We start from the raw sequence: 72,089 nt of genomic DNA, 5'->3' as shown, positions 1-72,089 counted from the left end.
ACAGAGTTTTTTTTTTCTGAGCAATGGCAGTATTTCAGATTATAATACGGAAGTTCCTACTAACTGCGAATGAAGTATCCTACTAATGTACTGACACCAAGAGCCACGTACGATAAACTTTGGATGTTTGAGAACTGCAAGAGAGATGTTTCAGAGCAGCAATATTTAAGAAGCATTTGAATTCTTCAATATATTTACTCACCATGAACATTAAACTTATAATAAATATATAGCTTGAAAATTTTTTGTTTACTTTTTATGTTAATTGAAATCTACCTTGAGGCAGATTTGGAAAGCAGGGTGGAAAGGCGGGGTATAAATCTCTTGAATGTAATTAATTAATGTGAAAAGGAGCTGAGCTGATGTATTTCTGAGAGCTGTGCATTGTATTCCAAAAAGCTGCATGTAACTCGAGCCATGGTTTGGTCACCTCTGGTGTGTTCTGATAATCATCATTATAATTCTTATTTTATAATGATTATTATAATAATCATATTATAATGATTATATACTATTTATATTACAATTACAATAATTTTATTGTAGTAATCTATTTCCCTTTCTCTCTAGATACACACACACACACACACACACACACACACACACACACACACACACAGCGTGTAAATATGGGGAAAGTAGCAAGCATTAAAAGTTGTAATAAAATTTATGAGGAGAATGAAAATTCAATTCTTCAAACCTTAGTGTTCCTTCCAGGGGCTTTAAGGTCACTCCCTTTTAGCTGAGATGTAAGTTATGGAGAAGTTACTGAGGGTATTGTTTTCAGAATTTATTTCTGTGGTAGATTTGTACTTCTGATTAAACATAAGTTATAATAAGTGTGTGGTGCTTTTTGTAGTTCCTGTACAACCTCATTAAATTCTTCCTTGGTTCTCATTTCTCTACAAGAGAGCAAATTGATTTATATGAGCATGCTGTTAATGTTATAGTTCCTTGTCTAACCCCTTGGGTTCTAATGTTTTTTAAACTCAGTACAATTATGGGAAACATTACACTGGAATGATGACATAAATCATCCCCATAGGAGTCTGAGCAGTCTGGGGAGTAATCGTATCGCACCCTGCTGGGGTAAATAAGACCAGCAATTTGAAATAAATAAAAGAGCAATGGAGCTAATGTGAATGGCTCAAGAATTCCATTAGATTCACGATGGCCATGTTTATGTGGCGTAACTCTGTAAGAGTGTACTGTAAAGCTGTAAATAAAACATTTCGGTTCTCAGTGGTATCCTCTTCCCTCCAGTACGCCTGTCAAGTTGGCTGTGCTACCAGATCTTTCTACCATACGCCAGTGTATGCAAGGAGAGCTTATGCAAATGTAAAATGCGGTAAGATGTATTGATTTTTGTAGCTGAACTCCATAAAGAGGTTGGTATAAGAAAATAAAAACTGATATATGGCATTCTATGAAACAATAAGAACAGAGTCTGAGCTGTACTGGGTTATCATTTTGATTTATAAGTCCTAAGCAAATGTTTATAAATTCTGGGAGAATCGATGTATGGAGGGGGTGTCATGAACAGAGATTTAAAACTTAAAAAAAAAAATCCTTTTCTGTTTTTGGGAAGTTGGTTAGAATTCATGCTGCAACTTTCCCTCCTAAACCTTGTAACTCTAAAAGTTCCCAACGTGCAGGAAGGGCAGTTTGTTTTGTAGTTTCCACCTAGGTGGCCAATGGAAGGGAGGAGAAGCCAAGTGACCCCAATATATATATATGTGTGTGTGTGCCCAGCCCAGTGAGCCCTGGGCCAGCCCAGCCCAGGTGGGTAGAGCCAAGCTTCAGCCTGAATTTGTAGCCCAGATTCAGGGCTGCAGGGTAGACCTGGGCTCCCAATTGAGGTTATAGCCTCCATGGCCATATTCTGGGTGGGTAGACCTGGGCTCCCAGTTGAGCTTGTGGCATCTGTGGTTATTTGCTGGGTGGTTATATCTGGGCTCCCGCCTGGATTTGGGGCCCAGATCTACCTGCTGGGTAGACCTGGATTCCTGGTTGAGCTTAAAGCCTCTGTGGCTGTTTGCTGGGCAGGTAGACCTGGGCTCCCACCTGGACATGGAGCCCAGATCTACCTGCTGGGTAGACCTGGACTCCCATTCCAACTCGACTCCATGGGCCACCAATGCCCTACCCAGTGGGCATTCCCCTGGCTCCCAACTTTGCTTCCCACTGGTGTGACAGTATGGGGGGCCATGCACCCATGGCCCCCCCTGGATCCACTCATGCCAGAAACCGTGGATATGGAGGATGCCTGCCTCTGCAGAAACCCTCTGTGCCCATTAGAATGATTGTTACACTTACCCCAGGCAAAAATTCTTCCTTAAGCCAGGTCACTATAAGCTTGGAAGTGCATAGTGACCTTCAGGCTGCTTTCCGGCAGCCCAGTCACTTGAAAATAACTAGATCGATCTCAACAGGAAGTGGAAGTTAACTGCACTTATGAAAATGGAATGGCATGCTGGGAGAGGGGAATGATGCACGTGTACATCCTGCGTAATAGGTTGGGCCAGTTTAGATGTATCCTCTGAAGCTGCCCTATGTGTGGTCTGTATCCTGTAATTTTTGTTAGGGCATATTGTGTGTACAGTCTATGTTCAGACAGTTTGTCCATGCACAGATTCTGTAGACTGTGGGGTGAATGGTGAGGTTGGGGAAATAAACCTGATCCCAGTTTCCATGCATTGAGTTTCTCAGAATTTAGAATGTCTCCATAATTAGAGGAGTATCAATAGTTAGAGGAGTGTTCCTGGCAAGTATGTTTTATAACAGACTGGTATAAAAGTATTCTGTTATACCAGTATTTTGGTATTCTGTTTTTGGATTGACTCACCTTCAGAGCCCCAGTTAGAGGTATCCTCTCCCTGTTAGAATTTCGGTCACAAAATCATGTGCTTCTGCAGATGTGCTTCTGTGACGGCCATAACATAGAATGTGGGCCCTATGTCCTAGTGAAAGCAGGGGATGAACTTCCTTTAAAGACTGATGAAGCTATATTTCACCAAGAATGCTCTGATGCTAGCAGCATAGAACTACCCTTTATAGGTGCTTTATTAAAAAAAAAAACAGAGCCAACCCAGAACTTTTTGATGTGCAGAGGAAACAAGAGTATTATGGAAGGTAATGACAACATGATTGCTTTTGATTCATGTCAAACATTACTTTTGCTTACTAAAACATAGTACTCAAGTCTTTACTGCATTATAGAGGAAAAATATGCACTTCCCTGCTTAATAGGAATAAACACCTGCAGGGCCTACTGAGACATTTCTGTATATATGTAAAAACGCAATAGTGGTTTTGCTCTTCAGCACCACCTGTTGATCAGATTACAGTGCATTGGAATCCAATTCTGTGTCCATTTAGGCATGTAATTGATAGTTTTACATCAATGGCAGCAGCAAAGCAAGGTGGCAAATGTTGTGTTATTTTCTGCTTGCTTCAAACATCAAAATGAGCCCTGACAAACTAGCACTGATTTTGCCCTGAAACAGCTGACATTGAGATAGTGACATATACCCATTTATCATCCAAGTACTTCGACTGAATACAGCAGAGCAGTGGTTCTCACACATTTAGCTCCGGGACCCACTTTTTAGAATGAGAATCTTGTCAGGACCCACCGGAAGTGATGTCATGACCGGAAGTGACATCATCAAGCAGGAAAATCCTAGGCTGCAATCCTACCCACAATTACCCAGGAGTAAGTCCCATTTGCTAGCACTGTTAAAAGAATATGCATATTACCTTGTTAAAAGTATAGGTCGGTAACATCTCCCCAAACATAGTCACGTATCATGGTAGCATCAAGTCTAATATATTAAAAATAAAATACTGAAATGAAAGGGGACCTACCTGAAATGGGCTCGTGACCCACCTAGTGGGTCCCGACCCACAGTTTGAGAAACACTGCAGTAGAGTGGGTGGTGGTGGTGGTAGGAAGGACATTAGAACATAAGAACATAAGAACAGCCCCACTGGATCAGGCCATAGGCCCATCTAGTCCAGCTTCCTGTATCTCACAGCGGCCCACCAAATGCCCCAGGGAGCACACCAGATAACAAGAGACCTGCAAGGCTTCCTGGGAATTGTAGTTTAAGAACATAAGAACAGCCCCACTGGATCAGGCCATAGGCCCATCTAGTCCAGCTTCCTGTATCTCACAGCGGCCCACCAAATGCCCCAGGGAGTACACCAGATAACAAGAGACCTGCAAGGCCTCCTGGGAATTGTAATTAAGAACATAAGAACAGCCCCACTGGATCAGGCCATAGGCCCATCTAGTCCAGCTTCCTGTATCTCACAGCGGCCCACCAAATGCCCCAGGGAGTACACCAGATAACAAGAGACCTACATCCTGGTGCCCTCCCTTGCATCTAACATAGCCCATTTCTAAAATCAGGAGTTTGCACATACACATCATGGCTTGTAACCCATAATGGATTTTTCCTCCAGAAACTTGTCCAATCCCCTTTTAAAGGTGTCCAGGCCAGTCGCCATCACCACATCCTGTGGCAAAGAGTTTGGACCTTCCATTATGTTTGATGGGGCGAATGCCTCAGTCACGATCCTCTAGGACCGCACGGAAACCTCTCTGAGGCTCCTGACAGGTTCAGAAACTGTGCTTCCAGTTTCCCTGAAGCACAGTTTATAGCATCAGGGAAGGCTCTGTGAGCCTCAGGTGATTGGGGGAGCGGATTTCCCCATGGGGGGATGGTGACAGCCCACGGGGGGCACCATCTTGGACCTTTGCCCCGGGGTGTGGGGCTGGAGAGGTCTGCCACAGATTAGGATCCATCAATCCTCCTGGGTCTGATTCCCCCTCATTCCACCCTTCCCCACTCAGAAATGCCCCTCTCTGTCACCCTGCCCTCACCCCTTCACTGTTAGGCGTTTTATCTCCTTGCACTGGTGGCCACAGGTCCTAATGCAGTGCTCGCCGGCCAGCACAGGCTATTCCACCAGTGCTGCTTACTCCCAAGGTGTTGCGAACTTGCTTTATGGCACGTTCATCAGCTGAAGAAGATAAGCTTGCGCTGTCAGTCAGACAAGAGGGAGGGTTGGCACCTTCTCCTTCCACTAAGGAGTTCAAATGGGAAAGCCAGGGAAGTTATGATGCATGGCCAGCAGACCTGCTGTTGACTCCTCATATTATCTGTTTCCTCCTATGATGGGGAGTTGGCCTTCTGGTTGTTGTTGGGGGTGCTGCTTCTTGGCAAGACTCAGGCCAGCTGGTCTGCCTCCTTGGGAGCAGTTTCAGCGGTGCAGAGAGCAAAGTGCTCAGCTGAGTTCTGCTGTCACCGTTCCTGGTGCCTTATATACAATGGCATCCCAATTTTGCCTAGGCCCCATAGACAATGCATGAGAGTTTATTACTGGCTTCAAACTCACTAGCAGAAATAATTTTGTAACCATGTGCTACAGCTTGCTTTTCATGCCGAGCTATGCTAGCGAGACTGTGTCTTCACTAATGAAAACCTACAGATTGACACAGTGTTTTGTGGTGGGTCTGGGCACTTAGTTCTATATTTTGAAAGTTTCCTATGTTGATGGTTTTCATATTTCAGTGCCAAATGTGGCAAGAAACGGTGCCTCTTCCTCTCTCTTTTGTCTCTAGGCAAGATTAAAGAAGCAATGAATGATGCGAATAGAGCTGTGACATTAGACAATGCCAATCCTGTGAGTAAAGCTCTAATTTGTATATTCTAGAGCAGTGGTTCTAACACATTTAGCGCTCGGGCCCACTTTTTAGAATCTGTCAGGGCCCAGCGGAAGTGATGTCATGACTGGAAGTGACATTATCAAACAGGAAAATTTTCAACAATCCTAGGCTGCAATCCTACCCACACTTACCAGGAGTAAGTCCCCTTGACTATCATTGTTAAAGTATATACATAGTAGCTTGTTAAAAGCATACACATACCATGGTCACATACCATTGTAGCATCAGGTCTAATATATTAAAAATAAATTATTGAATTGAACAGAGACCCACCTGAAATTGACTCACGACCCACCTAGTGGGTCCCAACCCACAGTTTGAGAAACACTGCCCTAGAGGAAACTATAGGATTCATCATGTATGTTGAATATTATTATTATTAAAATACAGCAGTTCTCAAATGTTTTACTGCTGTGACCCACTTCGTCAGCAGCAGCGATCATGTTGTAGCCACATTGGTCATGCACTCTGGCACGCAGGGTGGCCAATCAAGTAGGTCATGTGCCCTGCGCTACTTGGAAGACGCAAGGCATTCTGGTATGTGATGTGGCCAATGAAATGGACTGTGTACTGGCGCTACCCAGAAGTCACAAGGCATTCTGGTATGTGATGTGACCAATGAAACAGTGGCAGGAGGCTCAACGCAGTGGGGAGAACTGCAGCACATGAAAACTGTGTGCTTTGAAAAGCCCTCCTGCTCACACTGACCCTTTTATCACTTTGGAGACTTGCGCTAGGCCTCCAAATCTGGAAGTGAATGTCAGTGAAGTCACCTTGTGATACGTGTTTCCGTAATTTACTTCCTGGTTCCAGGGATGTCGCAGTCCCCACAAGTTCAGAAACTGCTGGCCTAAGCTATTTTCAGTTGATTAAAAATTGAACTAACTTATGCATTCCTGCTTTTCCAGGATGTGTATTGCATCAGAGCACTTGTCTGGAGTTCAGCAAAAGAAACTAGGAGAGCGCTTGTTGACTTAAACTATAGTTTCAAGCTGAATACATCTCATGTTTGCACTTTGATCTTAAAGGGAGCGATTATAAGCTCTCTTGGGGCCGTATCTTCTGATCGGAATAAAGATCACGAAAAGGTAAATTATGTTCTGCAGGAGCTTGTGGAGAAAAAGAATAGTTTCATAATATGTTCCATGCATTTATTCCAAAATCACTAGTGCAGGTCCGTGTACACCCATTCCAAAGCTGGAGGCTTACTGCTGGATAAGGAAATAAATGTCCCCTTACCTGGAAGAGACTTCTGGTCCTGTCTTACAGGATGCAGTGCGTGCTCCAGAAGCGTGGATGTATTGGTGGGTTTGTGGGAAGGATAAGATTGGGCCTTAAACAAATAATGTAATTTATTTATATATTTTATTTTATGTACTTTTTTTTGCTTCCCAATAGGCTTTTAAACTCTGTCAGGATAGTCGGCAGTTCTTTGATGTGCTAAGTTTTCATAGTCCCAAAATGCCTGCTTTCTTTGACAGGTAAGCATGAGTGTTAAGTGGCTACTGTAGGCGGAATAAAAGTATGTAGTTGTACTAAATTTGTTTCTTTTTGTGATGATTCTGGTGGAGTGGTTGGTAAAAGGGACACGAAGGGCGCAATCCAGAGGTGCCCATGGGCTGGTGCAAGTCGCTTGCACCAGCCCAGGAGGGTCACAAACATGCTGTAAGGTACGTTTGCGCCTCTTCGGGAGGAAGCTGGGCCGGTGCTCAGAGGTGTCCTGGCCTGCGGAGGCTGACACAAGCCTCCGTGCCAGCTTCCTCTGCGAGTCTTGCGTTGGCCCAGCTGGGCCGACACAAGGCTCTGGGGTGGGCGGGAGGGAGGCGTTCCTCGGCAGGGGGAGGGTGGGGGAGGGCGGGGTCGGTGGGGGGCAGGAGGCAGGGTTGGGATCCAGCAGTTATCCTGGATCCCAACCCCCTTTCCCGGGGAGATCAAAGCGACTTGAAGCTGCTCCACTCTCCTCAGACTTGTGTCACCTCAGGAGGTGGCGCAAGTCCAAGGAGACCCATTGGGGCCAGGGCGCCTTACCCAGGGGTAAGTTTCCCCTTGCCTCTTGCTGAGCCGCCTTGGGTCCCTACCCTGCGCTGGATACAGCACAAGCTTCTTGGCTTGCCTGTTCCAGCACAGGGTAGGATTACACCCTAAGTAGCACGGCAGTTTCTTCACACATGTTATTATTTTTGTTAATAAAAAAATGTGTATACCTTTTCAACAAAACAAGTTCACAATACAGAGAAAAATCAACTAAATTGTCCATTAAACTAACATTCCATTTTGATTTATGTATGTTTCACGGAATTTTTGGTAAAAGTAGACAGACAACTATGTATTCTCTTAAAGAACATATTTACAATAGGAAATGCTTATTTCTCCTTCTTAAAGCAGTTAGTAAAGGGGGGGCAGGGGAATCTGTGACTGTGGCACACAAGGCGAAAAAGGTTAACTCAGGGGTGTCAAACTTGTTTCATTCTGAGGACCGAGCAGCATTCATGATGCCTGTTGAGGGTCGGAAGTGATGTCATTAGGCAGGAAGTGATGTCATTAAACAGGTCATAATCAAAAATAAGCACTTTTTCTTTCTTAGGAACTCATTAGCTGCAAATGACAGAAGAAAAAATGCACAAATCTTGATCATATTTCAAGATATGGGGGTGCCCAATTTTCATGTGGGCTGCCCTTACAACAGTAACACCTCAGCACTGCTCAGCAGCTGAGAGCCTGAGTGCTGGATAAAAAGCTTCTGTGGGCCACATCTGGCCCCTGGGCGTTATGTTTGACACCCCTATCAAACTTCCACATGGCTGAGCTCCGCAGCCACTCGGTCGCACACCTTAGACAGTGCATGTGTTGTTTTTCTTTGAGAAAATAGTGTGATGGGAACCTCATGAGCAAGGAACCACTTAAAAGGATGTTTGAGCACCTGCCTAGGAATGCTTGTTCTAGTGGTGTAAGGACCTTTTAGAATGGCCCTGCCTTGTCCTATTTTTTCTCCTTCTCCCACCACCACATAGATCTTGCTGTGTTGGGATAGATTTTGGATGACTGTACATCTTCGGGTTTCACTGGCACAGCAGAATTTAGGAGTAGTGCTGTCTCCACACAGCAGGCATAACTCAAGGATAGGGTTGCACTGTTAAAAGTATATTTGCAGATACATTCGGGAATGTATCACAATCTAACTGCATCTGAACAGGAACACTTTTTGTTTTCAATCAGACTTCTGAATTGATACACTCAGGAATGTACTCTTGGAATGTGGGAATAAAAGTATTGAAACAGATGGGAACAGATGGAGAAAGGTTGGAGAGAGAGAGAGAGAGAGAGAGAGAGCATAATTATTAAAGCTATATTCCTTATCTTCTGATACATGTTTTATAGATTTCTGTGGTCTCTAAATGCTTTTCACACCATAATGGTAATTAACCTCTTTGACGGGGCGGTGTTTGCTGTCCACTCAGACTATCATAGAAGCAGCCGTACGTATTTAAAACAGCTCTGATGCAAATTCCAACTTTTTTGTGTGTCCTTCTTTTAGTAAGTTTGCAAGTAACAATTTGATTCTAGAAACCCGTTTAGTAGAGTTGACACAACAGAAAACTTAATATATTCAGTATATTTCTAAGCATAAAGTGCTTCATCTTGTTCCCTGTGGTTTTTTCCCCCCTTTTTTGCATGATACAGGGTTTGTTTCTTTGTGTTAGTGTCCGAAATGTGCAGGTATTTAGGTGACATTCCCTCTATTTAAGCTGAAGCATTTATTGGCATTTTATTTCAGGAAGGGTAACTTCTATTGCAGGCTAGGTAGCAATATTACCAATACTGTAAACAAGATTAATTATTTAAATCAATACACTATTGAACTCTACACCTTTTTCCTCTTGGAGATCTTTTTCCTCTTGCAAAAAACTGATGCTCATGTAATTAAAATGCATCTTTATAATGCAGATAGAAGAAGGAATGGCTGCTTTGGTGATGAGTTCCTGTAGTTGATTGGATCTATTGTATGACGGTACATTATGTATTTATTGCATCTGATGAACCTCCATTTAGCACCCACACAAGAAATTGTATTCACTTTTTTTTCAATACAACTGAAATTGTATTCAATTGTATTCAAATTGTCATATATATATAGACATAGAACCAAAAAAATATATACATAGAACCAAAAAAACTGTAGAAGAGTACCTGTGATAATCTGTTGTATTAAAAACATCAAGGATCAATCCTATGTAACTCCCCAACCAGTGATACAGCACTTGAGTGATGGGGCCTGTGCTGTATCCCATAGGGATATTTTGGGCCCTGGAGGGCATGTATATTTGATCCCTTGCCCAGGGTAAGCCTGTGCTGGGCCAATAGGTCTATTTGGACCTGTACCAGTGATTTGGCTGGTGCAAGTTCACGTGGACCGAGTTGGGGGAACAAGTTCAGGAAGGGGAATAGGGTATCAGTGGTGCTGCTTCAAGGCCTTGATCCACCGTCCTCCCCACCTCACCTCCACCACTTCTCCTCCCCACCCTGTTCTACCCCCTTCTTCCCTCCCTCCCACCCCTTGTGCTGACTTACCATTACCAGTAGGCATCCTCTGGCTGCTGACATGTGGGCTTCTTGACACTTGTGTAGGTGGCCAGGCTGCACTGAATGGCATGTTACATTTTGCAACAGGTTTAAAGGGCCTTACGCCACTGGAGCTCTTGTTCCGGTGTCATACCTTTGCAAATTGGACCATAAGTCTTGTAGTTTTTTTTAACAAACAAGAATAATGTATGGTTGCATCAGCTTTCAAGGATCCACAACAAATGCATGAAAAATGTCCCTTTAATTCTGAGTCATTTTTTATGGGAATGGTGAAACCTTGTGCTAGTTTTTCCAGGTGGTTGTTCCTGATTACTCCCAGCTTCCTCTCATATCAAGAACTAGAGTTTGGTATCTGTGTTCCTTTACCTGATGTAACAAAATCCTCATTCCATAAAAAGTGAGATGTCCTTGTAAGATCAGTTCTAAAAATCAAGGCTTCTGTTTCTCCATTGAAAGCTATTCATTTCCTAAAATAGTAAAATAGGAGTTTACTTACATTAGGCTTTGATTTCCAATTAGAGAAATATATTTTTGACAGTTTATATTGGTCTTTTAATCCTGAACATCTTGTTTTATGAATATTTTTTATATTGTATAACACAACTGCTTATATTTTTAAATTAGCAATGGGTGAAAGCAGTAGAGTGACGACATATTCAGAAGAAAGCCAGATCAAGTCGAGGGGGCCATTTAAATGTGGCTCAGTGGCAACTTATTCGGACAACACTGCCTTACTAAGGAGGAAAGTGTACTCAAAGTTATTGATGGACACAAACCCAGGAGTGAATGGTAATTCAAAGTGCTTTCCATAACAAAGGAATACGATAATTACAGTTCTTTGTTCCAACAGGGCTCACAATCTTTAAAAAAGGATCACAGTCTTTAAAAAAAAACACCAAATTAAAACTTCCTTTTGCCTGTCCTAAATCTCAACTAATCCGATTCACTGACCCCTGATTCTAGTGTTGTGAAAGGGGATGAAACGTATTTTGGTCCACTTTGTCCATATCATGCATGATTTTATATCAACTTTATCAATGTACTTGTGACTCGAAGGCTGCAATCTTATACACACTTTCCTGGGAGTAAGCCTCATTGAACATGATGGGGCTTACTTCCCAGTAGACATGTATAGGAATGTGCTTTAAGTTGTTGTGATTGGGTTGTATATAAAGAAAGTGAATCTGACTAAGCACTATTGAAATTAATGGGATGTAAGTTGTCATCGTAACTGATTTGTCTCCATTGACTTCAGTGATGCTTAGCCAGGTTTCACTTTCTTTGGATACGATTTATTACTTAGACCAGTGGTTCTCAAACTATGGGTCTAGGACCCACCAGTGGGTCATGATCCAATTGTGGTGGTTCATGAACTGACGGGGCAGATTTTACTGTGTGCATCAAGGGTTAGACAAGCTGCTACTTGGTGGGAAAGCACTGCTGCCCAGTCACCACTATCGTCATACACCTTGGCATTTATAAATCAGGCAGCAACCTCTAGGGCCTCTGAAAAGTTTGAGAACCACTGGCTTAGACTATGTATGTACCAGATTTTAACCAGCATGTTTACATAGCTAAAGAAATGAGAGGATGGACAATCTAAAGAAAAAAAACACAAGGGTGACACTAGCAACTGACACGGGGATGAACAATGGGCTGAGTTTATTGGACATAATTGTCCATAATATAAGAAAACCATAAAACATGCCTTTTTATCTAACTGGAAGGGGTAATTATTTTCATATAGATGGAAATAATCTGCTTCTTACAAATGCATGTGCCATCTAAGCCTGTAAGTGCCTTAACCCATATTCAGTAAAACCAATGATCAACAGTGTTTCAACCATTGTGTTGATGCATGAAATGAGAAACCTTACACTTTTTTCAGTGAAGTTCTCAATCCCATAAAGCAATAAATAGCATTAATAGCTCATCATGGAGAGCAGCAATCATATATTGAGAGCCAGGATGGTGTAGTGGTTCTGGTGTTGGACTTAGACCTGGAAGATCCATGATGTGTTCAAATCCCTTTCTCAGCCATGGAGCTTCCTGGGTGACCTTGGACCAGTGACCTTGCCTACCCCACAGGGTTGTTGTGAGGACAAAAGGAGGGAAAGAAACATTTACCCCACCCTGAACTCTTTGGAGGGAGGGAGGAAAAAGGTGAAAAATAAATAAAAATAGATTAATAACCTGCTACCAGGTCCTTCCTGGTGGCCATTTTCCTGGGGGATTTATATCAGACCTGCTTTAGAAACCAGCAGCTACAGAACACTTGGGCTGAGCTGAGGACAAGTGCCATCTCACCTCCCAAGTACTTGCCACCACTCAGAGCTTCAGTGTGATAAAGAAGGGGTGGCAAGGGCTACTCTGACATCCGTGGCCCCAACAGAGAGGAAAATGGACATTTTGTTGTTGGTTTTACTTATATGTAAATTACTTTGGGAGGCTTTGACCTGAAACATAGTACAGGTATGCACCATGTGATGACATGTCGGTCAGCAACTGACTGCATATACGACAGTGTAACTGCAGTACCCAAGCTGAGATGTGACCTGATTTTTGGTGGGTTGCAGCACGTATGCTGTGGCGCCTCAAGGGTTTTTTGTTGTGCCGGCTACGGCAAGGCATTCTGGGGCTGCCATTCAACATAGTTTGGACAACAAATTATAATTATAATAATTATTATTATTAACAGTATTTATATACCACTTTTCAACTAAAAGTTCACAAAGCAGTTTACAGAGAAAAATCAAATAACTAATGGCTCCCTGTCCCAAAAGGGCTCACAATCTTAAAAGATGCAAAAAGAACAGCAGCAGACAGCCACTAGAAAAGACACTGCTGGGGTGAGGTGGGCCAGTTACTCTCCCCCTGCTAAAAAGAGGAACACCCACTTGAAAAAGTGCCTCTTACCCAATTAGCAGGGGTTAAATCACTGATTGACAGGTTTTGGAGAGTATCTCCATTGTTTAGCGGCGCATGCCTGTATACAAATAAACTAAACTATATTTAACCCATATTTTATGTATGGATTGTTTATTTTTTTTTCTTATGTGTATCCATCCTTTCATATTTTGACAATTCAAGGCAATTAAGGACTAAGAATAAAACCATAAAAACAAACATTATAAAATCAGTGATGATAAAACTGAAGTAAAATCTTCAACCACCCACAAAATAAAATACTACACTGCAGGGGCGTATAATGTTTTGGTAATGGTTACTGTTTTGTTGCTTTCTTAATAAATACTAATTTTTGCCTTTTTAAAATAGTCAACCAAGAAAAAATTGGACCCAGGAAGAAATCAGGTGAACAAGAAGCAACCAAATCAGGTAACTGTTATTTATTGTAGTAGTTTGTATCAGTGGTTTGAATAAGTAGCCTTGAAAAATCCAACACTTCCTACAAGCTTTATTAGAAATTGTAGAAAGAAAACCTGAGCACATTGGCCACTTCCTGCATTATGGGCAAGATCCTCTGCATCAGCCCATGGCAGGAATCCCCACACCATGTACTGGAGCCTGTTCCTTCCCCCTGACCTGCTATCACCAGGTATGCTGCCTACCAAATGCACTACCATGTGCCAGTCATTCCTGAAAATCTCAGTCTCTTCTGTAGTTCACCTGCAGACATCTAGTGGCCTGGTCCATCGCAGCACACCTACCATGATAGAGAGTCATGTACAGTCAGGGATGATTCTTAGAGAACAGTTTATGAGATTTATTTCCAGCTGTAACTATTAAAGCTAGACAAGATTTTTATTGTTTCAATTTTTAATTTGTTTGACTCTGAAATGTGTATCAGTGGGGATTTTATTTCCCATAGAGCAATCCTGCGCATGTCTAGTCAGCAGTAAGCTCCATTGAGTTTAGTGGGACTTACTCCCAGGTAACTTTGGGTGCGATCCTAAACATGCCCTTGGACTGGCGCAAGTCCCTTACAGCAGCCCAGAAGGGTCGCAAACATGTCGTAGAACACATTTGCGCCTCCTCTAGAGTCGGCTGGGCTGGTGTAGGAACATTCACTGGCCCGTGGAGGCTGGAGCATACAGTTGGCTTTTACCCATAGCGCTATAACATGCATCCACTTGAAATTTCATTAGTTTAAATAATTTGGTGAGTACATCTCTGTTTGCTAGCAGCTCCAGATAAATTTGTGAAGAGATTAAATAGAACCAGAGTTCTGGGCTGGACAGATGTGGAATTGCTCAGTGGTTACTTTTCTTCACTGCAGAATTTGTCTCTGATTTTGTTTTTTGGAGAGTTTCTCTTTCATAGAGGACCTTATACCTGATCCCGTGGCTGTTATGTTTCCTTAGGACTCTTGAAAGAGGGGCGTTCTCAAAAGGTCTCGGACAACCCGCTGGAGACTTTATACGGTAAGGTACAGAATTGAAGCTCTATTTCTTTGTCTTGAGAGCCAAAGCCGGGGTGGTGTGTGCCTCGGTGCTGCCTGAACCTGCCACCCATTGCAACCTCTGGTCACATGTGCCAGGGTGCACCCCTCCAGTGGAGGGCAGTTGGGGTGCTTCTCCCCCCCCATGAGCAGGCGTGCTTCTCTCCCCTCCATTTGCTTATGAAGGTTGCTGCATGCAGCCTCCTTGGTTCTTGCCTTTTCTGTTTGACCAAACAGGTGCAATGAATGCTGGGACTCCAGCATCCCTGACTTGTGCTCATTACAGTCAGAAGAGGAGCAGATCAAGGAGGCTGCATGCAGCAGTCTTCTTAAGGTGCAGAGAAGGGGCAGGTGGGCTCATTCCCTGCCTACTTGGTAATTCATAAGGACCAAACAGGTGGGGAGACATGGTTTGAGCCATGGCAGCTCCCCCCCCCTTACTCTGCTTACAGCTAGAGGCATAATGCACTGCCCTGGTGACCGGGGCAGTGATGTTGGGATGTCAGTTCTTCTGGGAGGAGGGAGTGCTCACTGTGGCAGTTTCATATCCCCCTTCTCTCAAAGGGAAGCCTTTACAGGAGAAAAATGTGGGGTACGAAGTGCCCCAAGGCAGTCACTTCCGAGTTCTCCTTGGAAGAGGGAGTGCTTGCTGTCTCGGCTTCACGCCCCATTCCTGCTCTGGAGGCTCCCCTTTGAAGGAGAAGGAATGGAGGTGTGAAGCCACCATCACCTCCTCCATAACTAGGGTGGAGCTTGAGGAGCAGTCATGCATCCCCCCCTTGGCGTAGCATCCAGGGCAGGTGACTCTCAGGCGGTGTCCTAGTTGTGCCTCTGGCTGCAGCAGTCCTCTTCCAGCTTGCTTCCAGCAAGCTGAAAGAAGATTGGCGTGCCTAGTGGGACAGGAGGCTGGAAGGGGCTGCAGACAGAAATGATAGGGGCTCATCCCAAGGTACCATTCCACATGAGCATTCAAGGTGGTCTCATGGTTGGGCCGCCCCTGAATCAAAGGGATGAGACCTGTTAGGCCAAGCCAAATAAGAGCTGGTGTCTAATGAGCATGACAGTCTTTCCTCCCATCACTTCTGTTTGCATCTGTTACCATGATTCCATTTAAATTTGCTCCCTATTAGAAAATATGTCTAGTCAGGCTGACAAATAATCAGTAGAAATAAATAAATACCAAATGAACTAGGGCTCTGGTTCTAATATGGTGATTGATAAAAGAATGCCAGAGTACAAAATCGTACTGAATTCAGGAAATGTTCACTAATTCCCTAGGAATGGACGATTCAGTATCTTCCAAGGGAAAATTTAGGTTCTTCTGACATAATGTAACCAGAAAATGGATGAAGAAAATCAGCAGGTTGGGTACTGGAGAAGTGATCAAGGTCAGCAGTAGTATTGTGATGTAGTGTATGGCAAGGCACAAAATAATCTCTGTTAAGATCTCAGTATCGCGCATTAAAGAGCCAAAAAAAATGCATCCCAATCAAAATGTGCTCAGAAATGTATCATTGGCATAAGGGCAGGGCTGCCTAGTCATCACTCACTTATGCTGCTGTTTGCAGCCCACCCTTTAAACAGTGGCAAAGGGTGCATGTGTGTGTTTTTTGCAGGTTTATGAAAGGCTCTCATCAAATGGTGAGTAATGAGGACAGTAAGAGGCAGGAACTGCTCATCGCTTAACAGCCCAATCCTATCCTTCCTCCACGCCGCTGGCGCATCTGCACCAAAAATGGGGAGCAGATCAGGACGTTTTGGGGGCGTAGGAGGTTAAATTCCCTTATATCTCCATAAGCCTCCCACTCCACATTGGGTCTCCTCAGACGTGTGCTAGCAATTTGGCTAGCACAAGTCTAAAGAGCGAAAGGGAGTGGGGAGGCTGCAGAAAAGGGAGGTAAGACCTAGCACCTGCCATCATCTTTAGATCCACACCCCACAGCCCCCCTGCCCATTTCACCCCCCTCTGCCCACTTTCACCTCCTCCACCCCCCTCCCATCTTCCCCAGCATCGTACCTTGATTACCAAGTGGCTGGGAAATCCACCAGTGTGGTCAGGAAGGCTCCAGCCTTTCTGCCAGTACGCTTCCTGCATGCCTTTTATGGCTGGCACTGACTGCTTTACAGCAATCAATGCCAGCAGAATTTGTGTTCCACTGCTGCCCGGCATCAATAAGATTGGGCTGTAATCCATGTCCAGAGCAGCTGTAGACTCCACCAGCACCTTTTCCCATCCTTTTATCTGAGAGAATGCTCCTGGTCCCTTGAAACGAATTGATAAATGAGGGCAAGTGCAAGAAAGTTTATGGCCTTTGCTGACAGTTCCTTGTCTGTAATGACCATGAACCATCTTCCTCCTGCTTCTCGCTCCTCCCCTTCTGATTGTTGCTCAGAATCATCCTGCAATTCCAGTATTAACAAAAGCCCAGAGGCATGGTTTTGAACATAAATATGCCTGGCTGTACTTCACTCGAAGTATTGAATCATACACACCAGAAATCTTGTTTGAGCACCTAGATTTCTTTGATACCACTGCTTAAAGTAGAAATAAAGGGCAGGAGGTCTGGCTCAGTTGGTAGAGCTGCCGCCTTGTATGCCTGAAGATCTGAGACTGCCAGTTCGAAACAACCGGAAGTACCCGAGAACTGACGACACGCTGATATACTGATGAGCTGACCCTCGGTAGCAGAGAGGAGTTGCCGTCAAGAGGAGTGTGGGAGGCGAAGGGCCGGAGAGAGGCCAGACTGGGAAGGAATCCAGCTGGAACAAGGAGTACTATGAAAGACTAGAACTAGTCAATTGTAAAAATCCCTATGAGGGTTTAGAACAACCTGCCTATGCAAACTGCCTTGGATTAAAGTCTGAGGAGAAATCTGATGACCAAAAAAAGGTGGTATATAAATACCTATATAAATAAATAAATATAAATAAAATAAATTTGAAAGAGCAAAACTGACAAATCCCTTTGATACTGATTAAGCTTATACCAGTGTAGACAGAATGTTACCTTCCTTATTAGCAAAAGGATCTTCTGCCAGCTGGTAGACAGAATGCTCAGGAATTTATGCTGTGCTCTTTCACAGCGTGATGACAACTTCATAATGAAGTCAGAAATTCATAGAGGCATAAACACAGCTGTTTACACCCATAAAGTAAGTTGTTTACAAGGGAAAGCGTAATCAGTACTATCAAGTGTTTTGTCAATTACATTAAAAAACAGAGCAACAAAAGGCAATATGTATTTGACAGGAGACCATTTTGAGACTTGATATTTTCACCAGGCTCGTCTTTTACGCCGTGAGAAGCAACGAGACACAAAAAGAGCCGTATCCATTATTCATGAAATAAAGCTTTGCAGGGGAAAAAGAAAAGGGCTGACTTACAGTTGATATTTGTAGACTTGTTTTCTTCCTTGAAAAATTACAGGCAATTATGGTTGTTGATGTTTAACTAAATCCCGTTCCTCGAACTGACAGTGTCTCTTTCATTTGGTCTTCTAGTTAGTGCAAATCAGTGCCAATGCCTCTGACATCGCACTACACATCAGGGCCCAGGGAAGATGTGGTTCTTCAGCTCTGCTCAACAGACAAGCTAGGTTAAGGAACAGCTATTTAGACTGGTGCAGTCCATTAGGTTTCTTAAGAGAGATTTTTTTCTCCTGGTATTCCTCACCACCATTGGCTATTTTGCCAGCCCAGAGTGGGCAAGCTCCGTGTCGGGCTTTTCAGCGCGACATGGAGGATAGGATCCACTGTACTCCTTGGCTGGTCCACTCCCTTCCAGGGTTAATCTTTTCCCCCTCCCTGCCCTCCCCCCACCCCAGAATGCCTCCTCCCACCCTGTAAGGCAACACCACTACCCAGCAGTCGTACTCACCTCCAGAGGCCGTGTGGCATCTTCCTCCCAACATTGGGCCCAGCACTGACTGGCGCCATCTGGGTGCAGGTGCTCCTTACTCCAAGGGTGCCATAAATGCGCTTTATGGCACATTTACAACACCTAGCACCTGCACTGGAGCTCAGTGCTGGTACTGATAGCCCATAGGATTGGGCCCTTAAGCTCCTGCCTTAACACCCAAGTACAAACATTGGGCTAGATCCAGCCAAAGATAAGCCAGATTAAGTTTCCATTAGTTTCAGTGGAAGCATTAAGCATATGATTATAAGTCTCCCATTGAAATCAGTAGGGCTTAACTATGGCTGCATGTTTTTCAGCTTCTAGTGCTAGTCTTAGCTAGTAGCACTAGAGAGCTGTTTTTTAATCTCCTACTAACACACTAGGGTCGTGTTTATTTTTCCACTGCTAGCAGCTTGCCATGCAAGCTCTTTTTCCTTCTAGCTCAAAGCTAATAAAGATGGCAGTGTCCAGGCAGTTCATTTCTATTGGCAGAAATATGGTGGCCTCCATATATTACAGTAGAAAATGGAGGCCTCCATGCATTTGAGTCCAATGACTGAATGCCATTTTGTCATTTGTTTTTTAACTGAGCTAGAAGCAAGCATCACTTCTGGCTATTTTCTAGTAGAAAAACAAACACAGCCTATGCCTTGACTGGGCCAGTTTCTTAACATTTAGGAAGAAGAGGCAGGAAAGCACTCTTTTGCCGGTGTATCTGACTACCACAGTGAGTCTCAAACATTTTAGCCTGGAACCCACTTTTTAGAATGGCAATCTCTTGGGACCCCTGCAAGTGATGTTATTAACCTGGAAGTGATGTCATGGCCAGAAGTGATGTCATCAAGCAGGAAAATTTTTAACGCCCGCTCATAAGACAAAAACAAATCAATCAATCAAGTAAATTAGAAGTATACAATAGGTATGTTTAAAAATTTATTTCAAATAAAGAAGAACCCTCCTGACCCTCCCAAGCTGTTGCTGATCTGTTAAAAAAAAATCCCTGAACATTCTGGGACTGCAATCCTATCCATACTTACCCAGGAGGAAGTACTGACAATCACTGTTTAAAGTATATACATAGTAGCCTGTTAACAATACAGATCTGAAATATTTCCCCAAATGCAGTCACATGTCACAGTAGCATCAAGTCTAATATATTAAAAATAAATTATTGAAATGAATGGGAACCCACCTGAAATTGGCTCACAACCTGCTCTAGAGGGTAGAGCCTCAGTTTGCCTGAAGATAACATCCGAAGGTCGCCAGTTCGAGGCCACCGGTACCAAACAGCGAGACCTTGAAGCAGCTGACAAGCCTAGCCGAGTTTTGCCGAGTTATTCCACCTGCTCTTTGGCCACTGTCAGCCTGTGTGGGAGGAAAATGGAGGCCAGAATGTGATACCAGATCATAAAAAGACCCATCTGAATTGTTGTGGTTCTTGAAAGACAGAACCTTCTTCAATTGTAAAAATCCCTATTGGAATTTAGTATAGCCTGCCTATGTAACCCGCCTTGAATTAAAGTCTGAGGAGAAATCTGACGACCAAGAAAGGCGGTATGTAAATACCTGTATTATTATTATTATTATAGTGGGTCCCGACCCACAGTTTGAGAAACACTGGACTACCGGACTACTTAGCTGTCTCATGCTAAGAATGCTAGTGTTTTGCTCTCTCTTTTCAGTGAACATCAAAGATGCTCTGTCAGTTCTCAGACTGTAATATGTGCAGTTTAAATGCATAGGCAGTAGATAGTGCTAGCAAGGGTGAGAACCAGCTGCTTGAAATTACTAACATAAAATTAAAGGGGCACCAGACAAGAGAAGCAGCCACAAAAACTGTTGAGCTGAAAAAGTCATTGCATAGTATCCTTATAGCAATTCCAGAATAAGGACATTCTTCTAAAAGAAAAGATTCCTACTAGGTGCATTGATTTTTCCACATGCATACCCCAGTTAGGCAGAGTCTAGGGACAATGTCAAACCCATTTTGTGTTAGATGGATGGTCAACTGGCTCTTGTAGTTGTTGACACTAGCTGGACACTATATGGACACTAGCTGGACACTTGGCTGAAAAATAGCCAAGTTCAATATTAAAAACAACACCCATTTTAATTCATTTATTATATTTATACTCTTTATGCCCTGCTTTCAACCCAGTCAAGGTTTTTGCCTGAACAGTGGTGAAAATAGGCATTCCAAACCACACAAAAGCATTTCACATTCAAAAAGAACTGTGTGTGCGTTTTGGAACACACAAACAAACCAAAATGTTTGAAAACCCCACAGTCCTCAATTGCACACATGCAGGGTCATCAGGTGAAGGCAGGTGAAGGCACTGGGGCTTTGTAGCAAGAATGCTGTGGGCTAAGCTCCACTTCTGAACACAGATGCAGCCCCAGCAACCAACATTCTATCGCATAGCTTTACATCAGTAACTTAAATAAAATGAATTGATTTTGGCAAAAAATGCACCCATGCTTTTCTCTATACAGGCATCTCTTTATTTACAAAGGGCTTACATTCTAGAAATTCAGTGTATATATTAAAAATGGGTAAATTAAAACCATTAGTCCTGGCTAGAAGATGATAGAGGTTGTCAAGGGTACCAGGTGTTGACCGGGGTGGGGGAAGATTGTTGAAGAAGTTCTTGCTGCTAACAAAGGAATGAAAAAGGAGAGAAAGAATGGGCAGTTATGAAACTGAAGCTCCCTGTTGTAAGAGAGAATCTAGATGGCATCATTGGTTACCTTTGCTCCTCGTCTGACCCTGAAGCACAGCTTTGCTACCCATACTTTTGTGCATTTAGGGAAATAATAAGCACCAGCACTCAATAAATCTCAATACATTCTTTAAACCTGTTGCTGATCCTGCCATGTCCCCCTCACCACAGCCCTTGGACCCAATCATAGCAAAATGCAGTAGAGTATTTCACAAACAATGGGCTAATATTCCAGCTTCCAAGTACGACATGTCAGCCTATACATGTTTAATTCTGTTCATTCTTCATTTAGCGAATATGATAATGGCTCCAACAAAACTTTGCATTGCATCATAAGTCTACTAATGTTTCCAGGAGAATTGGGTTCCAAATCAACAGCTGGCTTATTACTTTCAATACAAAACATTTTTTTAAATTAAATTTTTTTAGAAGTAATTTCTTAGGACATTAACATTCTGTTGATGTTTAGCATTTTTAGCTAGGCAGTATACAAAGATTCACATAAGTTCTGAGGGATTATGGAGTGGTTTAAAAATATACCGCAAAAGCCGTATATATTATGGTTTCCTAGAACAATCCAGTTTTGTACTGTATGCTTTTTTCCAATCTAAAAGTAAAAACCAATTCTAACTGCAGAGCTCACTTCATACACAAAAAAGTGCTAAATTACATTAGTAAATGTACTAATAAGTAAATATTTATTAGTAAATAAATAAGTAAATAAATGCAAGATATTTATTTCCACACAACATATAATTAGAAGGGGATGCTTACACCAGCACCCATCAACTGGGCCATATCACCTTGTGTCACCTAAACAATGAATTTTCCCATCTAAGCAAGAGGGCTAATATAAAAAAACCAAAACTTCCCCATGTATCAAAAGCAAGCCTTCATTTTTTTTTAAATTAAGGGCTTGACTTCGGCCAAAGAAGAACATGTTTCAACTATATCAAAACAGTTGTGAAAATGAGATTAAAAAAAGATTCACTTTTGCAATTATATCAGAAAATAAATCATAGCTCTGAAACTTGAAATAATGATACAGTACACTTGAATAATGTATCCATTCACAGGTGGTTCCTGAGACTCCAGTGAAAGGAAAGAGAAATGTCGAGGGGTTTTTCCCCCACTGATAAACACAGAATTAAAATCCGGCTCTTTTGACAAAACAATGATATGATACTCAACGTGCAGAAGTTATATATATTTGAAAAGTGGCCATACAGAACATAAGCCTACCCACCTCTTATTCAAAAATTTACCTTCACACAGTGCACTCAATATACGAGACACAGAAGTACAGGTATGCTCACTTTATCTAAAGGGGTTCAGTTCCAGGAACCACCACGGTCTCTGAAACCCATGGATGATGAAATCTGTGGGTCATGGGTCCCTCTAATCCCTTTGAGGCGTCAGGAGATGCACTCCCCATTGCTTCCAGAGGATGTTCTGAGGGTAAGGGAGGCCACGCATGGCCTCCACAGGCCTCAGAACATCCTCTGGAGGCAACTAGAGCACAGCTCTGGTCACCTCTGGAGGGTTCATGTGGGGCCAACCCCACAGGTTCAGGACTGTGGATAGTGAAATCTGCAGGTCCCAAGTCTGCGGATACAGTGGCCCCCCCCATAGTTGCATTTGCATTCAGAACCTTTTCAAGAAACCTTTAACCTGTGGTTAAAAAAAAGATTGGGTTCCACAAAAAACAAGCTCTGTAAGTCAAATAAACTTGCATTTAACTGCTCAGTCCTATGCATGATTGGGCTGCTGTGCAGAGCTGATTATGACACCAGAAGTTACTTCCACTGTTGTAAAATGGCTGCAAATGGACCATATAGTGCTCTGATGGTGGTCATTTCTATGTGCACTGCCACAAGAGGAAGCCACACTGACAGACTCCACCATGCCTGCTGGACCAGATAAGGTGGGGTGGTCTGGGGCAAAACCGAAGGAAGGGGGAATGGGAGGTCAGGTGGCAGGTTTCGTGGCAGTGGTGCACACCGGATCCTATCCCCTCCTTTTTGAACCTTTGCACCCCTTTCCTCTCCTCAGACATTCTCAACCATAAAGGTGACTTTATGTCCAAGGAGGCTCATAAGAAGCTGCAGGACTTACAAGGAGACAAGTATAAAAATTTTATGCTTACCTCCCTTTTGGCCTCAGGTCACCACGTACCACCCCCCCCCCACTGGATGCAGAATTCACTGTTTTGGCACTGCTTTGGTGGAGGGGATAAGGTAAGGTACTTTGCAAGAGAATAGGATTGGGCCCCAAGAAATGTTAAATTATATGGATATCGGCTTAAGACAAAGTACAGTAAAGTTCCAATAGTTTGCCATCAACTTGCTTGGCACTCCTGATAGTCTGGCATCAAAATGGATTTCAAATTGCCTTTGGAAAAATACACACCATTTGTTTAGGCTTTTTCTTAAGAACTGTGGCCTTCCTTATAAGACAGATTCTTGTCACAAATCACAATTGTAAGGTAATTTGCAAGTTAATAATACTGTATGGGGCTTATAGAACCTCCTGGTAGTCTGGTACCACCTTGGTCCCAAAGGGGCTGGATTATCAGAAGTCTACTGTATATGGAGAATTCAATTAAGCTACTGAACAGGAAGAAAAAGTGGTCCTCTATGAACGTTAAGTCAATCCTGCTATGATGATAAAAGCAAAATATTTACAGCCCAATCCTAAATATAACTTGTGCCAGCACAGCCCCCCCCCTCCGCCCCGTTCTGGCTGCTGAGTGCTGCAAATGTGCCATCAAGCACATTTACGCTGACTTGAGAATCAGCTGGGCTGGTATGGAGGCCTATGCCAGCTTGCCTGGGCTGGATCCACTCCCAGTCGAGGAAGGTAGGTTTGTGAGGCACAGGGGGTTGGAAATGGTGGAAAGGAGGGCATTTTGTGGGTGGAGAGTTTCTTGGTTCAGGGAGAGCAGAACACGGGGAAGATCGAGCCTGGGAGGGGGCTGCGGCAACACATGTCATATTCTAACCCCCACTCCTAGGTCACAGAGACCTACACAGGCTGCTCGGATTTGCTCCAGTTAAAAAACTGGCTTAACTCAGAGTAGCCAAATAGGGCACACTGTGGTGCTACAGGGGAAAAAGGGAAAAAGATCCCCTTACCCCAAGGTGACCTCTAGTCACTTCCCATCCCACTGCGGCTTGGCTGTCCCAGCACAGGTTAGGATTGCACGCTAAATTGTATGTAAGATATGTTTAAAAAGCAATTAGAAAAGAATGAAAAACAAAAATGTGAGAAGGATCATACAAAACAGCCATTTGTATTTAAATAATCCCTTTATAGAATAAGTTTAATTTTAAAAAATTGTGAATGGTAACAAGGAAAATTATCAAGAGTGACATTATCCAATGCTGGCAATAAACCCCCTTAAACACTCAGGTTTAGCCCTATGTTAGCCAGTTTAGTAGTTTACAACCCAGAGCAAACACAATGTAGAAATATTCACTGCAATGTTGAGACAAGGCTTCAAAACACAGCTAAAAAAATTAGAATACATGAAAGTGCAATTGGGAGATAAAGGAAATGGCTTACTCCTTTTGCAGAGAACACTGCTATCTGTTTCAATTAAATGTAAGCGATTTGGAGGCATCAGCATTATAGCAAAATGAGGAGTATAAAAGAGGCCAAATGAAATGTAAAGAGTCAAGATAATCTCTTCTCAGAAACACTTCACTCTAAAGTGATGTTACAAAAAGCTCACCCAAGAAGTTCATCAGAAAATCTCTTTCAACCTAGTTGTTTTGCTCCATTCAGCTCTGTGTTATATAGGTCCTTGAAAATGAATAATTTGGAATTAAAGATGACATCTTGGTTCAATCTGCACCAGAATTCTTTGAGTCTATTTGTCTAAATAAAAAAACCATCACAACTGGGGATGAGCCGTTAACTGTTTTGCTCACAATTTTTGTAGTCTCAAATTCTGGTATCTTTCAAGCCAATGAGCACCCAACACATTTGGGAATATCAGGCCTGACTTTTGGTGAGACTTCCAGTCTAAGTCAACATGAAGGAAAGCCCACTTGTCATCGTCTGTGTGTTCCACAACACTTTTTATTCTGCAACTGAAGTTGATTTCACTTGCCCCTCTGATTATACAGCAATTTCTGTACAAACACTTGCTTCAGAGGAGTGGATTTCTTTAAAGCAACTATGCAAAGCAAGAAATTAACAGATCAGTTCCTGAATCTGTGAAAGCCATGATCTGTTGGACAGAAATCTTGGTTAGAGAGGCTATCATGAACTGAGGCTTGAACTGCAGCATTAGATTACTTAAAACAAATGTTCTATAAAACAGAGCAATTTGTTTGTATATGAGAATGGTTGTTAATGCATCAAATAGCGAACACTTATTTGCAGAGCTTAACAGAAATTTTCAAAGCTGAAACACAGGTAACTTATAGTTAGAAAACAAGCTGCTATTTAAAAAATAAAGATTTGGATGGCACAATTTATAGATAGCCAAAATCATCCTTGCCTTGGTATGCTTTCATCATACAGTGCTTTAATACAATAGTTAACATAGGGGAGAGAAAACCTTGCCAATTAAACTTCCACAACAAAGAAAACCAAACTGGAGAGATTCTTGTTTACAGTGATTTTGGTTCAGGTTGTATCTGTCAGTTTGGAAAAAACGAATACTAAGGGTGTGTGAACATTTAGTTTCTTTTTGTGAATAAATAATATACCATCTAGCTAAAAAGCCAACTGTTGAAAATATTCAAAAGGCAGTCACAGTACTGATAAAGTCTCTGTTTCAGATGAGCACCTTTTTCAGCCCGTTTAGACCCTCTTTTCCTCAGGTCTGCAAGTTAAAAGAATTGTCAGATTCTGAAGTTTAAAAAGGGAAAAACAAATCTTTATTCTGACTAGCTTTAATCTTTATCCTCACAGAGATTAAGGGCCCAATCCTGTCCCTATCCAGCAGTACACCGGCACCAAAATGGCCTCTGCTGTATCCTGTGGGGCCAGGGAAAGTGCTAAAGGTCTCCTCGGGTTAAGGTTCCCTTACCTTGTGTTGAGCGTAACTGATCCTAATGGGTCATCTCGGATCTGCGCCAGCCCTTGAGCTGGCATAGAACCAAGGATACCTGTGTCAGGTGGCTTGGCTCGGTGGCTTGGCTCGGAAGGGGACATAGGATCCAGAGAATCTCTGGCGCTACCATCAGCCCCCTTCCAGGCCCAATCCACCCGTCAGCCTGCCCTCCCTCCACCAAGCCTTCCCCCACCCCTAAAGGCCCCCCCCCACCTGGTGGGGAAACATACTGCCCAGCGCTCCTTGGGATGTTCTTCCAGTGCCAAGGCCCAGAGCTGACTGGCACTAGCCTCTTTGCAGGCACAGTGGGCTCACTGCCAGTGCTGGACTGCCTTACGGTACTTTTACAACACCTAGGGCCAGTGGTGGGCTGGAGCACTGGCGCTGGGCAGCACAGGATTGGGTTGCCTGATATCTTGCTTTAGAGTGGGTTGAGAAATACAATTCAACACCGTGCTGTCATCCAAATATAGTACCTAAAGAGAACAACATGGATTTGAGAACTAGTGAACTGACAAAGCTGAATTCAACAGCCTGCCTACGTCTGGACCATTAAATACATTGACAGCATCCACAGTTTCCATTCCTCTGGAGCAAGAAACTGTGGATGATACTCTGATATTGCCACCTATATAAATTGTATTGTATTTTCATTTCCAAGGCTGAACACTGTGGCTGTGAGACTATTAAGAAATTCCAAAACATCAGTGATACTTACTGCTACATAGACATATTCAGGATTAGGATGTAAGGCTGCTGTTATAAGTTCATTCACATGGAAGAGTCAATGAAAGCTACCAAGGTTTTATTCACTTAAACACAAACTGGAGTGCTAATAACCTTGCAGTTATTTATCTGTCGTCGTTCCTGGTTTGGTTTTAATGTTGATTCATTGCTATTTTACAAGGCCTAGAAATCCATCAAAAACAACTATAATACAGTGATCTGTATGTAGAGATCTTTCTTGCTTACAAATATAATTGAAGTGTATATACCTGCCTTGTAGCGTGTTCACAATATGACAGAAATCTATCAGTAAAAGGCATAGAATTTGCCAATTTAGACCACAGGCAAGTCTGTTGTAACAAGCAGGTCTCTGAAGTGCATGGTTGTGTTTAATGGCATATAAAGAAGTTTGATACAATACAATTTAGTTAATTTATACCTGTGCTGCTTCTCATTTTCTAGTGAAGTTTTTAACCCTTTGCAAATACTGCCGTTGCTCAGGATAATGAGTGCAGAGAATATAGCTACAAAAGTAGCAAAATTTCTTCAAATAGAATAAACTGTTACACATAAAAAAACTGGTGTCAGTCATATTTTAAAGTTCTAAGAGCTCTCACTTCTGCTCATCTTTGGTTTTTAATTAAGATCTGACGAGTTTGAAGCCTTGTCCTGTGTCCAATACTGTGGGAAGAAACCAGCTCATTTTCAATCGTTTCAAACACCTAAAACAAGCCTTGCAGATCCAAAAGAGATTTAGACCACAGAACCAGTTTGCTAGATGAACCAGTGGGTAGGTGATGCGGGGGAAATACAACATCCAGTGTTTGGCAACATCACTTTCAGTTGGCAAGTGTAAGCTATAGTCACTCCATCTTTTAGACACTCCATAGATGGCTTTCACTGTACGCCCCTTTTCAGACCATCGGATGTCACTGTCAGGGTTACAGTTGTATTCAACCCATTCTCTGGTAAAGTCACCAAGGTGTGGAGGGTCAGCTGCATCAATGTCTACCACTTTGGCCAGTTCTGCTCCCTGAACTGCAACGTACAGGTCACTGACTTTCCTCACTTCCTTAACCCAAGGCTGTGAGTTCTCACAGTCCAACAGGATAATAAGCCGTGAACAGAATGAGCCATTCTTCTCTCTCCACCATTCTAGAATTGTGTCCAGCCGTAATGCATCGCCACCTGTAGAGAAACCAGAAATGCAACTGTTGAAGAAGATTAAACATTATAGTCTAGGCCAGTCAAGCAGTAGTATTAAAAAATCATTTTTGCCCCAACTGAAATGTCATGGAGTGTGGCAGGTGACATCAAGTTAGGTGTTAAGATATTTTTGTAACACCCTGAACTTCCACAATGCTCTCATGTTCAGATTGAGGCTGTGCATGCAACTGCAGTCTGGACAGCACAAGCTGACAGTAATCAATCACTCATCAGCTGGTAGGGCAAAATCTAGAAATCCCATCTTCATGGGTTATAAGTGCTGACCATGATTGGCACATTTTTGTATACAACCAATTTTTGTGCACAAGTTTCTCTAAATCAATGCTCTTTAAAAAGCACATAAGGTCTCATTCAGACATCACATTAAAAATATGGTTTAATCATGGGTTAGTGCAATGACTGTGAGCCTCAGGTTTGCATCCTCCCCCCCTCCCTTTCCCATATAAGAGGAGGAAGGTTTCAGTTTCTGTTTGTAGTTTTGAAGAAGCCAGGATTCACTGACATCCAAACCCAGAAAATCCTGGCTTGTTCTAAACTACAAATGGAAGTTGAGAACATCTCATGTGCAAAGGGAAGGAGGAAATGTGTCAGCCAAAGGCAATGATTAAATCATAGTTTTGTGCAACAGCTGAACTGGTCCTTAGGCAACTCCTATACAGCTTCTTAATCCCTTGCAAATGATTATAGTGCATACCAATGGTCAAGGATCAATGTACTAAAATGGGCAACTACTTCTCAGCCTTCATATTGTAGCTGTAATTTCCATTTTAGTTCTAAAAGAAGCAACATTATGCATAACCAGAACTGATGCTGCTATCCTCATGGAACTTTTTAAGCATTAGGACCCACCAGAAAAAAGTTTCACTTTATCAGTTGTTCAAGCTTCTATGGCTATAATGGTGCTTGGGCAGCAGTGCTCCCACCAAATAGCAGCTTGTTTAACCCTTGATGCACATAGCCTAATCTATCCTGTCAGTTTCATGAAGCACCAAAAATTGGGTCATGACCCACTGGTGGGCCACAGATCCATAGTTTGAGAACTACTACTCTAGGGCTTTCACCAATTCTTTTAAGACTCAGGAAAAGGAAGGGAAAAAAACCCTATAACCTCCTTTGTGGCTCTGGAACAATGGTCAAACTACTAGATAAATGAGTAGATACTTTATTATTTAAATGTTTCACAAGGTGCCAGGGCAGCCAAACATGTCACAATGTTTAGGATTTCAATTAACTAATTGGAAACAAAAGAAACAATTTTTTTTTTCAATTTTTGACAAATGATGCTACCTTAAATGAAATTAGTCACTAGTGGAACTAACTCAGTAATGCTGGGGTTACTGAAACTAGCTCTTCAGGTTTTTCTCTTGCTCTACCCAGAGATAACAGAGATTGAACCTGGGCCCTACCACCGAGCTACAGTAGCCCTACCTGCTCCCCTTTGAGCTCAAGACTTGTGATCCACAAAAAATTGTTAAACCTCTGGGTTGGCAGAATTTGAGTACCGTAATCTCTTCTATGGCACTTCAGAGCTCAATTAAGGATACTGAGGGCCCAATAATAAAAACATAAGAACAGCCCCACTGGATCAGGCCATAGACCCATCTAGTCCAGCTTTCTGTATCTCACCACGGCCCACCAAATGCCCCAGGGAGCATTTAAACAGATAACAAGAGACCTCATCCTGGTGCCCTCCCTTGCACTGGCATTCTGACATAGCCCATTTCTAAAATCAGGAGGTTGCACATAAACATTATGGCTTGTAACCCATAATGAATTTTTCCTCCAGAAACTTGTCCAATTCCCTTTTAATCCAACTTTCCAGTGCCAATGCTTGCAGAGACCCAAGTCATGGAGGCCTCCATGACTGTCCAGAAACCACAGGATGCAGCCCATATCCCGTTGGCACAGCCGCATCAGTACTGGAAAGTTGGATAGGGTTGGGTTCTGAATGACTGATAAGCATATGGAAATTTTTGTTTCTAAAATGTCTTCTCTGTGAGCAGTATCTTCACAAGAGAGAAAAAAATGTGATTTTAACAGTGTCACCACTTCCACATTTGATCCATCCAGCTTGTTGTAATTCTGAGGAGGACATGCTCTTGTGCAAGCATATTTTCTAAGGCAGCACTTAAGCAGACATTCCAATAATACAGGCAAAGCTTTTCTGCCCAAACCTTGCTTTCTACATTCAGTCAATAAACAGGACTTCCCAAACTCATGGTTTATGTATGCCTACTTAGCAGTTTATTTTATGAACCACTGTGAAACTACTAACCTTCCAACAATGAAATAACATAATTAGACAACTCCAACACAGTAAACCTCCCTTAAAAATGTTATTACAGCCCAATTTCACCATGCTAAACAGAGGGGCCTATCATTCCCTCCCCATACTGGAATACTAACTGAATGTTCACTGTTGCCATCTCCTCTACTTGTCTCCAGAGTTCAGAGGATATTGCAGATTATGGCACAATCCAAAGAACTACACACATACACACAGTTCTCCCATCCTACAGCTGCAAGTCCCCCCCCCCCCCGGCAAGGAGATGGGGGAATGCTATAGAGCAACACATGTTGTAATGTGGGGGCCAGCAGCCAGAAGTGTAGAAGAAACTGGTAACAGTTTGCATGTTGGGCACTTAGAACACAGAATCCAATCAGTCACAAAAAATCACCACCTGAGTAATGATGTGTACTTGTGTTTTCAGATTGATATTCTGGTTAGTCCTGTGTTTTGAATGAGATCTATAATAGTACAGTTTCCATCATGCAAGTGAAGCAAAGTGATAAAAAAGCAATAAGTGACTAATGTCCCATTCCTTCTTGTGGCTCTGCCTTATTTTCTTCAAGGCAAATATTCTGAAGTGCTTATATGCAAGTTTTCCAGGTGACACCCTCCGGGAACCTTCTCCTCCTCTTTTGTCAACACTTTCAATTTAACACTTTCAACAGAATCATTTTGAATGTCAAAAGTCTTTTCAGACAATGGCAGCAGTCTGCAGTGCTTTTCAATATGTGTTACTGAAAATTGTGGCAGTAATCTTGTGCTCTCCACATTTTCCCCTTATTAAAAACTGTATTAATAGACACCAGATTAGATTCTTCAATTACATCAGTGTAGCCCTATTTAGTTAAATATACCTGCCAATGACAAAACAGCCTAACACTGGAACACACAAATGATGCAGTAGGAAAGCACAACAAAGAACATACTTCACATTGTGTTGCATACATAAGCTTGGCTTGGCTGGGAGGCCCCAGGTGATTTGCAACTCAAAGCATGGATAATTCTGCTGCTCCTTTCTCATACTGCATGCATATATGTGAATGTGCACCCCCACAGCTTAAAAGATTTTCCCCCCACATTTCTCCTGCAACCTTCAATCAGGTCAATCCCTGCCCAGGTCAGGAGAGGAGGTAGGAGCAGAGACAATAGCAGCAGGATAACCCCCCCCCCCCAAAGCCAGGAAAGACCAGGCAGTGGCAGTAGAATCTCCCCCTTCCTCACCAGAAGAGGTGGCACCATGACCCATTCTCCACCCTGCAAGGAGGAGGTGGCAACATTGCTGGATCCCCAGTCAGGAGGTAAGGCAAGGGAAGTTAGGAGAACCTCATTCCAGCTCTGCTACCATAATCTTTGGCAGCAGCACTGGAGGAAGGGATAGAGGCCCACTTGTCCCAGTCTAATGTTCCATTTTGCCTGTGACCGCCACCACCTTCGCTCGCTCACTCACTCAAAGACACTGTTTTCACTGTCTTCTCACTCACTGCTGAGTGAGTCAAAGACTCACTGTCAAATGTCACTGCATCACTGAGTCAATGCTCACTGTCAAAGACACTGCATCACTGTTTTCAAAGACAGTGGTGCAGTGACTGGAAAAAGAATACCTGAAAAACCACTGCTCTGTTTCAAAACAAACAAACAAAAAATCTTTCTGTTCCTTTTTGGGAAATGAGGTGTTGCTTCTCCCAACTTCTCTTTTCCAGTCAATTTGATGCTTTATTTGAAGATACAGAGTGGCAGAACAAAGATAGAGGCAGGGCAGGAAAGCAGAACTAAGCAGGCTTTGGAGGTGAGCACAGCATACTGAACATGGATGAAAGTTCTCCCAAGACACTCATTTGTTCCAAATGCACAAAGAAGAACCTTTCGAATAAACAGCTTGTACAATCACCTTTCCAAAGAGAAATAATGGTTGGCCACTGTGGGAAACAGGATGCTGGACTAGATAGGTACTTGGCTGATCCCAGCAGCATTCTTCTTCTGTTCTTAGACTGTCCTATGCTTACTTCTTTGAAACTCAAGTCAGACTAAACTGTGTGGGAACTATTTCTGAGTAAATAATTTAGGGCAGTGTTCTTCAACCTTGGGTCAGGACCCAAATGGGGTCAAAGCCTCAACTGTGGAGTCATAGCAACTTATGGGAATGAAAAAGGTTGAAGACCACTGAAACAGAACACCGCCAGGTAAAGGGGGAAGCATTGGTGTATCCTTTCAGGTACCAGGAAATGGTGTCCCAGTCCTGCTCAGGTTCTTGGCAATTGTGCTAGAATAGCTGTCACTAGTACCAGGCTTCATGGTACTCTCTTATAAGACAGTTACAGTGAACAGTGCTGGGAGGGTGTTACAGGACGGGAAGTGGGCAGTGACGGGGGTAGGCGTGGGAGAACAGGGTCCCAGGAGGGTGGCAGATTGACAGTGGGTTCCCAGTCCCATAATGCATGCACTTATTGGGGTTGCAGCATAAAAAAGGTTGAAAGTCACTGATTTAGGGCAACATTTGTTCAAAATGAATGCTTCAAATGCTTTATGAAAAATAAGTACTTTGAGTAATGATCTACATTTATTTATTTTTCTCCTGTTACGTAGGTAGGCTAAAAAAAAACTTTGCCCTCCCAACCAGGTGACAGGAACAGTTTTAATTAATACAATATTAAGGATTCAAATATGCGCACTTCATAATTCATAAATGTGAAGTATTCAGTTAAACTAATACTAGGTCAACTCCTAATCATAGAAATATCACTATGCTGTGATGCTACAAAAACAGAATAAATAGCAAAAAGGAACATATTAAGAGGCATGCCCATTACCTGCAAGTGCCCATTCTCCAGTGCTGTGAGAGTGGCCGCTGTAATACAAAACGTAGGTGTCATGTCTGGGGCCATCAGGTGTCCGAAGCTCCAGAAAGGATTTCAGCTTAGAATGAAGAGTATCAAAAGCAAGTCCACTTGTGGAGTAGTCACAACCATATGTCTCAATCATGTGATATGCAAAGAACCGCTGTATGGAATTAAGCATACCAGTTGATCTCAAATTGAGCTCTTGTACGTGCTCAGGGGGAAGCAATGTTGGTTGGCCATCAGGACTAGAAAAGGGAAAAGGAGATGTTGCGATCTAAATATTTTTGCCATTAATGAAACTTTTTCTTGCTTAGCGATACAATTTGTTCAGTACCCAAAGTTGAATCTTGAACTGTTTTGGAACTGTACTGCCTATTAGGTTTGAAAACTGAATGTTCAGTTACACACTTCTGAAGCACATCTGTGAAAACTGTTAAGCAGGTCTCTGTGGCTTATGGGCTAAATATAAACAGTTTGGAGTAAAGGCCTGGTTCTTAAGAAGGTAAGAGCTTGTGTCTGAATTATATAGTCAGTTCTTAATATCTGCTGGGGTTAGGTTCCTGGAAACCCCAGTGGATACCAAATCCACAGAGAGGAAGTCACTGATCCTATGAGATTAATGGGGTTAGGAGCAGGTGCCAGCAGGATATCTGTAGCTAACTAACCTACCAGCAGATGATAATGGAGACTCTCAAACTGGCACCCATGAGTAGTGCGGAACCCTTTAAAATGGCTGTGGGAAGCTTCAAAATGGTGTGGATAGCTTCTCTGTTGGCATTTTGAAGCTTCCCATGGCCATTTTAAAGGGCACTAGCACTATTCATGGGCAGAATTTTGAAGGTCTCTGCTGCATTTAGAGTGCCAGTACAGACCTTCAAAATGCAGCAAGAGACCTTTAAATGGCACCTGCAAATAGCTTCATGATGGCTGTGAGACCTTCTGAATGCCGCGGATAACAAAGAACAGCCTGCAGATACAGAGTGTAGGTGGCAGTCTTGCTCCCCACAGATAATCAAATCTGTGGGAAGCAAATCCTTGGTTAGTGGGAACTGAATGTACCTCCTGAGACTGCTGCTTGGAGCTTACATTAACGACTGTTCCTCCACATGCAAAACTAGAAGGCAACATATACAACCAAAGTTCTAACAACTTACATAATAGTTACGTTGTAAGGTATTTATGAACATCATACCTGCAAAAATTCGTCGGAATCACAACTGCATAGCCAACACATGTTCCTCCCAAACAGTTCCCCAGTTCATGAAATAATCCATGAGCCATGGATTCAAGAGGCAAGACAATCAGAAACACACTCATGAAGATCCCATTGGATTTCTACAAAGAGACATTTTTTATACATTATAGTAGTTTTTAAAAATAAATTTAAAATCCCTTATTTTAAAATATTCCTCAGGAAACAATCTCTTCCTAATGTGCTTAGATAATCCAGTCAAAATTGTTGTAGGGCAGTAATTTCTGTAGGTTTATGTGAAAGCCTGCATTAGAAGCATAACTGGAATGCAGAAAAATTAAAAATTGCGCCATTTCAAAACAACGCAAAACTGAATAAGATTATTGCCATCCTTTACACCAGGGGTGTCCAAACATTTTGGCAGGAGGGCTACATCATCTCTGACACTGTGTCCGGGGCCGGGAAAAAAAAGAATTAATTTACATTTAAAATTTGAATAAACTTACATAAATGAATTTATGAGAGATGGAACTTATATGAATGAATGAAGGTCTTGCAGTAGCTCAAGGCATATAAAAGGGCTTGCACAAAGCAAGGCCAGCCACTGGCCTTCACTACCACTGCTGCATCACAGATGTGAAATGGCAAGTAGTGGAGGGAGCCCTCGTCAGGTGAGACAGCTCTGGTGAGAGGTCAAACAGTTGTCCTCATGCTGAGAGCAGTTGCCTCCGGCCAGCATGGGCTCCAGCAAGTCTCTGGAGTGCCAGAGGTTCATTGGAGACTGGGGGCTCCCCGAGGGCCTGACTGGGAACCCCCAAGGGCCGGGGCTTGGGCACCCCGGCTTTACACTGATGTGATAGTGGCAATGTTACTCTTTACATAGCAGGACTTGCAAGAAGCATACAGAGAAAGATATATATCTAGATGGGCAGCCCAGTCCTAACCAACAGCAATGCAGTGGGGCCATGCTGCATCCTATGCATTGATCGAGCAGGCTGGAGGTCTCCTTGAGGTAAGGGGACATCTGTCCCCTTACCCTGTGTAAAGCCCCAATCTGCTAAATGAGGCAACTTGGATCTCCACTGCTAAATAGCTGGCACAAGTCTGAGCTGCCCTGTGTTGGATTTTCAGGGCCAGGATGGGGGATAGGATTTGGCTTGCACCATCGCTGCTGATTCCGCCTCTCCCCCACTTGGCCCAAAGTCTCTAATGAAAATAATTTATTGCGGTTAATGACTAAACACTACATATCTGGTTGGAGACATAATACCTCCTCACATATATTACAGGTAATACAGGAAGATGTAACATGTACTAAGGCATACCTGCCAACATACAGCACCCAAAACCGCTGTTGCAAGAAGGCTGAAAAATACAAGCTGCTCGGAAATTAAACAAAAATGACGCATTCCTTTAGACGCCATGACTCTGTCTAGGCTGTTGTTATCTGCCCTGTGTGTATAACAGATTCTGTGGCAATCGTTTAATTTTGTGTGAAATCCCCAAAGAGTTATGAGAAAAATTATGTGGCAGATCATCCAGAAAATTCCAAAAATGGAAAAGCCTGGTATCACAAAATACCAGAGTTTGAGATCGCCTAATTTCAAGGCCGATAGAATTAAAAAAATGAATTCAATAAGCCCAACGAACAGGACTGAAAATCTTCGACAGACTCTACCACGATACAAATAAGGTTTCCACCGTTCAGTAACTGAAAGTCCACTGAAATAAACATCCAGAACAGGGTCTGTTATTAAACAGCTAAAAAAACACCCCAAGGCAAATGGATTGGTGGGTATCTCTAGAGATGGGAAAAAAAATAAAGACGCAAGGACTCCGAAGATCACCAAATTAGGAATTGCCAGGAAAGACTTCATCCGCAAGTCAATAATCAGCATTCCCAAAGCCACAACCAAGAAGATAATACTCATGGATTTTTGTATTAGCATTGTTGTGCTGGCAATTGCAAATCCAACCAGCTCCAGAAATTCAACCGTTGTCAATAGAGTAGGTCTATGAAGGATGCAGCCACATATCCTCTGCACCAGAGCATACAATATCCTTATAATTATTGAGGAAAGCAGTAAATATTTGGTTGCTTCTTCTTTCACGTCGTTTTTAAAAAAAGAATTATCACGAAAACAGAGAAGGCCAAGTAAAAATCCAAACCAAAGATTAGAAAGACTTAAATTTGCTGCTTCCATTGAAAAATAGTAATAAAGTATACTGGCAATTCCAAGAACAAAAAGTCCCAGGATAAAGATGACAAGTATTAATGGATCTGCAGTCTTCTCCCACCTGACATAAAGACCCATGCCTATGGCAACCAATAAATTAATTCTGGCTAAATAGCCCAGGTATCGGATAGAGGAATGCATGTTCGCTTCTCGGTTTGCTTCTTCCAGTCTCGTCATTGCTGCATGGAGACAGTGGCTAACACAGTAACGCAGTGATCTACACATGTAAGCTGACTAGAAAGGATTGTAACTGCTTCACAGAAAACAACTTTCATCCAAGAAAGGTGATTTAAAAGTGGCCGCCCACAGTATTGCTTCATTGATAATAGCCAGAAGTTACTGAAGTCCTGGAAAAACAAACACAATGTTAACCTGAATCCTTTGAAATCAGTGTAGATACAGCAGAGTGCATCTGTAGCTTTCTTGCTCTGGAGAAAGAGACTTTTGTTTCAGACACAGTGGGAATGACTTCTGAACAGACATGCAACAAGTTTCATGGGTAGTCAGTTAATTGTACAAATCTGAATTGACTAAAACCCATAAGACTGACTGACCATGAAACCCCATTTGTATAAATTTTCATATAAATTAGTTTTGAAATAATCTCAGATTTAAAAAACAATTATGATGATGATATATGTCTTGTGCAGCAATAAGCATTAGCTTGAAAGAGCCATTCCCTCTTATGTGAGAGAGCAGGGAGGATGTCACTTAGACGGTGCTTGCCATCTGCAGCTTTTATAAGTACCAATAAGCTTTAACTTTACAAGCTTTAAAGGTTTTTTAAGTATTGGCATTAAAAAATACTTTAAAACCCAGCTTATTAATCAGTGCATTTTATACTGATCAAGAGATTTAAAAAATGCAGCCGCTATGTGGCAACTGCTGCACACAGGAATTCTACAGGAGTCTACAGGAGTAGACCTGTAGACTTCTAGTAACAAGAAATGTCTTCCTTGTATTTGCTTTTACAAGTGCTATAAAGTTTATTCCATTACTAACAGTGTATTAACAGTGTTATTCATTTAAGTTCTAATTTAATTTCACAATGAACAATTACACTAGCAGGGCAACACTGATTATAAGCCCCTCTGAAACAACGCTTACCTCCATTTATTGGGGATAAGATAGAACTTGTTTCTGATTCTATTCCTTATGTATTGTTTCCATAACCAAAAGAGCCTCGGAGGATATAGGTTAGATTTGGTTGGCTATGTCTCTAATCTCTTGCAAAAAATAAGAGGTTGTTAAAATAAGAGATGATGAAAGAAGTGTCATTCCCTGAAAAAATAACAGGCAGTACTGTAACAAAGCAATTCCATGCACGTTTCTCCCAAGTTTCACTGTGTCCAATAGGGCTTAATCTGAGGCAACTGTGGACAGGTTTGTAAAGTTAACTTATCCCATGGGGCTGAAGCACTTTTAAACTTCAAAGAGTATTTCTGATCACATAAGGAGTAACTTATTACAAAGATTGTGGTTATTCCTGAAAATACCAGACATGGAACTACAACCCAATTTGCAAGTGCTTTTTATGATTACAGGTAGATTGCCCCTTATGGGGGCACCTGAAATTCAGGAACTTTAGTCCAAGATTTTTTTTTTTAAACTTTCTATAGTGTGAACACTAGAATGTCTTGTGCTTATTCCCACATACATCGCGGGTACAGGCTACAAGTTCTATTCTCTGTTCTGCAATGTGTACCTGTACAGACACTGTTGAAAAAAGTCAGAGACCAGCAGGCACCATATGGGTAACGATGAAAAGAGCAAGAGGAAGGTTGTGTCTTGTTATCCATTGGGGTTCTGTTCCAGAATCCTCAGTGGATGAAAATAAAAATCAGTGGATACCAAATCAGTGGAAAAATAGCTTTAAAGACCTACTTCCAGGATTCTTGCTCCTCCAGTGTTGCCCCAAAATGCACTGGTATAGACGCTATACCGCATTCGGCCACTAGATGGAACACAGAATGGAATCTAGTGGAATGAAATTATAATTATTTAACACAGCTGTCTTCAATCCTTTCCATCACATGGCACACTGACAAGCACTAAATTTTGCACACTACATTGCCAATAGGGGGCTCACATCCCCCAGTGGCCCTACTAATAAATGACCCTCCTTCAAATTTCCACAGCACACCTGCAGATCATTTGTGACACACCAATGTGCCATAATTGGGCTTCCATATCTTGAAATATGATCAAGATTTGTGTTTTCTGTCATTTGCAGTTAATGAGTTCCCACAGAGTGCTTATTTCTGGTTTTGACCTGTTTAACGACATCACTTCCTGCCAAATGACATAATCACTTCCGACCCTCAGCAGGCATCATGAATGCTATTCAGCCCGCTTTATGACATGAGTTTGACACCCCTGGGATAAGGAATAATCAACCTGTATCATCATCATCACTGCTGGGCTGCAAACCCAAAGCCAAGACCCTTAAGTCACTGATTCACTTTTGAATAGACGTGCAAAAAGTTACATGGCTGTTCAATTAATTGTATAATTGGAATTGACTAAAACTCATATGATTGACTGACCATGCAACTCTATTTGCATAAATTTGCATATAAATTAAACAAGAGTTCTGAAACTTTAAAAAAAACAAAAACCTGAGATGAGGATGATGTCTTGTGCAGCAATAGGCATTAGTTGGTATAACAGTGAAGTCCTATGCATGTCTACTCAGTGGGACTTACTCCCAGGAAAGAGTGTGCACATTTGGTGGTATAACAGTGCAATGCTATGCATGCCTTCTCAGAAGTAAGACCCACTGTGCTCAGTAGGGCTTACTCCCAGGAAGAATGTGCAGCAAGAGGCATTTGGTGGTGCAATCCCATGCATGTCTACTCAGAAGTATGCCCCACTGAGCTCAGTGGGGCTTACTCCCAGGAAAGATGTGCAGCATTTGGTGGTATAACAGTGCAAAACTATGAAGGCCTACTCAGAAAGAAGCCCCACTGTGCTCAGTAGGCTTACTCCCAGGAAGAGCGTGCAGCACTGCATCCTAAGCCAAGGATGCAAGAGGCAAGGGATGATGCAGCTGCAGCAGCAGCAACCTGGAATTTGTCCTCCTGCGCGCTGATTGGAGGAGGATCCGTGTCTTCTGATTGGCTCACCGAACTGCCCTCCCCGCATCGACCCCGCCGCCTCCCCTTTCCAACGGCACCTTTAAAAAGTCTCGCACCAGCACCGGCGCATGCGCAGTGGGACCAAGCAAGGAGGGGAGTTGTGGGCTCGAGACGGAGAAGCCAAAGGCGGGGGGGGGGGCTGAAGGAGCTGCACGAGCCTCTGAGGTGCGCAACCGCCTCTGCGGAAGCTGCCCAGCAGGGGGGGGCTGCAGCCAGCGGGGGGGCGCCACACCCGCCGTTCACGTCGCCTCAGCGCCCTCACCAGGCGCTCATCAGGCGCCTGGACGCTCACCAGGCACCTGGGGGGGTGGCCCCCCAGCACCACTTCCCTCCACCCGCGAACTCACCGCGCCCCGCTCGAGCTTCCCAAAAGTTTCCCTCAGGCCGCCATTTTAAGCACCTCCTCCTCAAGGGTGTGTGTGTCGCTACGGGGAGCACGAGGGTTCAAAACAGCGCGAGGGCGCGGGCGCGTCCGGCTGCCCCGCCGCGAGCAGCAGTGCCCAGGTGCAGCCGCGCCCCGCCCGCCCCCACCGCGCTCCAGGTGCGCGTGGCCGCTGGCTGAGGCGGCGCTGCGCTGCACACAACAACAACAACAGTATTTATATACCGCTTTTCAACAAAAAGTTCACAAAGCGGTTTACAGAGAAAATCACATATCTAATGGTTCCCTGTCCCAAAAGGGCTCACAGTCTAAAAAGATGCCACACCAGCAGGCAGCCACTAGAACAGACACTGCTGGGGTGAGGTGGGACAGTTACTCTCCCCCTGCTAAATAAAAGAGGAGCACCCACTTGAAAAAGTGCCTCTTAACCTGTTAGCAGGGGTTAACGGTGCGCGCCCTGCAGTGGCTTCAGGCTGACACCCACATGAACACACGCTACAAGTTAACACATACACACACTACAACACACACTACAAGGTAACACACTTGCACACAAATACGCACACTACAAGGTAAAACACTACAAGTTAACATACACAACACAACACAAGGTTAAACACTACAACACACACAAAGGTAAAAAACTCCCCACTCTACAAGATCACTCTCTGTCACACACACACACACACACACACAAAATAAGGTAAAACACCCACCCACTCCCACACATACACACTACAAGGTAAAATGCGCGTACACACACACACACACACACACACACACACACACACACACACACACAAGATAGCGCCCACATATATACACACAAAACATGGTAAAACACACAAAAAACAAAAGTAAAACACTACAAGTAAAGACACAAGTTAACATGCACAAAAATGTAAAACACACTACAAGATAAAACAGTACAAATTAACACACAAGTTAACACACAAAACAAGGTAAAATAGTACAAGTGAACACACACACTACAAGATAAAACACTATGTGAACACACAAATACACACACTACAAGTTAGCACACACACAAAACAAGGTAAAACACTACAATACACATACACTACAAAGTAAAACACGCATTCTAAAAGGTAAAACACACCCACACACACTCTTACTTCTCTGTTCCCAGAAGCAACACAAACAGGTGTGAGTGTGTATAGAGGAGCTGTCTTAAGATGCACGTCCAGAACAGACAAAAGAAAATATTTCTTTACTCAACGTATCATTAACCCCTGGAACTCCTTGCCACAGGATGTGGCCCCGTTGCCTTTAAAAGAGGATTACACGCACACTACTCCCTGGTTCCCAGAAGCAAATTAAAACAGTGCATGAATAGAAACACTATCTTAAGAAGCATGTCTAGAACAGACAAAAGAATAGAAAATATTTCATTACGCAGCCTGTCATTAATCTGTGGAAATCCCTGCCACATGGTGTGGTGATGGCATCTGGCCTAGATGCCTTTCAAAGCAGATTGGACGGATTTCCTGAGGAAAGGTCCATCACAGGTTACAAGCTGTGATGGGTCTGTGCAACCCCCTGGTTTTAGAAGGAGGCCACCTCAGAATGCCAGATGCAAGGGAGGGCACCAGGATGCAGGTCTCTTGTCTTGAGTGCTCCCTGAGGCATCCGGCATCTAGTACCATGAAAGGGGGGGGGGCACAGAGTGTGTTTGGAAAGAGAGTTTTTCCCCACATTGGAAATCTGAAAGCCATGCATTTCACACTAGTAGTTCCATTCTAAATTTAAATGCAGACTCATGGGGAACTGCTTTATAGGGTTGAGTTTGAAGGTCACTTAGTCCAACCTCCTATGCAGCACAGACAACTGCAGCATCCTTCACAGGTAGTCATCCAGCCTCTGCTTGAAAACCTCAAAATGTACAAGGCAGTCTTTCCCAGTGTCAGACAGCATGAGTTTACATACACCCCCTCCGTTTTCTGCGGTTATCACAGGGCTGCAGCAAAGGGCACTGTATCACTGGAATCCTATATCCTGATGACAGGCAGTACCTTGAGAATTCAAAACAGAACTTCCTACCATCTAACTTTTCTACATCACACTGGTTGAAAGGCCTACGTAAAGACCCATTTGATCCAATTTGGCACACAATAGAACAGCACCTGCTAGCAGAGCATGTATCCATCCACATCCTAGGCAACTCCCCTTCGCAAACACAGTACACGGTCAGCCATGTTTACTTGGAAATTAGCCGTTAATTTCAATTGCACTTGCTTCCTAATAAAGGACAACTGAGGGCCCAATCCTATCCAATTTTCCAGTGCCAGTGCAGCTGTGCCAATGGGGCATGCACTGCACCTTGTGGTGGGGCAGTAGTCAGAGGCCTCCTTAAGGTATGGGAACATTTGTTCCCTTACCTTGGGGCTGCACCTGTGCTGGAAAGTTGGATAGGATTGGGCCTTAAGCCATAGCCTTATAACTTGATCCTATGTGTGGTCCTACTATGTTTGGTGCACTTCTAAATAATTGTGCATTTGAAACAGTACATAGAACTTCTTAGGAACACCATAGTTCCATCATGAGCAATGGAAAGTGTTGGTTCTACTGTGAGCTTCAGGGCAATTTTGTACACATACATTGAAAGTGTGAATTTTTTTTTTTTTTTAGGAGACAGCATTTATTTAATCTTGCATATCCATTTACCTCTGGAGTACTAAGTTTTAAAAGAAACTGTTTGAACAGTTTAAAAGGAAACATAATTTAGGACCCAGTCCTACTCAACTTTCCAGAACTGATCCACCCATGCCTACAGGATGTGTGCTGCATTCTACTGTGGAGGGACAGTCATGGAGGCCTCCTCAAGGTCAGGGAACATTTGTTCCCTTACCTCAGGGCTGCACTGCAGCTGCATTGGCACTGGAAAGTTGGATAGGATTGGGCCCTTAGTTTTGTCTACTTACTGCAGCTAGCCTTGCATATGAACAACAGGGAAGTCACATATCACCTTCCAAAAAGGAAATGAAAAGGTGACTACTGTAGTTGTGTTCTTATATTAACATCTGAAAGCACATGGGATGAAATAAGGTCCACATCAACACCAACTCAGGAAATTGTACTTTTTTAATGTTTTCACAGAACATAATGAAACAAAGAAAAAAAAATACAAAATTTGATGGTGTTTTTTTCCTTGCATGGACCTGAATGTCTTCACTGTTAGTTATCTACCTAGGATTTTGAGCTACATATCCAGAGCTACATATCTGTTTTGAAAGCTACATTTCTAGAAAGACTCCAAGAACTCTCTCCTATGTAGCATAGCAGGAAATCACTTTAAAGTCACTGTTACCTTTTCTGAAAAATCACTTGCACTAAAATGTGTGGGTATCTACATTTAGGATAGTAGAAAAAGCAAGTTGCTGTTCTAGCAAAGGTCCCCACAACATTTTCACCAAGCCATCACATAGTACTGGCCAACTTCAAGTTTTAAACTATTTCATCTACATATATCAGCACCTGGGTTCCAGCACACAATCATCTAAATGAATGGGAAAACAAAGTCACATTAACATACGCAACATAAATGCATCCATGCTTGGGAGTCTTAGGAACTTCCACTATTAATAAATAGCACATCATGCACATTTGGGAGAAGTAAACAGTGTCTTTTGTAATGAGAGAAAGGATAGCACCAGCACATAAATCTATGCTAATAGTGCCAACAGATTAATGCTGTTTAGTAAAAGTTAATCTTTTTGTATTCAGTGTAGACAAGCACCATCTGCCTTGCCTGCCACTAGCTTTTGTTGAAGGGCCACTTTAAAAAGGTACTGTGGACCATTAGTCAACCCCACCCTGCGAGATTGCTCATCTGTGTTGTCGAAGATTCAGCTCATCCATATCATATCCACAGCTCAAACTGTGGCTCAAATCCGGCATTAAGAAAAAGCCTTCCCGTTGCCACATGTGCTTTCCATTCTGCTCCGATGCCTATTGGCCTTTCAGGCCAATCTTTTCAGAAAGGTGCACTGGGCAGCCGCTACTGCCCGGGAAGGGACATAGAACCTGCAGGGGTGACAGGCAGCGAAAGTGGCTGCCCAGTACTACTTTTTGAGATGATTGGTTTGAAAGATGGCAAGCAGCAGTGCAGAATGTAAAGTGCAGTGTGGCAAAAGCTTTTTCTTAACACAGTGGTCCATGGTTTCGAAACTGCTGATCTAGATCAGGGGTGCCCTGGGGCCACTTGCAGCCCTCGAGGACTCCCAATGTGGCCCTCAGGGAGACCCCAGTCTCCAATGAACCTCTGGCCCTCTGGAAACTTGCTGGAGCCCACAATGGCCCAACACAACTGCTCTCAGCGCAAGGGTGACTGTTTGACCTCTCGCGTTAGCTGTGGGATGAGGGCTCCCTCCACTGCTTGCTGTTTCACATCTGTGATGCAGTAGTGGCAGCAAAGGAAAGGCCAGCCTTGCTTTGTGCAAGGCCTTTTATAGGCCTTGAGCTATTGCAAGGCCTTCAGTCATTTATATAAGTTCCACCTCTAGTATATTAATTTATGTAAACTTATGCAAATTTATTCAAATTTCAAATGTAAATTAATTTTTCCCCCCCGGCCAATGACACAGTGTCAGAGAGATGATGCGGCCCTCCTGCCAAAAACTTTGGACACCCCTGATCTAGATAAAGGACTGGCAAATGCCGACCCCTATTCGTAGACAATCGTAGATTGCGATGCAGCAAGTTTCTCTTAGCTATCCCTTGATGAAAATACTCCTCTGCTGCAAAGCAAGAACAGAGTATAGGAGGTAGTTCTGGAAGGTAGAAGGGGAAGAGGTCTAATTATCTGGCACTAGAAGCAGCCTCAGTAACGACATCACAGTAGCTGCCGTCAGTGGAGCACTTAAGAGCAACTCCTGAACAGAGGGGTGATAATTAAAGGTTTTATGAAGCTACTTCCAGCCCAAACCAACAGACCCCAAGAAATATGGAAGTATCCTCTATACACCTCTTGCCCTCCCAAGTGTGTATATGGTGAAGGGAGAAGGGTAGATAGACAGCTTGGCTTAGGATGCCACTATATTTATTGTTGTGTCAACAATAAATATACATACATGCATCCATGCCAAGAAAAGACAGCTAGATCACACTTCCCTTGTCAGAAAGATACATACCTTACCATTCATTATTAGGATATGTTTAAAACACAATTTTAGTATGGTTAATACGAGTAGTCAATCTGGACATTCATTTTGTTTTTAATCCATTGCATGCAAGCGGTACAAACACACGTTTAAATACAAAGCAAAACACACAAGGTATGCAAATTGTGTATAAAACTACTTAAGAATACAGTATGCAAAAGGCAAATCAGGAACTCATTTGTGAAAACTTCAGTGCAAAGTTTTGGTGGAGTGCAAGAGTCTTTTAAAATATATTTAAAAATCTAATAAACTGTGTAGTGGCATTCCTGAAATGGTGTTAACTGTGCAAAATCTGGCTAATGCAAGTTACCATTTTTGAATGTGAAAAATAATTAATTTATCTTTGGGCTGTTGGTCTTCACATCCCAACATGGACGGCCCTGAACCTAAAATCAGAAACGTGAATACAAGTGACTTTCATCAGATAATTATATCGAAGTGATTCTTAACTTATAAAAGCTCAAAAATTCCGGTGTGCTTCTTAAAACAAACATGGTCAAAAGTTTTTAAAAAGAGGAAACTGTTCTACCATATAATAGACTTGAGGGAACAAGTTTTACTTTTTCTTTTTTTAAATATGTAGGCAGCTAGTGCTTCACCATTAAAAAACTGTATAATGCAGGCAAATTATCTACTCTATTGGTTTTCACCCCTAGCTGATAGCATTTTATTAAATGTTGGCAGGATTAGGTGGAGAATCCATTCAACAGTTGCTGATTTCATGTACATGTGAGACTTCTGTAAGTGACAATTTTCTCTAAGCTTTTCCTACTTGAGTACTTTGGTGCAAAATGCTTCTTTAAACACAAGATTAATACTAAACTGTAGTGTGGGCAAGGATGTTAATGCAATCTTAAACTGGAAAAAAAAAATCTGACTAGAGTTAACAGAAGACCATTTAAGCATATTATATGTGCATTATTATGCATCATTCCAAGAAGAGCAAGTGCAAAACGCCAAAATGCTCCAATTGCTATCTTAAGGACAACTTGAATAAAGCCATTTTGTAGCTATTTTCACTTCACCAGATTAACTCAAGCAAAACAGCGTTCAGTGTGCTTTTTGTTAAACTCAAAAGCTAGCCATGCTTTCCAAGCATATTACTTAGAAATTTACCAACAGCGCACATTCTATCCTTCTACACAAACTTCTGAGAAATGCTAGGTGAGCCTCAACCATATCAAAAGACTAAAAATATTAAACCGAGACACTTCAGCATATTTTGCAGGATCACAGTTCACAGCACTGGGGGGTGGGGAGAACTGTACCTTTCTGGAGTACTTCATCAATACAAATACTAAAGTGAACCCTGTTTATGCTATGATGGGCGCCATTCTGCATAAGACATGCACTTCAACATTTCAATACAAGAATAAATTTTTAAAATTTGTAAGTAGAAAAAAATAGTAGGTTTTCAAAACCTTCTATATTTCCTTTTTGCAAATCCTTTATGTGAGGAGCAGAGATGTCAGTATAGCAAAATTAGTTAACAGTAAACAAAGTATGGACTCTTAAGCAGATTTAATTGTTACATTAACTTAAAAGTAATATAGGGTCTTCTAACTCATAGAAAGGAATAGAGCTGGCTTGGCTTTCTCCAGAGTCCGAGTCATAGGGAGCATCAGGAAGCTCCATGAAGCTGTATGCCAGTTGTTCGTCCTCAACATCTGACCTGACATAGCAGGAATTATTAGAAAATTCCTCTTCTTCTATACTGTTGAAATCCTGGGGGATGTACAACATACCGGGGTAGTTCCTGCTCACCAAATCACTTGTGGTTTTAATTGAGATCTTCCTAAAGGCCATCAGATGCATATGAGAAAACTTTGAATATTTGAAACGTTTAAAGCCCAAAGATTCTATAGCAATTTTCCAACTTTTCATCATCATCGCATGGCGGTTCTGATGGGAAGAGTCAGGAGTGATAATAAGAAGCAATCCGTTCAACACGAGAAGTTCATGGGCTTTTTTGCAGCATATCCATCGTTGATAAGGTGAAGGGAAATAAGAGAGGAGGAGGGAGAAGACCACAACATGAAATAATTCTCCAGGCAGAGAATCAATCGGATTTTTCAGCTGTTTCAAAAAAGCATCTATGGTGTCTTGAGCAAGCTGAAGAGGCTGCTGAATTTGAAGGTTTAGGAAGTCACATTTGTAGACACTCTGGAGGAAGAGAACACAGGTGAAGCTCAACACATACATACTCAAGAGTCTAAAAGGGTACCTTAAAAGGCATGCAGCTAAAGCATAAAATAAATATAACAGTCCTTAATATAGTAGTGGACAGGTGTGAAAACACTAAATAGGAAAATTTAAGATGCAGGAAATGTCTAGCAAATACAGTAGGTCTAAGATATACGGTCATATTTGACTACTCCAAACTACCAGACTGGTGACCTACCTAAGTTTGTCTATTTACTAATATACACATGCAAAAATAAAGAAGATCCTGGCAGATACCAAACACTGTATTGTCAAAATGTTCAGAGTAAGACATACCATTTTAATATTTATTCAAAAAGACTAAGAATACCTGCACAATGCCTCCACTCTTGCTTCCTTCAAATCCCTTCTTAAAACCATAAAGGCTTTGGCTCACCACTCTAGTTCAGTGGTTCCCCAGGCACTGCAGTGCCTGAGGGTGCCATGGTTATCTCACAAGGATGCTGTGGGATGTTCCTGGTGGCCTTTTTTTCCTGACTGTCGTCATCTTGGATTGCATGGTTTTTGTGTGGGTTCCTGAGATCTCATTTAGTCCAAGATTGCAGAGCCAGGAAGAGGTCACTGTGACCACAATAAGTTTGGAAACTGCTGCTATATAGGTGTGCTCCCGTATCTGATCTGCTTGTTTCTGAATAACTTTTATAATCCACCCTGGCTCTCAGAGGCTGTATTTCCTACCTCAACAGCTGGGACAATGTCAATGCCAACTGTCAAGAATTCTTCGAACTTCAGAAATGGATTAAAACAGCTGCCAACATCAAGCAATCTGATTTTCCCAGAAGGTTGTAGCAATCTAAACAGAGAGGAATTCAGTTTGTGAAATCATTTATTAAAGATATTGTTGCAACTTTTAGAATATGCCTATGTCTGCCTAAAGTAGGAAACCTGTTGTAGCTGTAGTTTTATAAATACAAAGATTTTTGGTGTTTATAATGCTCTTCTCACCTCCTGCCCCCAAACTTCTTTTTGAGACGGAGCTTTATAGCTCCAAGAAACTCTCCGTGCTTGGAATAATGTCAAGAGCAACACAGCTGTGCCCTTTTATATACCTGTACCATTCAAATAGGCAGTAATTTCTTTCATGTGGAACAATATGAATAGAATTTTTCTTTCCAATGACTTCAAATTGTTCAGCACATTTTAAGATGACGCCATTTGAGTAATGCATCACATTAAGAAGCATGCATTTAAGAAGTCAATATTCTAGCAGTTGAAACACTATGTTATTTTGCCTGCCAAAGCTCAGCTTACCAGTCACCTCCAAATAATACTTTTATGTGGAGCAATACTAGACTTGTTTAGCTATCTGTTGCACATTAATGCTATTTATCTATTGGTCTTTGGCTAAGCATAAATATGGCTGTCCTCGATACTCAAAGCACTTGGTTCTTGCATATTATCTCAGCAATGCTGTCCAACAAGTCTGTAAGACAGTACAAGGCTGGTTATCCCTATATTACAAATAAGGCCAAGGACATGAGTGAACATGCTCGCCTATCTGAGAAGTTCACATCTGAGCAGAGATTTGGGTTTGTTTGTTTGAAGTCAGCTTTGTAAGCCATCTCAAGCTTTGAAGTAGGCAAGACATATAAATGAAAGAATCTGGCTCAGAGCTTGCACTTAGCAGCATGAGACCAGCTTTTTAGATATATTACACCTGCAATGGAAACATAGTACTCAATTTTTCTGAGTTTGACTAGGTGACTTGTAAAATCCATATTATATCTACATTCTTAATACAAAGGTGCTACCTTTCACCACTATTTGGAAGCAGATCGTTGCAGTACACACACAGACACACATTATTGTACATTTGTATGAACTCTCATTTGTCCTTGAAAAAAGTTCATGTCTACATTTCGAATGTATTTCTGTTTTAAGTAGAATAGCTTTCTCCACGGAATTCTGGGAGCTGAGGAGGATACTGAGAGTTTTGTTAGGGATCTTTAGCATCCTACAGATCCCAGGGGAGAGGAAATGACTATTAATGACTTCCAATCTACCAGTTTAATGTAGATACAATGACTTCCAATCTACCAGTTTAATGTAGATACAGGCATGCATCGCTAAACCACCTTCTGCTTAGGACGTCATATGATGGTGGTCAAAGTATAAAGAGGCTCTTAATGAGGCAGTCAAGTCTCCCATAGCCTGCAGCAGAGTGTTTGTTTACGCAACAAAGAGGCTCTTAATACAAAGAAGAGGCAATCTATCTCCAGTAGTCTTCAAGTATCTGGCAGGGAGTATCTGTTTACACAAAGGCACTAGATTGTGCCGGATGTTCACTTAATGACGTAATTGCATAATAGGGATCACCTTCCTTAAGTAATGCACACCTGTACAGAAATTAGGTTCACCACCTACCTATCGGAGTGAACACAATGGCAAGGGGGAGATCAGTCCACCCCTCCTCCCCAGCCATCCACCAGACAACAGAGTAGCTGCAAGGAGTCTGCCTCCCCCCCTCTACCTGAAAAGAACACTAACTCAAACTATAATTTGTTCAGGGACTAGAGAAGTGAGTAGGGGCACTGGCCAGAACCCTGAGGGACTCCCAGGATTTTTCCTACTGTTTTTGTAAGTTGCCTCAGGAGAGCATTTGGATAAAAAGCAGGATATAAACCTTTAAATGACAATACACCTTAATATACACTGTCATCAGAGGCCCACTGAATTGAGCAATGGAGGAGAGGAGGAAGACAAATCAATTGTCGTCTCCCCACACAGTTAGTGCGACTTTAAAGTGTTTAGTTTTGGCTAGAGTGCTGAATTTAAAGAATGAGAGGGATGAATTAACTCCTTCTCTGCAACCACTTCCAACCTCCATTAAGCACTTACTCATCCATTATAGAACTGTGATTTGAACTGTCTGAAGAATCTTCTGTCTTGGAAGTTAGGTGGACACTTGTAGTTTGAATACTTTTATTAGCAAGACCTGCTCTTTTCTCGTCTTTTTCCAGTGCTTTTCTTTTCCCACCATTTTGAAAATACTCCCGACATACACTTGAAGGAAAAAAAAGAGCAAGCACAACTCAAACAATTTTGAAGTCATCTCAGTATGCACATCAGAGTTTACAATCTCAAACAGACTACTGTATATTTGTTCCTTACTGAGGTAGTGCAATTTAAAATACTGCATTTTTATTACAACATAAGCATAATATTACAGACAGAAAAAAAACTAAGGTTAAATGAAGTTATTCAAAACGGAATTCTGAAACTGTTTCCTGATAGTTATTTTGTTACTAAGGGGAAGGGGAGGAAAAGAGGTGATAAGAGTTAGATTGGCTGAAACATACCAATATAAACTCACTCATCATACAAGACCTCTACCCAAAACCCACCTTGGCTAGAATCCAAAAGGATTGTCCAATCAGTCACATAAAATTTAAGGACTTGAGTGCAAGTTAACCTTTGAAAGCTGAGGAGTTTTAAAAGGAGATCGCATTGCAATATGGGGAAGGGAAATAAGGGAAACCAGAGTCATATTTGGAGAGAGCTATGCTGCACACAAAGATTTAATTTTGCATCTAGCCAACTGGTGAATAAATTTCCCAAATGAAAACATGCGAAAACCATTGGGAATGTTTTATTATGTCTTATCGGCATTATGACACTATACCTGTCATTAGAGTAGCTCCCGTGTTTCATTCCAGGATTGAGATCAGTTGCTTGTCTGTTGATTTCAATTAATAATTTGCTATTAAGGATGTTCTTAATAATTTTAATAAATAATTTTATTAAATAAAATAAAATTAGCAAATAAAATTAATAATTTGCTATTAAGGATGTCCTATCCTATCCCCAAGCAGTTTACACAATGCAGTGGGGCCAACAGAGCACACACTGCACTCTATGGCGGGAGTGGTGACCAGAAGGCCCAGGAGAGGCAAGTAAAAATATTTATTACCTCCCAGTAGGCTACCTGGTTGCCAATGAGCTTCCATATAACAGTGCTATTCAGGGAGCAGCTCTGGGCCAGGAAAGGGGGATAAGATCCTGACCATGCACTGTGCCTCTGAGAACTTGTGCAAACATGAATAATCTTGGCAGGAAAATTGAGGTTTTCCCTCCCCACAGTCATTCCCAATTCAAAATTTGAAGGGAGGATAACAAACCTGTAAAAATCATTCCATTAGGCAATTACTTATATATTTATAGAGAAGACAGCTGAAGAAATATGGATTAAAACAGTATGACTGACTAAAAAAATTCAGGTTAGAATAAGGAGTCAAAACAAAAGGTCAAACTGTCTACTTATTACTCTTTTCCCATGCATTTAAGATTATATATTACTGTACAATACTACTTCACAAACTATAATGCTGTAATCAGAAGCCGTGCATTAACACATTAAGGGCGCAATCCTAACCCCTTATGTCAGCGCTTTTCAGCTCTGAGGTAAAGGAACAAACATTCCCTTACTTTGAAGAGGCCTCCGTGAGTGACAACCAACTGCAGGATGCAGCACATGACTCACTGGCACCACTATGCCAGTGCTGGAAAGTACTGACATAAGGGGTTAGGATTGTACCCTAAGGCTGCAATCCTTTATACACTGACTCCATTATCTGGGAGTATGATCTGTTGAATACAATGGGGCCTACCAAGCAGACATGCACAAGATTGTGTTGTAACTCTGGATCTGGACTTTTATACAGCAATTGCTAGTTTCGTATCTGTCCAGAACTTGAAGTTGATTCAGCATTCAAATGATCTCTATAGAATTCTACTTATTTGGCCATTTTTCCTATCTTTGTCCTAATCTATCATTTTATTTTTCCTCCTCTTCTTTGACCTGTATCTCTTGCATGATCAGCAACGTCTTCCTCTCAAGTTTCTACTATCATCACTAGGGCTCCCTCTCAACTGTATTCCTGATTTCACTCATTAACCAGAGCCAAAATGATCAGCCTTCAAATCTATGACTGCCCAAATGTCAAACTGCCCCTGCTGCCTTCTGCATAGTCTTCCTACATGGCTTGCAAAAGATCTCTCCTAAATCAAGTACTACAGCACTGCAGCCATAACTGCTCCAGGAACTGGAATGAACCATTTATGAAGTTGGAAAAAACACTAACCAAGATCCTTCTTAATCACAACATTTTAAGTTATGCAGGACATACATTCATTCATTCATGGTTCAGCTTGCAGCTAGGATGTGGCTTGGAAACAAGGTTCAACTTCAGCAGTATAGGTGAAATGCTTTTCACCTATAAACATTTGCATTCATTAATTGCTTACAGTACATGCAAAGACTAATACAAGAATGTGAGGCCTCAACTCTGAAAGTCATTTTATACTGCAGTGGACGGCCTGTACAACTATAAATATACAAGCTGTACTCCAGTACTGATTTGAACAGCACGTTTGTGACCAGTCCAGAGCCCACACGTTCTCGTTAGACCACGCACCAAGTCTTACCTGCAGCACCATTCAATGCGACCTTCTCCTTCACAGGTTTTAGTCCAGTGATTATCAGCCAGGTTTTTCATTGCCTCGGCATACTCATAGAGAGTTTCCTCATCTTCACAATGCTCACGCCAGATTTTATCAAAGTCCCCCACTAGAAGACAACCAAAAGATAAGGGGAAATTATTAATGAGGGAGTGATTAAATCACAAGCTTCCAATGCACTGAACAATGTAGAGAGATGAACAACAGAAATAAACCAGACCAGTCAGCATTTTGGGATTTTTATGCAATGTGTGTGAACAGATTATCCCTAAAAGAACAGTTAGCTCTATACCTAGTTGTACAAAAATATGACTAATCAATATGAGTTATGCAGTTTGCCATAAATTCAGTTTGAATATTGAAAGGTTATGGGATCCCGGAAGAAAAACCCCATTATATTTTTGGACAAAAGCATTTTCTCCACGCCACCACCAAGAAAAACATAACAGTCCATTTCATTAAAGGACAGATATAAAAACACTTACGATCTTTTAAAATATAAAAAGGGTTTGCTTTAGGCAGCCCTGTCCAAATTTTATAAAGGAGGAATTTTGACAAAGGATATCTATACCCCCAGTATATTTACTCTGACCCTTTTGAGAAAGATGTTCAGACCAAAGAAAAACAAGGCAACTTTAGGTTAACTGTACAAGGAAGAAAACTGAAACAACCAATGTTCTCATGTAGATTAATAACCTTTCTCGGTAAAACTCTCCCTGTCCCCGAAAGTGTTGCCAGCAACTCACTTGAGGATGGGAGTATTCATAAGGGGCGCAGCCAAAAGGAGAGACCTGGTTGAGGTCTTCCTTTGTTGAAAGCCAGACTCCCTTCCTTGGCTTTCAAGTTCAGGCTAGAGAAGTTCACACACGTGTGCAATGATTCTGCTGAAGTGAAGAGAGCCAAAGCCAGAAATAATTCATTCACGCCCTTTCAGGGCTGGTCAAGAGCCTTCACCACCTTCATGGAAAATTTTGCTTGTTTTGCTGGCTCAGCAGGCAAACGACAATATCAGATTACTAATAAGACAAACTGTTTACTGTCCAAGACCAAAGTTTACTCTAGCCACCATTTCCTGAACCTTCTAAACTAAGCTGATGTCAGAGACACTGGAAAGCTGCATAATCTCTTCTGAATAACCAATTGATCTGCTGATCAGTTTACAGTTAGAGACCACTTCAATGCTGCATCAGATGGAAAGCTACCAGGCTAAGACAGTGGCAAGCAAAGCCTAGTTACGGAATGGAAAACATTTAAGTCAATGAGACGCTTGCTGTGTCAGTTAAATGTCAATTTTATACCATTTTCTCTCAATTATTTGCTTTCATCATCTCTAGTTCACACTAAGAACAGCATCATTTTGCTAATCCTTCTGCATCACCAGTCGAGGTTAGTTCAAAAGTGAGTCTAGCTGAAGCAGACAGTGCCAAGTAAGTTTCTTTTCCCATGAGTCAGGTGGTAAAAGGTCAGAATGAACTATCAAAATGCTGCTACTAGATTTTTTCTTTTTTTATAACCTAGGATATGTAGGAATTGGCAGGATTATTTCTCAGCATTCCTCACCACCCCTACCAAAACATCTCTTGTACAGAACATTCAAAGTAAATAAGCACCAGTAAAGAATTATGAATAGAGTTTGACACACCAGGAAATGATGACGTTTCTAAATTTTAACTAGCAAAATCTACAAGAGTATCTAGCTCTTCGGGGGGGGGGGGATGCAATAGACATTGGTATATCTTATTTCACCAGCTAGCCCTTCAAAAATGAATTTGAAACCAAAAATATTTTACTAAGCATTTTTGTTGAGCAACTAGGAAACAATTATACACAAGAAATCTTAATGATTGTTTTAGAAACCTTTTACTCACACCCGAGATACTTCCTTGATGCAAACAGCCTGGGGCTGACTCACAATGATAATCATATTCTAGCATGAACTGAGCATGATAATCTAGCATGAACTGAGACATAGCTGTACATATTTATTTTATTTATATATTTTTCACATATTTATATCATCCTTCTTCCAAGCTCAGGACTGTGTACATAGTTCATCTCCTCCTTTTTTCTGCACAACAACCTGCTGAGGTAGGTGAGATGGAGAAATTATAGCTGGCCCATGGTTACCCAGGAAGCTTTGTGCAGGGCAGGATTTGAACCTAGATCTTCCAGGTCTAAGTCCAACTCCCAAACCTACACTATGATACTTCAATTTTTGCAATCACACACAGCCAGCATGTGTTGGCAACCTTCAGTCTTGGAAGACTATGGTATCACACTCTGGATGGTGGTTCTGGCACAGCGTCTAGTGTGGCTGAAAAGGCCGATTCGGGAGTGACAATCCCTTCCACATTGGGAGCAAGTGTAGTCTGTCCCTGGTCTGTCTTCCTGGCTGTGGGCCTTCCTTCTTTGCCTCTTTGCCTCAGACTGTTGGCCAAGTGTCTCTTCAAACTGGGAAAGGCCATGCTGCACAGCCTGCCTCCAAGCGGGCCGCTCAGAGGCCAGGGTTTCCCACTTGTTGAGGTCCACTCCTAAGGCCTTCAGATCCCTCTTGCAGATGTCCTTGTATCGCAGCTGTGGTCTACCTGTAGGGCGCTTTCCTTGCACGAGTTCTCCATAGAGGAGATCCTTTGGGATCCGGCCATCATCCATTCTCACGACATGACCGAGCCAACGCAGGCGTCTCTGTTTCAGCAGTGCATACATGCTAGGGATTCCAGCTCGTTCCAGGACTGTGTTGTTTGGAACTTTGTCCTGCCAGGTGATGCCGAGGATGTGTTGGAGGCAGCGCATGTGGAATGCATTCAATTTCCTCTCCTGTTGTGAGCGAAGAGTCCATGACTCGCTGCAGTACAGAAGTGTACTGCATACACAAGCTTTAATTTCCCACACAACTACACTCTGTGCGTCCAAGCACCTGGATATCTGCATAGAGTTCACAAAGTGGTCCTACCTGTATTAGAGTTTCCACAACATTTATTTTGAAAAACGGTTCCTTGCTGCAGTAAACACATCCTAGAGCAAACTGCTCCTGCCAATCATTTCTCAGCTTAAACCTGTGCACTTTACTCTATCCTATAACAACACATTCTGATGTACAAAGCTTGCTCATTGTAGAGCTGCCTTGAAATTATGGCTGGTTCTTCTAACTTTTTGATGTAAAAGCAGCTGCCACACCAGTGGTTCAGGTCTTACGCAAGCAGATTGCAAGACCCACCAACCCAAGGTCCAGATGTGATTGGGCCGTTATATGCATTATTCAGAGTATTCTTCCTGCATTTCCGAAAGACACCAGGTCCTCAAGATTAAACTCTTATCTTGCTTTGAGGTTTCAGCACATATGCCAGCAAAAACAATGAGCATAATAAGATTCGGCACTGATACATGCTTCTGAAAGGCATATCAAAATGTTAAATTGTCATTTCAAAGATCATGAAGGAGCACATTCATTCAAGTGAAATTCATAACGGTACAATTTTTTTGCAAAGGCTTTATCAGCTTATTAACACAGAGGCACAGGTTCACACTATGCAAAACTGACACTTAAGCCTAGTAACTTCCAGAAAATCCAATACCCTTGTATATGTCAACGCAAGGTAACATTTCAACTCCAAAGTTAAATGGCAACAAACCTCCTTCCACTGTCTCAAAAGGGCTCCTTCGCAACTACAAAAAACTGCTTCCCTCACCCTCTTGTGTGTGAGCCTGACAGGCTATGGTTTCAACACAATCCAACAGAAAGGTCACTTATCTAACCATTGTTTTTCTGCACCTACAACACAAACTAGTTGAGCTTTGTAATCATGCAATTAAAGAGAAGCAACAGCTCTGACCCAGAGTAATATTCCTTAAATGTTTTCCCTACGAAAAGCCCTATCTTCAGGGGGTACAGGCTGAAATTTTCTACTCTTCAGCTTTTCCTCAGGCTGGAAGAACTGAATATCTTATAAATGGTAGTTTTTCTATCAGTTTTGATGTGTAGCATAGCAGTAAACACAAACAATTATTGGCTCTGGGGCTTCTAAGACCACTGAAAGCTCTTTAAAAAGATACTGGCAGGTGGCAATTGCTTGATTTTAAATACCTGCTTGTTTGGGTTATGCAAGTACTTACAAGAAAATCATCTCAAAAGGCATAAAGTCACATTTATTACATTCTCAACAGGAGTGGAAAAGACCCCTACTGATCTGTACAGACAACAGACCAATGATCTGACTACTAATATAAAGCAGCCTCCTATGGAACTCGATCCAGACCCAACCAGAGGTCTTGTAACCTCTTTGAGGGACTTACTGAAGACAAAGGAACAGTTTATGCCTTATTTGAGTGGTTGATGTTCATTTAGTATACAACTGGACTTTTAAGAAAAAATCAGTGGACATGTTGCTTTACAGGTAAGCAAAACAGGTTTCCGCCTCCAATGAGCTTAAGATCTATATTTAGATGGTTTACAAGAAGGTGAAGTAAGAAAACCAGACTTGGTTGACTTTTTAATTGCTAGATTAATGAAATTTTTGTGTTTATAATTGTTTGTGGTTATTGAATTGTGGTTATGGTGGTTTTTGAATTGATGTATTTTTAGATGGAAAAGAACTTCAAGGGATAATATATCCCTTTTTAGACTGGAGGAAAAACAAATAGTGGAGGGAGAGCAAGTGAGAGTTTTGAGAGAAGTTCCCTGGAAAGTTCGACAAAAAAGAACACCTTATGGAAGTTTTACTGCAATGTTGAGAAGAAATAATGTGAAATATCGTTGGCAAATTCCAGAAGGCCTCCTGTATGCTTATAAAGAGAAAAGATTACCCAGATGGATAAAACCACTTGAAATAGCAACTAATCCGAACTGGATTAAAAAAGACCAAAATAAATCATACAGTGATCTGCTGATTATTAAAGGAGAGAGCCTAAGTAAGCCTGAGTTAGAAGAGAAAGGAAAAAAATTGGATTGGTGGAAAGAAATGCAAATAAGAACAAGATTACAAGAAGACCAAAAAATAGGTTTTTATGAAGATTTAAGTTTTGATAAAATATTTTTGATTGATGAGGGAAAGTATATGTTATAAATGTACAATTTTCACCTTGAGATAAGAATGCAGAATGAGACAGATAAAGATGCAATGGTGCGCTGGGCAAAAATTTTTGGTTATAATATATCGATGGATGACTGGAAACAAATTTGGAATATAAATATTAAGATAACTAAAACAGTGTCTTTTAAAGAGAATTTAAATAAAATGTTTTATAGATGGTATTTAACTCCAGATAAATTAGCAAAAATGTATTCTGGGTCATCAAATAAGTGTTGGAAATGTAAAGAGGTTAAAAGAACCTTTTATCATACGTGGTGGACATGTGAAAAAGCAAAGAAATACTGGGAAATGATACATAAATTGTTGCAAGAGATATTGAATTGTGTATTACTATTCAAACCAGGAATATTCCTCTAAATGTGACATCAGAAATTAAAGACCAATGTAAGAAATACCTTATTGTACATATTGCTACAGCGGCAAGAATATTGTTTGTGCAAAAATGGAAATCTACAGATGTGCCAACTAGAGAAAATTTAATAGACAAAATTTGTGAAATAGCAGAAATGGAAGTTTTAACAGAAAGAACGAAAGAGAGATTTAGGTAGAGTAAGAAAATACTGGAAGCCTTTTTATGACTGGATAGATAATTTTAGTTAAACAATATTGAGCGTTTAGATAAATCTAAATTTTTATACTGATAAATACGATAGCTTTTGTATTGATGATTATTATGTTTTTTTCAGTCGTTTGATTGCTTTTTTTTTTTTTTTTGAATGCATGCTATACTCTAGGGCCAATACCCTCATGTGTAACCTGTGTAGTACCAGCCCCAAGTATAACCCATTTTCCTTACCTGTATCTGTAATAAATAAATAAAATATTTAATTTTAAAAAAGATCTATATTTAGATGGGAGAGGGGTTTTCAGCAAGAAATGCTGTTACACCTACTGAAGTTTAGTTCAGGTGCGGATGAGGGCACAAAGGCTTCAAAACCTTACCAAGAGACAATTACATAAATGAAATTTTTTCAAACGTTTAACCAAACTGTTCACCCAGAAGCCTTGTTTTACAACTCATCTTTAAAGTTGACATTTCAGTTCCTGTGATACATAAAGAAAATTTTCACACTTGACTATATAACTAACATTCAAAGAGCATTTCATTTTAAAATCAGTAAAGAGATCTCTAAATTATCTTTTTGAGAGACTAAAGGTCTTTTAGAACACTTTTAGCACTATACATCAAAGTGCAGTGCTACACCAGTGCTTTTCAACCTGGTGGTACCTGGTCACATGGATTACATATGTCTAAAGCTCCACCATGGTACAGAGACTATGTGGTACAGCTCCAATTGGTCTGACTCTACCAAAAGTGGAAGGGGCCAGACAGCAGTGGCCTAGACCGGGGTGTCCAAAGTTTTTGGTTGGAGGGCCACATCATCTCTCTGACACTGTGTCGGGGGCCAGGGGAAAAAAATAATTAATTTACATCCAAAATTTGAATAAATTTGCATAAGTTTACATAAATGAATATATTAAAGATGAACTTATATGAATAAATGAAGGTCTTGCAATAACTCAAGGCCTACAAAAGGCCTTGCACAAAGCAAGGTTTGCCAGACATGAAACAGCAAGCAGTGGAGGGAGCCCTCATCCCACAGCTCACGTGAGAGGTCAAACAGTCGCTCTCACGCTGAGAGCAGTTGCATCGGGCCAGTGCAGGCTCCAACAAATCTCCAGAGGGCCAGAGGCTCATTGGAGACTGGGGGCTCCCTGAGGGCTGCATTGAGAAGCCTCGAGGGCCGCATGTGGCTCCAGGTCTGGGATTTGGGCACCCCTGGCCTAGACCATGCCTTTCAGAAGTGGTGCAGTTAAGCAAGAACAGAGGTCAGGAGACAGCAACACCTGGAAAGAACTCTCAATTGCTGAAGAACAGTTGTGTTGCAAGTCACCCACTCCTGCATAGTGGCCATTCTTGGAGGCAGTGGTACCCATAAAAAAAAGTTGAAACCTGCCCTACACAATTACAGTAGCAGTTTGGAAAAGGCACACCAAGATAGTCCTATAATATTTTTTTTTACATCAGCAGGAAACCCTGCTATAATAGAGCTGCACCACTTTCAACTGGTACAATATACATTTTACTAAAATGCAGCTTGCTTGCAAAATAATACCTGTGCTATAAATACAGTCAGAATGCAGACATGATGCAGACTATCTGACAGGCTGCACACATGTACTGCACTTAATATGGACATAATGAACACAACTAACACACTAATAAATCAATCCAAGGGCCTGATAGACCTACCCCAAAATGAAAAGATTTGTATTGGCTTAGCTAAAGCTTACAAACATGCCATCAAAAGACATACTGGACAATGTAGGATAAGAAAAAAGAAGTAGTTTCAAAAGACACAGTAAGAACAACTGATGCTTGATAAATTTTATTCACTGGCCCCGGAGAAAAGCCCTAAGACTTGAAACACACTGAGTCTTAACAAATGGTTTCTAGTGCACTTTCATTCCTACATTTATGGCCTTACTTAAGAATAGCCCTGCTGGACCAGGCCAAGGGCCCATCTAGTTCAGTTTCCTGTATCTCACAATGGCCCACTAGACGCCTATGGAAGCACACCAGTCAAAAAGATAGCAGTATCCTGTTGCTATTCTCTTGCACCTGGCATTTAGGGATAGGTTACCTCTAAAACCCAGAGATTGCATACAGTAGTCATTACTTTAATCTGTGATGGACTTTTCCCTCTATAAACTGTCTAGTCACATTTTTAAAAGCATTTAGGTTAGTTGCCATCACACCATCCTGTGGCAAGGAGTTTCATAGACTCTTGTCCTTCATATAGGATAATCTACACTTAATCAAGTTTATGACTCTGCATCTCTGGTTCCCCACACTCTTATCAAACATGGAACATATGCAAAGAGAGGAGAAAAACTCTAGTCATTGCTTTGGAAAAGAGACTTGAGATGTTGGTGTCTTCTCTGGAGCTTCCACTGAATATTAATAGAAGCCAGGAAGAGAAGATGGTACAGGATGTTATATGAATTGCTGTGTTCCCAGAACTGGTGTCAATTAAACTAATTGCTACTGTCAGCATCCATTCATAGTTGAAATGGCCCTGACAGCAAAGGTTTCTTTTGCACAGGATGTTTGCTCAGAAATATGATGCATAGTGAAGTGTGGAGGACAAAGATACATTGCAAAGTAAAATGATTCAATAAGCAAGGGTCATATGCAAGAGACAGCTTGGTTGGTGAAGAATTGAATTCAGGTTGGTTCCAAAATTCTCTGGATTTAAGACTGCAGATTATTCCCTCTTCAGTTGCAGCCAAGTTGGGCCCTTTCTGCATTTCAGAAAGCAGAGCATGCACCAGGACAGCATAACATAGTACACACAACTTGCCAACAGCTGACACATGAATTCTAAATTCACAGTTCAAGATTTCTCCTACATACATCTGTTCCAGGACAGAAACATCTAAAATTCATGACTTACTTACCTTTATGATATGGATGTGTTTTTTTTAAACAGTGGAAAGCAGTGTTAAGAATCTACAGACTTGCTCCCCATTTTCACCATTAACACAACTTAAGTCGAAGGGAGAGAAAAGCAAGTCAGTACTCTTATCCTGGCCTGGCTTGGGTTTTCCTTCATGTAACTGGCTTCCCAGATGACAGATAAACAGAGGAAGCTCCTCTGAAGCGGCATCCTTAAGGAACATTCATTATGTTCTACAGCTCTACCACATGTTCAGCTCAGGCTCCTGGGCCAGGTGTAAGGAGATCTACACATTGTGTGGTATGGGACAAGCACTCTCTTCCACCTCACCCACACGAGAAGGTATTGAGCAGCTTGAGTCTTTAAACCAGCCATTTTCAACCACTGTGCCGTGGCACACTGGTGTGCCGTGAGTGGTCCACAGGTGTGCCACTGGAATTTGGAGAAAGGTCATTTATTAATAAGGCCAATGGGAGATGTGAGCCCCTCACTGGCAGCATGGTGTGTCTTGTCAATTGTCAAAAACCTGGTAGTGTGCCCTGACCATTTTAGTGCCTTGTCAGTGTGAGATGAAAAAGGTTGAAAATAACTGCTTTAAACCATTGCTGGGCGGGGGGGGGGGGCCACAGGTACCTGATACCTGGTTATACGGCTCTTGTGTTTTAACCCTCCTGATGAATAGGGGGAGCATGGAGAGGAGGGCAATGGCAACCTCCTGCAGTGGCAGACCCCTGCAGCAGTGGTAGCCCCTGTGGCCAGCCCCCTGACCAGCCATGGCTCTGCACCAGGGATGGCAGATGCCCCCTGCAGGTGGGTCGAGGCTCTTGCCCTTCTCAGCTAGGACCTCTGGGTTTCCACTGCTCTTTCTAGCTGCTCATGGGGCTATAGCAGAGGTAGTGGAAGAGAAAAGGGAGCAGGAGGTGTGTCCAGGCAGGGCCAGGGACCACTGCAGGAGGTGGCCACTGTGAGATGCAGGAAGCTGGACTGGATGGGCCTTTGGTCTGATCCAGCAGGTGTCTTTGTATGTTCCGAATGGGATCAGGACTGATCCGCGGCTTTGTTGAATATGTCCCTAAAGACCAGTCCCGGTCTCATAACTGCGCTTCGGAAGGGTTCAGAGAGGGTTATCAGCCTGCGGAACTCCTTACCGCAGAGTGGAATGAGCCTGCGGAACTCCCTGCTGTAGGGTGTGGTGATAGCAACTGGTTTAGAAGCCTTTCAAATGGGGTGGGCCCCCCTTTCGCCTGCTCCAGAGGGGCTCTCCTTCTGGGGGGGGGGGAGAGTGGAGGAGGGAGGCACAGCCCAGCTCACCCCCAACCCCTGGTCTTCTAAGGCAAGCCAAGCCCTTCAGAGGAGTGAGGGAGCCCCTTCTCCCTCGCCCCCCAGCAGGGCCCACGCAGGAGGGGGCGTGCCGGCCAGGGCCGGTGCCAGGGCCGGCTCCCCCAGGCCTGAAGGGTAGCGCCAGGCCGGGGCCAGGCCAGCCCCCCCGGCTGCCCCCGGGCAACCAGCCAGGCCCGGCCCGGTTCCCCGGGCTTTACCTTCCCGGTACTTCTTGCGCAGGCGCCGGTGGACGCTCTTCACCACCCCGGAGAGCTTCTCCTGCTGCCGCTTCCGCTCCTGCTCTCGGGGCTGCGGCAGGGACGAGGCCCCTCCGGTGGGGGCCCGAGGCTCGGGCTCCATGGCGACGGCGCCGGACACTCCGGCCCACCCCCTACTTCGCGGTGACAAAGCTCCCCGGCGTCCCTATCGCACGGCCAGCCGGGCAAACTTGCGGGCGCGATCAGGTGACCCGCCCCTTCCCCGTGGAGTGCTGGGAAATGTAGTCATCGCCCGCCAGCAGGGAGTAAAAGTTGAGGGCGCGATCATGTGATCCGCCTCCTCGCCCCGTGGCGTGCTGGGAAATGTAGTCACCTCCCCGTACTGAGTCAAAGTTGCAGGCGCGATCATGTGACCCGACTACTCACCCGTGACGTGCTGGGAAATGTAGTCAGTACGAGGGAGTCAAGGGACCAGCGCCTCTGAGGTGAGGGGAGTGCTGCATCCTCCATCCTCCCAGCAAGAAAATCCATCTGGCTCCGCCCCCTTTTGTGTATCCCTGCGGTGACCTGAAACAATCACACTTTTCCCCCACACACTCTCTGGAGTGTTTTCTTTCAGAGGTCTGAAGTTGGAATTCATGCTGCCTGTTGAGTTCCAGAAGTGACGTCACTAAGTAGAAAATGACGTCACAGAGCAGGAAGTGACATCATTGAGCAAAACATCATTAAGAAGGAAGTGACATCATTGAGCAAGAAATGACATCATTAAACAGGAAGTGACGTCATTAAGCAGGTAGTGGCATCACTAAACTTACAATGGCCAGAAATAAGCACTTTGTTCTTATGCAGAAACTCATAAGCTGCAGATGATAGAAGAGAAAGTGTAAATCTTATCCATATTTTCAAGCTATGAGAGAGTCAAATTATCAAACTGGGAGAGCCCAGTTATAATGGGGGCTGGATAAATTGTTTCTGGAGGCTGCATTTGGCCCACAGGTCATATATTTGACATACCTGATCTGCAGCATCCGTATACATAACAGTTTTTCATGGGCTCTCTTTCATTTGTTTTTTTTAAAATCAGTAATGTGAAATATACACCATGGCTTTTCTTTCAGAAATCTAATATGTGCCACTGACTTTCAAGGATCTTAAACCTGTAATCATGTGTGATTCTTGGGGTCCTTCTACTCTTCACACCTCTCTCTCTCTCTCTCTCTGTCTCTCTCTCTCTCTCTCACACACACACACACACGCACAGAGAAAAATATGTACAGCCTGTGGGCAGGCAGCAGTTGAGCGGAGGGCAGGACCAGGATCTGGCACTTACACTGGATCCTAACCTACACCGGGCAGCCAGTGTAGTTCTGGGCTGCTTGAATCTTCTCCACTTCCAAGATCCAAGTAGCCCCACTGAGGCTGCTGCAGAGTTACGTGGTGCGATTCCCCTTGCCCTTTGTTGAGGCGCTTTTGGCCCCAACTGTAGGATATGGGGCATGCGAGCCAGCCTCTCTGTGCCAGTGCAGGTTAGGATTGGGCTGCCCATCATTTTGTAAAAAAAAACAAAAACACCACAACGACCTTTGAATCTCCTTTGACATTAGTCTCTCACATTAACCTGGCAGTGCAGAAGAAAGGAGAATGCTATTTCAGTATCTAGAAGGATCCATCCAGTCCCAACAACTCCCATCCCATTTTTTCCCTGTGTATGTGTGTCTAGTTGACTCCCCCTCCTTCTCATGGCTCCTCTGAGCCACGCTCTTGCATTGATTTTCTGTCTGAGTTTCTTTTGTGCCCGCTTTTGCCAGCATATGAGAATTGCTTCTGATTTAGCAAGTGTTGTCAAAACATCCAGCCCAGTCCAACTGCTTTCCCTGTCCTGATGCCACTCAAAGCAGTGTGTATCTTTTGCACGCATTCATGATTCTGTCAGCACTTGCTATGTATAATATTGCTTACTAGTCAGTTCCAGTGCAGCCTGCTGAAGACGGCCTGGAGATGACAGGACGGGTGAAAAGTGTTGGGAGGGCTCCTCTGAAGAGGTTGATCATATGGGAAAAATAGATTTGAAAACATCTCAGACTATGGATGCAATGCGAGTTACATCAACCAGGACAAGCCCAGACAAGTAACCAAGCAGTGTTCAAATGAGAGGCATCATATAAATTAGCAATATATTATGCAAATATTATGCTATTTGCAGCTTCTTTCTCTGAGTGGTCTTCTCCTCACCCAAGCTTTGAAGTTGGGTGATGTTGAAAAGTGCTTGGCAGATGGGCTGGTAAGCAATTAAGGTAGGCTGGGTCCAGAGCCCCTTACCCTCGCATCATTCTCTCTCTGTTCTTCAGCCACAAAATGGGGCAAAGTGGTCTTGAAGTGATATAAAAGTGGTCTTTTATATTTAGCAGAGGGAGAGTAACAGTCCCTCTTCACCCCAGCATGGCACCTTTTCCAGTGGCTGTTGCTGGCATCTTTGTGTGTGTGTGTTTAAGATTGTGAGTTCTATAAGAACATAAGAACAGCCCCACTGGATCAGGCCATAGGCCCATCTAGTCCAGCTTCCTGTATCTCACAGCGGCCCACCAAATGCCCCAGAGAGCACACCAGATAACAAGAGACCTCATCCTGGTGCCCTCCCTTGCATCTGGCATTCTGACATAGCCCATTTCTAAAATCAGGAGATTGCACATACACATCATGTCTTGTACCCCGTAATGGATTTTTCCTATGGGGACAGGTAACCTTTTATAGATTTATTTTACCAGATAAACTTCTTTGTGAACTATTTTTGTTGAAAAGCAGAATATTCTTCTTCATCCTCCTCCTCCTCCTGTACTTGCTTACCTTGCAGAGTTGTTGAAAGGGCTACATCATGTTAATGCATGTGAAGCACTTTGCATACTCAGAAGACACTAATGCTACATAGATTAGGTATTCTATTTAATTATTAATTAATACTAATACTATAATTAGTATCGTTCAGGGTGCTAGAATTTGCTGCCATTTCCTGTTGAATATACATTGGGTGTGAAACAATTCCCCTAAGTTTATATTACTTCTTCATCAGGACTCTGGACGGATCTGTTCCTCATAGATTCACTTAAATGCCAACTACTTTTGGCAATCTTAAATGACCGTTTCATTGGACCTGGATATATTTATTTTGCAGATTTCTCTACTCCTTTGAAGTGGTCCACCCGTTCTTTTTCTCCTAGCGGCAAAGTGGCTGACAATAGCATTTTCTAATTTAAACATGTCTACTTGCTCAACTTTCAGGGAACAAATTCTGCAAATCTGCAAGTTGCAAAAATGCTTACAGAGCCATGTAACACAAAGGTCAAGTCAGCATAAGTGAGAACCTTAGGTTCGATTCACTAGGTAAAATCTGCCCTGTTCAACCCCTATTGAACTAACTGGCTTTTCTAACGGACTTTTCTTCTTTTTTCTTCTTTAGCACAAACATATTGGTTATTTTTTTTCAGCTTGATTTTTAATTCTAGGGGAGGCCCAAGGATTTTGAAAGCAGGAGAAAAAAATTAAAAATACGGTCAGCCCAATCCTATCCTAGGCTGGGACAGGCAGGCCGACTGGCCTACGCTGTATCCAGCGCAGGGTAGGAGGTGGATCCTGTGCAATTTGGGATTTATTTCTCCTTACCCCATGTTGCGTGGCGGCCACCTCAATGGGGCTACAGGTGCAGCCTATTTATCCACGGATTTTTTATCTGCAGATTTGTCTCAACACGAATGGGGTGGGGTACTGAAAATCACACACACCTTTGCCTCCTTTGCCCTGTGCTGGCATCTTGCTCTGTTTCCAGGCAGACCAAAACACTGCAAAAAGGCTCCAGGCAGGGAAATAGCCCTGGAGCCCTGGAAGAGGTTCCTCTTGCAAGGAACAGTAACATTCTTGAAGCCCAAATAGCACTCTGAATTGTAGTCTTAGAGAGACATGTGCAATAGTGGTATTTGCTTTTTCTGGATTAAGCACTGGATAAGTGCCTCTTATGAAAAAGAGGGAGAAACTTGCAGAAATTTTAAGTTTTTTTGTAATGCTTCCTTTTTGCTGGCTCTTCCTACATGCCTGTAAACAACATCCAATGACGTCACCATACTAAATTAATAATTATTTAATATTTCTAACAGTCCAGTCCTATCCTTCTCCCCCCCACTGGTGCAGCTGCTCCAAAAATGGGCACGCCGTATCCAGTTACAGAAGTGGATTGGGAGGCTTCAGCAGGGAATGGGGATATAAATCCCCTTACCCTTATGTAAGCCTCCTGCTCCGCAATGGGTCTCTTTGGACTTGTGCAAATCCAAGGAGAGAAAGGGGGCAGGGAGGCTGCTGCCAGAGGGGACAGGATCAGGTACATGCCATTGCTGCCTGATCCACCCCCTCCCACAGTCTCCCTGCCCCCATCACACCCCTTCCTTCCCAGTTTCATCCCCACCCCTTCCCGTTTGGGTTGGTGGCAGGACAGCCAACAATGTACACGGGTATGCTCTAGCTTTCTGATGGTGTCTCAGTAGCACACTACTCAGTGTGCTGCCAGCAAGCACTTTACTGCGCTTTTGCAGTAGTTGCCATCCGTGGAATGCGTGTTCTGCTAGTGGTGAGGATTGGGCCATTAGGCATCTAAAATTTTCTAGGCACTGGTGATAAGACATAATCCACCTCCCCCGTCCCCATAGTCCCATGTATGTTTGAATATGTTTTAAACGTATTTAAGACATCTTAAAAAGGACAGTTTAGCAAAAAAACATTTACCAATTTGGTACAAACCTACTCTTTGCATTACCTGAAGACACTGCGAATAAAGACAGATCTAATGTTTTTCAAGCAAGGGGATGGTTTCAGTATAGCTTTGCCATGGTCAGTATACGTACATGTTTTCCGTATGAACCTGCCCATTCACTGAGGGGGTAAATCAAATAATCTGTTTCGCATTGCAATGCCTGCAGGTGTGTATTTGGTGGGTATGCAGGACTTTCTTGGTAGTGTCCCCAACACTATGGAATTCTCTCCCCTGGGAGAACCATTATGAAACATATGTCTGTGATTGATTGCTGCTTTTTTACATTAATTAAATACATTGGGTCATTTGATTTGCTAAAGTGAGGGCGCAATCCTAACCCCTTAGTGCTTTCCAGCACTGACACAGCAGTGCCAATGGGACATGTGCTACATCCTGCAGTTGGGTGTCACTCAAGGAGACCTCCTCAAAGTAAGGGAATGTTTGTTCCCTTACCTCAGGGCTGCATTGCCCTTATGTCTCAGGGCTGCATTGCCCTTATGCTGGAAAGCACTGACATAAGGGGATAGGATTGCTCCCTCAGTTACATTGCATTTTGCAATTTAATTTCAGGTGCGTACATATTTTTAAATTATTGTAAGCCACTTTGGATGCCCCTCGGGAGAAAAGTGGGACAAAAAATTAAATAGACAAATTAATAACACAATTTAGTTTTAAGTCGTACAACTTAAACCATACAACATACAATGTCGTACAACATACAATGGTTCAATTATTAGTAGTCTGTACAAATGCAATGAAGACATATTTATTTAGCTTCCCTGTGATTTTATTCTATGGCCTCTAGCGTTTTGTTTATGTTCCCTGATTGGACTTTGGGAATTTTAAATCCAATTCTCTTGCCTGTTGTCTTGTTTAGTTTTAATATTTCTATTTTAAATTCATGGTTTTATTTGGATCGTGAGCCAACCTGATGGTCCCTCAAGTGGGATAGAAACTCTGTGGGATATAAATATTTGTAATAAAATAAACAAAATGTTTCCACCTTCCAGGGTGAGCTCTGATAAACTGATTTTGCCTGTGTTTTGCATGGGGCTGCTGGGTCAGAGCTAGAGATTCCAGTAACATACCTGCCCTCAAGTGTGCCCTGGGGCAGGTCTGCAACATGCTGCTCCGCATCCATCATGCCATTCCCCCCTCCCTGAGATACTCACCAAGGCTCACAAAGCCTTGTGTGATGCTCACCACTGCTCAGAGGCTTCTTCTGAGGCTTCTTGCATGGTTTTAAACAATACTTCCAGTTCCCTGACATATTGCTTAAGATCGCGCAAGTAGCCTCAGAAGGCTTTTCATGAGCTGCCAAGCGCAATGTGGGGCTTCACCTGCCTGTAGAACAGCTCTGATGGGCAGGCGGGGCAGGGCAGTAGACGGAGTCGGCAGTGGGGAGGGCATGGTGAGTGCAGTGCTTGGGGCTTTTGCCCCCCCCCCCCGTCCTTCCCTAGGTCCACCAATATCTTCCTCTCTTATTGAGGAAGAATCAAGTCTAGTCCACGGTTGTCATAAAATTACTTTATTTGGCTAAAACAGTGACTTTCAATCTTTTTCATCTCATGGCACACTGATAAGGCACTAAAATTGTCAAGGCACACCATCAGATTTATGACAATTGACAAGGCACACCATGCTGCCAGTGGGGGGCTCACATCCCCATTGGCCCTACTAATAAATGATCTTCCCCCAAACTCCTGTGGCACACCTGTGGATCACTCATGGCACACTAGTGTGCCACGGCACAGTGGTTGAAAATGGCTGGGCTAAAACATAATAGCATCAACTTACAGGAGCACCTCTAGGCATCCAGAGGCATCTCTAGCATAGACATACAGCATTTCAGGTGACTCTACGGGTGACGCAGCCTGCCAGTGTTCAGTGATGTCCAAGAGCAAAGTGATGGCCAAATACAGGGTCTTATATAGGCTAGTTGTTGATGCTGGCTGATTTATCAGGAAATCTGTGCTAATTGTCTAGAACAGGGGTGTCCAAAGTTTTTGGCAGGAGGGCCACATCATCTCTCTGACACTGTGTCAGGGAAAGAAAGAATTAATTTACATTTAAAATTTGAATAAATCTACATACGTTTACATAAATGAATATATTAAAGATAAACTTATATGAATGAATGAAGGTCTTGCAATAGCTCATGCCCTATAAAAGGCCTTGCACAAAGCAAGACTGGCCTTTCCTTTGCTGCCACTACTGCATCACAGACATGAAACAGCAAACAGTGGAGGAAGCCCTCATACCACAGCTCACACAAAGTGGTCAAACAGTTGCCTTCATGCTGAGAGCAGTTGTGTCACTGCCAGTGCGGGCTGCAACAAATCTCTGGAGGGCCAGAGGCTCATTGGAGACTGGGGGCTCCCTGAGGGCCGCATTGAGAGGCCTCAAGGACCGCATGTGGCCCCAGGGCCAGGGTTTGGGCACCCCTGGTCTTGAAATTAGTCAATAGACTAATAGTCAATAATTAGTCAATAGACTAATTGACAGCACAGTGATTTCTATCACTGTGAATGTTGCCACTGCCAGAGTTCTGCTCATTAAAAAGACATCTTATCAAGACATGTGTAGCAGATAAGGGGCAGGCTGATGCCAGCAGGCTGATGATGTTCTCATCATAAGGGAGAGGGGCTATCTAGCAGGTGCGTCTAGATTAATACAAGTAAAGAATAAACATAGCCTGGGACTTTGAAGGAGACACACGTCGTATTGCCTTATTCTCATAACTTCGAGTAGGTGCAGCTGTTGAGGTCATTGTTTTGAGTTCAACTTTTAGGAACAGTTCAGTAGGAAGGCAGACAGTTCCCAGGGACTGGATAACACACAGAAGATGGTTGACAGGCTCACAAGATGGAAGATAGTTGCCGGGCCTTGCCGGTTTTCTGTATCTTCTTTTTGAATGAGCAAAAAACCAGCTATGGAGGGCAGAAAAGAGACCATTATGTCTCTTGCCACCCCCCACAGCCATTTTGCAAACTATGTTTTAAGTTGTTTTGTGTGTTTTTGTACGGTAAAAAATGGCCTGTCAACAGATATTCATGTGCCACTTAAATGTTTTGTTTTAAAAGCTAAACAGCCTGGTGTGATGCACAGAAAGGGTGGCACCACTGATCCAGCATTCAGCTGGCTGGAATGAGCATGCAAGTTGCAAAACGGAGCTCACACTCTTGATACAAAACTTGGTACTCTTAAAATTTTCTGACTGCTTCACACTGTAGATCAGCGATTTTCAGTCACTGTGCCACTGTGTTTGTGCATGCTGAGAATGCACTAAAATTTTCAAGGCACACCAACAGTATTTTCACAATTAACAAGGTTACCTCAGAATGCCAGATGAGTGGGAGGGTACAAGGATACAGGTCTCTTGCTGTCTTGTGTGCTCCCTGAGGCATCTGGTGGGCCACTATGATATACAGGAAGATGGGCCTATGGCCTGGTCCAGTGGGGCTCTTCTTATGTTCTTATGTACACCACACTGCCGGCAGAGGGGCTCACCCCCCCCAAAAGCCCTGCTTATGTATGACACTCCCCCAAATTTCTGTGGCACACCTGGGCACACCTATGTACCATAGCGCACCAGTTGAAAATGGTTTCAATAGAGGCTTCTCTGAAATAATTCACCATTCACGGCACACTAGTGTGCCACAGCACAGTGATTGAACATCACTGTCTTAACTATTAGTACTGTAGTTAAATCAGTGGATTGTGACCTGTTCTTTCCCCCCCTTTTCTTTTCTTTTTCTTTTATAAAGCTGTTGCAGGATGCCACTGTGGTTTTGGATGTATTTTTACTGCTCTTTTAATCTGTGTGGTAGCCTCATTTATTAATAACAAGAGGAGACGACTGCTTGTCAGCCACAGACCAACAGCTGGGTTCGTCTTGGGCTAGACACCTTGTGGGATTTG

The 72,089-nt window shown here is 42.7% G+C and overlaps 2 protein-coding genes across 6 annotated transcripts; both read right to left on the bottom strand.

Annotated features, from left to right (window-relative positions):
- Nucleotides 1-27,184: 27,184 nt before the first annotated feature.
- Nucleotides 27,185-40,460, bottom strand: TMEM168 (transmembrane protein 168). Of its 4 annotated transcripts, none has more exons than XM_066634185.1 (5): nt 40,390-40,460; nt 35,994-37,252; nt 34,669-34,811; nt 33,447-33,721; nt 27,185-28,310 (listed from the first exon to the last, which is right to left on the bottom strand). In XM_066634185.1, the coding sequence occupies exons 2-5, from the start codon at nt 37,128-37,130 to the stop codon at nt 27,763-27,765; spliced, it is 2,103 nt and encodes a 700-aa protein (XP_066490282.1). In that variant the 5' UTR covers nt 37,131-37,252; nt 40,390-40,460; the 3' UTR covers nt 27,185-27,762. The 4 variants fall into 4 exon arrangements, with proteins under 4 accessions (XP_066490282.1, XP_066490279.1, XP_066490280.1 ...); XM_066634182.1 differs by having other exon boundaries at nt 35,994-38,882; nt 40,390-40,450; XM_066634183.1 differs by lacking the exon at nt 40,390-40,460 and adding an exon at nt 38,013-40,367.
- Nucleotides 40,461-45,473: 5,013 nt separating this feature from the next.
- On the bottom strand, nt 45,474-63,590 carry BMT2 (base methyltransferase of 25S rRNA 2 homolog). 2 transcript variants are annotated; one of them, XM_066633572.1, is made up of 6 exons: nt 63,374-63,590; nt 53,252-53,393; nt 51,450-51,503; nt 50,666-50,830; nt 48,506-48,620; nt 45,474-47,767 (listed from the first exon to the last, which is right to left on the bottom strand). In XM_066633572.1, the coding sequence occupies exons 1-6, from the start codon at nt 63,513-63,515 to the stop codon at nt 47,138-47,140; spliced, it is 1,248 nt and encodes a 415-aa protein (XP_066489669.1). In that variant the 5' UTR covers nt 63,516-63,590; the 3' UTR covers nt 45,474-47,137. The 2 variants fall into 2 exon arrangements, with proteins under 2 accessions (XP_066489669.1, XP_066489671.1); XM_066633574.1 differs by lacking the exon at nt 51,450-51,503.
- Nucleotides 63,591-72,089: the final 8,499 nt, after the last annotated feature.

The sequence above is a fragment of the Tiliqua scincoides genome, chromosome 7 (assembly GCF_035046505.1).
Source record: "Tiliqua scincoides isolate rTilSci1 chromosome 7, rTilSci1.hap2, whole genome shotgun sequence".
NCBI classification, from domain to species: Eukaryota; Metazoa; Chordata; class Lepidosauria; order Squamata; family Scincidae; genus Tiliqua; species Tiliqua scincoides.
Note: the sequence above shows the minus strand (reverse complement) of the source record. Positions and strands in the feature narration are given on the sequence as shown.

Bases quoted from the DNA above. Each gene is read 5' to 3' on its own strand.
- TMEM168 (XM_066634185.1), bottom strand. From the start codon at position 37,130: ATGTGTAGATCACTGCGTTACTGTGTTAGCCACTGTCTCCATGCAGCA. The intron at 34,812-35,993 runs GTATGCCTTAGT...GTCTCTTTGTAG, and splicing joins TGGGTGCTGTATGTTGGCAG to AAATCCAATGGGATCTTCAT. The intron at 33,722-34,668 runs GTATGATGTTCA...TCCCTTTTCTAG, and splicing joins ATTCCGACGAATTTTTGCAG to TCCTGATGGCCAACCAACAT.
- BMT2 (XM_066633572.1), bottom strand. From the start codon at position 63,515: ATGGAGCCCGAGCCTCGGGCCCCCACCGGAGGGGCCTCGTCCCTGCCG. The intron at 53,394-63,373 runs GTAAAGCCCGGG...GTTGTCTTCTAG, and splicing joins GCGCAAGAAGTACCGGGAAG to TGGGGGACTTTGATAAAATC. The intron at 50,831-51,449 runs GTATAGTGTCAT...TTTTCCTTCAAG, and splicing joins GGGAGCTACTCTAATGACAG to TGTATGTCGGGAGTATTTTC.